The sequence below is a fragment of the Watersipora subatra genome, chromosome 8 (assembly GCF_963576615.1).
Source record: "Watersipora subatra chromosome 8, tzWatSuba1.1, whole genome shotgun sequence".
Taxonomy (NCBI): domain Eukaryota; kingdom Metazoa; phylum Bryozoa; class Gymnolaemata; order Cheilostomatida; family Watersiporidae; genus Watersipora; species Watersipora subatra.
This window is the reverse complement of record NC_088715.1, coordinates 24,518,134-24,590,222: the sequence shown is the minus strand read 5'-3', so window position 1 is coordinate 24,590,222 and position 72,089 is coordinate 24,518,134. Positions and strand designations below refer to the sequence as shown.

Here is a 72,089-nt window from a genome sequence, read left to right as displayed (position 1 = left end):
TCATGCCTCAGTTTAAACTAAAGTTTTAGCTGTGCATACTTTTTATTTTTGGTGGCTTTGTGGGTATAATTGTGAGAATATTAACTTTTTTATACCGAAACTGAATAAAGGTGATAGCGAGAATAAAGTTGCAACTGCTGCAGACAGAACTATAGCTAACAATGAATGTCTAAAAGGAGTTTATTTGCAACCGAGAAACTTGCATTTTAGCGAAAGCTTGGCAAAAGTGAAAGTTTGAATTGCTAGCCAGATAAGTATACTTCAACATGATTGCTGATATCAACTACCGCAACAAGCGGTAGTTGATATCAGCAACAGATGTATTTAGATATCATGTTGAAGCTGATATCATGATAGTTGATATAGCAAAATGATATCAGCAATCATGTTGCTATCATACTATCATGAGTCACCCTTTTCAATCGATGAAATACAACATCGATTGAAAAGGGTAATCAGCTTATTTTGAACAAATAAAGTAATCAGCTTATTTTGAACAAGCTTTCTTCTTAGCCTTTTAGTAGCAATGAGGTTTTGTTGATTTTAATATTGAAACACCCTGGCAAACAGATCGTCTCAAACCTCAAAAACAATCCTATAAAATAAAAAAGAACAGAGGTTTTCTGATAAAATCTACTGAAATTTGGGTAAAGGTGTGTTAACACGAGGATGATTTATCAGTGTGGCTACAACCCTAGGGGATTCAGAGTTTGACTGGCTTCTAGTCTGTTTACAGAGACTTTACACAAAACTAACTCAAACTTTAATTATCCAAAATGGGCCACCCTTTTCAATCGATGAAATACAACATCGATATCTGTTCCATTTTGACCAATTATCACCATAAACGGAAAAAAGGAATTCACGCTGTTGCTACATATCATATACATACTGAATCTTGTTGTGATTCTTAGGGTCATTAGTAATAATAGTAATAATAGTAATAATAGTGATAATAGTAATAATAGTAACAATAGTAATAACAGTAACAATAGTAATAATAGTAATAATAGTAATAGTAATAATAGTAATAATAGTAATAATAGTAGTAATTGTAATAATAGTAATAATAGTAATAGTAATAATAGTAATAATAGTAATAATAGTAGTAATAGTAATAATAGTAATAATAGTAATAATAGTAGTAATAGTAATAATAGTAATAATAGTAATAATAGTAATAATAGTAATACTAGTAACAATAGTAATAATAGTAATAATAGTAATAATAATAGTGATAATAGTAATAATAGTGATAATAGTAATAATAGTAACAATAGTAATAATAGTAGTAATAGAATAATAGTAATAATAGTAATAATAGTAATAATAATAATAGTAATAATAGTAATAATAGTAATAATAGTAATAATAGTAATAATAGTGATGATAAGATGATAAGAGGGAAATTAACTGGCAGAGGAAATATCATGCTACCAAATGAAACAGAAATCCATGAACTAGAAGATAATGAAAGCTACAAATATTTAGGAGTTATGGAGACAAATGATATAAAACAATCTGAAATGAAAGCTAAGATCAAGAAGGAATACATTCACAGGCTTATGAAAGTGCTGAAATCAAAGCTGACTGCTGGAAATCTCATTACCGCTATCAATACATGGGCTGTGTCCTTGTACAGATACGGAGCAGGGATTATTCAGTGGACGAAGGCTGAGTTACAGCAACTGGACAGAAGGACGCGGAAACTGATGACAATGCATAAAGGTCTTCATCCCAGATCTGATGTAGATAGAGTATATGTTGAAAGAGACCAAGGAGGAAGAGGATTAATGAGTGTTGAGGAAACTGTGAGTTACGAATGTCACAGTCTGAAAAAGTACACAGAAGGCAGCCCAGTCGAATTTATAAGAACAGCCGGTAAGATCATAAATACCAACAGTGAAGATGGGCGACAAGAGTATAGAAACCATCAGAAAACTGAACGAAAGCAAAACTGGCATGATAAGCCAATGAACGGACAACATCTAAGACAGACAGAAGATCAAGCAACAAAGGAGACATGGCAATGAATGAAGAGGGGATGTCTCAAACGAGAGACTGAAAGCCTGATCATTGCTGCCCAGGATCAAGCATTAAGAACCAACTATAGGAAGGTCAAAATAGAAAAGTTAACAAACGATCCGAAATGCAGATTGTGCAAACAGAAAGATTAAACAGTGTCCCACATAGTCAGCGAATGCAGTAAGATTGCACAGACAGAATATAAAAGGCGGCATGACAAAGTGGCAAGTGCAGTGCACTGGAGCATATGCAAGAAACATGAGTTGCCCCACACAGAAAAATGGTACAACCACCGTGCAGAACCTGTATTGAAGAACGAGAAAGTGAAGCTGCTATGGGACTTCAGTGTGCAGACAGACAAGGTTATTGAAGCTAGAAGACCAGACCTGATACTAATAAATAAAGAAACCAAACAGTGTCAGGTCATAGACATAGCAATACCTAGAGACACAAGGGTAGTAAAGAAGGAAGATGAGAAGATTGGTAAATACAAAGAGCTTGGGTTCGAGATAAACAGACTGTGGAAGGTGAAGACCGGCGTGATACCGATAGTAATTGGTGCACTCGAAACAATATCAATGAGGCATATAGCATACTTGGCGGAGGTGGGAGTGAATATGTCTTTTGAGACTATACAGAAGACGGCCATCTTAGGAACAGCTCACATTTTGAGGAAGGTCCTCTCTTAGTGGAGTTGAGGAAGATGTTGGATCCTTTGGCCTTTTGTTAAGACCCGGACTCATCATGGACAACAACCAGTCACCTACCACCACACGACTGTGAAGAAAAACTTTTACAACCATAATAGTAATAATAGTAATAATAAGTAAGCTTTTGCTATGATGGAACAAGACAACGGCGATTTACTATTGTATTGCGCTGCGGCTACAGTCGTTATTGTTTTAGATGAACTCAAAGAAAAACAGCTATGTATGTATAATTTAATTTGAATATATAGTCTATCGTTTATGCTTATCGTATGGTTAACATTCAATTCGACGATTTTGTTTGTGATTTGTTTTGTCAATGTTATAATTCACATAAATTTATTATATGTCACTGTATTTGGTTAAACCATTCGTTAAAGAAACACTGTTTCTTAGTATTCTTGGAAGTTTTAATTGATGAGAGGAAAGTTTAATTACCAATTGTCACGGGTTAGAAAACTAAACAAAGACCCTTTTGAAGCCCTCTATTTGACATGAAGAATTTTGCTCCGCTTGCTGCGTTGGCTTGCTGCGTTGGCTTGCTGCGTTTTTCACAAACTCATTTGTCAGCCTCTAAAAAAAACACTGCCGGTTCAATTTAGTTTAGTGAGCATAACTATGACTGTCTCTTGCAGCAGTAAATGAGAATTACCTACGCTTTACATATGTCCTTTAGATATTACCTACGCTTTAGATATGTTCTTTAAATATTACCTACGCTTGAAATATGTCCTTTAGATATTACCTACGCTTTAGATATATCCTTTAAATATTACCTACGCTTTAGATGTTTCTTTTAGATATTACCTACGCTTTAAATATGTTCTTTAGATATTACCTATGCTTTAGATATGTCCTTTAGATATTACCTACGCTTCAGATATGTCAAGCAGCAGCCATGGTTTGTTGACTTACTATTTGGTGTATAACGAGTTGCGCTACAAGAGCTCATTTTATTGCACCAACTATACTCTGCAGCAGGTACATCTGAGCCATTTGACTCAATGGTACAGGGAGTATCTAAAGTACATGGTTATTGACCATTTGAGTGTTACTGATTTGTGCAAAATAATATTCTTACAAACCTATGACATATACAGTCAAGAACGACATAAACTGGACCCAGTTGTTGGAATACTAAACTTCTCATTCATATCATCGCTACTCACTGTAAATTTAGTATATTAAGTTAATTCTCTTTTTCCTTATTTCAAATATATAAACAAAGCAGCTGTAAAGTTATATTTTTTAATAATTATGTAGGCTAATTTCTGACCTTTTCAATATTTTTAAATGTTGAAGATTGAAAGAATGAAATTATTAGATTTTAGCTTACATAATTGTTAAAAACATAACTTTACATCTGCTTCGTTTACATATTGGAAATGAAGACAAAAAGAAGATTAATTTAATATATAATTTATAGCTATGAACTGAAATCATAATTGGTAAACTTTTTTAAATATGTTGTAAATGAGGATTTCCGTATTCCATCAAATGAGGAGAAAAGTTATCAAGAGTTGTCTGATTGTGGATAATCTTCTGTCAATTAATCCTTGATTTTTTATAAGGAAAGACAAATTTAGTAGTTTTAACTTGAAGCATTGTCAGTTATTTTACTGAATTCAATATTTTTGTATACGTTTTTATTTGTTATTTAGGGTTTATTACAGGAAAATTAGTTTCACTAGTTTTGAGTCTGAAAATTCCTAATCTCTTATGCATAAACAAGGTTTTTAATAGATTCAACTCACGTCTTTACAATCACCCTTTAGGCAAGTAAGCACTTGGTTTATACCAGTTCTCAACTACCCAATATCGGAAGATAACAAGTTCGATTTTATGAAAATTGCTCCCAAGCCTAATGCAACTTCATGTGTATCTTTCTTTTAACATAAAGTTACCTTGCGGTTATAAGTGACATGCTTATTCATGGTAATCTGTCATGGTTTTCTAGTGTAGCTGTGCATAACCTACCACAGTGGTTCCCAACCTTTTTTGCTTTTACTCCTTTGCAAAATTTTCAAATACAAATTCCCCCCTGAAAAAAGTGAAGTGTGAACCTACAGGCCTACTATATAATGTATTCACTGAAAGGGCTAGACAGGTGCATATATGTAAGTCAGCAGCATATATACATATATTTATTTGTTAAATAACTGAGAGTAGCATATATAGTAATAAATCACGTCAACATTATTGTTATTCCGATACACTTAACGGGTGTGGGGTGAGATTATGAGTTTTAACGAGACTGCTCCTGCTGATGCCTCTATGCAAGTTTTCACAAATGAGGCTTTGTTTTTATAATGCTCATCTCAAGTCGCTCTTAAGGTCAAGTCGATTTCTTTTCTCATTTTTAAGGTGCAGCATTGATGAAAATCCTACTACGCGTAGGATTTTCATCAATGCTGAAGGATTTTTACCTGCAGCTAAATGGCATCAGAATCATTATTGCCTTTTTAGCAATGAGTAGAGAATTTTTTTTTGCTGAGAGCCAAAAATGGTCAATAGACATTGATCTGAGATCATCTTTCAGTGCAGAAATGTTAACCAACTCAACAAACTCCTATTGTAGCTCATCTAGAATTTCTTCAACAGTGCATTGAAATGGATTTCGTGTGATGTTGAGCATCTTCTTTTTTTCTGAAGGTAGCTCAGGGAAGTAGCATCCAAATTCTGTTATGAGTTCGAACAGGTGTTCAGTAATGGTTGCCACTAGACTACCAGGAGCAGGTTTTGTGTTCCAATAATTCAGTGAGTGTGGGAAAGGATACTGTGTTCCCAGTGCAGGTTTGTGTATGCCACAGTACTAGCTTTGCTTTGAAAGCATCAATGCTGTCATGAAACGCAAAGAAATTATGATTGCTCCTTTGCAACTTCAAGTTCAACTTGTTTAGCTAGGCAAATGTATCAACCAGGTATGCAGTCTCAAATACATAGTTATCAGCTTTCATGGCTGCTAAAAGTTCATGCTGGCCTTTACTTTCAAGAAATTTCATAACCTCGGACATATGTAGCTAAAAGAGCCTGCCTAACATGTTTCCCTTGGACCACCACCTTACTTCAGTATGAAATAGCAAAGTTGTAAACACGACATCACTTTCAGAACATAGTGCTGAGAACAATCTGGTATTTAGTGCTGATGCTTTGATGTAATTCACAACTGTTATGTTCACGTCCAAGTTTGATTTCAACGCTTGTGGAAGAGTTTTTGGTGCCAATGCTTCACGGTGAATGAAGCAATGCACTCCTTCTATATCAGGGTTCTTCTGCTTGATCTGTTTTACAAAGCCTGATCTACATCCTAACATAGCAGGTGCTCCATCAGTGCATACACTTATTAACTTCTCCCAACCTAACTTGGCCTTTTCAAAAAAATTTTCAACTATTTTTAACACATCTCTTGGTGAAGTTGTTCGAAGCAAGGGCTGACAAAACAGAAACTCTTCTTCAATGGATGTGTCATGCACATATCTACCATCCACCAGTCTATAGCTGGGAAAGACTGGCAACATTAGTTGACTCATCAAGTTGTATGGCTCAAAATAGGAGGTATTTTTACGCACCAAATATGGCTAACAGACTTTGTAACAGACTTTTGTATGATTTCTGATATTAGTATATTTTGCTCTTTTTAAATATTTAATGGTTAGATAAGTCAATTGTGAATAGCTGAGATAGGTATTTATTAAAAAATGATGACGTTTTTGGTTGTTTTCTGATCACTATCTCACTCAGTCAAAACCACCGTAACGCCATGGAAAACCCTGGGAAATCCTTTTCATGAATGCTATATGATTTCTGAATGAGATGCGCAGTTTCGCATTTGAGCTAAGCCAATCGAATAGCATTCACGAAAAGCAAACTTCATTATTTTTCAATAAATACCTATCTCAGCTATTTGCAATTGACTTATTTAACCATTAAATATTTAAAAATAGCAAAATATACTAATATAACTAGAGATCATACAAAAGTCTGTTAAAAAGTCTGTAAGCCGATTCCGGTGCGGAAACATATCTGAAAATAGGGATGCTTTAATCTTAGCAACTAATTTCTTTTCAATACTTACTACAATATCATCAATGCATCGCTTCACAGTGTTGTTGGATGGTGGGGTGTCTTGAAAGTTTTGCTCAGCTAGTTTTCAAAGTACTATTGATGTGCAGTCTAACATACATTGCTTGATCAAGGTCTTTCCTATTGTATGTGCCTCTTTACACTGAGCAATACGGTAGGAAACAGTGTGTGAAGTTGTAAAAAGTGCATTACTATGAGCATAGAGATCTCCACTTGCATCAAGTCGACTTCTCTTTACTTGCCGCTTTTTGGACTAAAAGTAATTCCGGTCATTCTCAGCTAGTGTGGGGTAAATTTTTTGCGAGTTTTGCTTCAACTGGAAGGGTTTCATGAAGTCATTTGAGCAAGTTTTCAGGCATATCACACATTGCGGAGGCCGATGACCGTTTTTCAGAAGATACGAAAACCCATAATCTAAGTAACTCTCAGTGTAGGTTCGTTTTTTTGCCTTTGACATCTTGCACTAATTAGTAGTTGTAAAAATAAAGCGGAGGCTGAAAATTATTATAAACGATCTAGTATCTGTTTGTACAATAATAATCATCTGGACTGTATTAATATTTTATATTTAATCTACTACTATAATAGATACATGATTATGCAACTTATTTGCAGAAAAGCAAGTAAGACAACATGAGTGATAATAGGAAACAATAATGGGAGCATAGATGTAATTATACTTGTACAAAGAATCTTACAAATTTTTTTCTTTTACATGTGATGCAGTAGATGACAAGTGAGTGTGTCCTTGTGTCAAATACATGTGCACTGTGAGCAGCACAATGTCAAACTAAGCCTTAGTCTTACCTTAGTTACTAAGGTCATTAATTAAGGTTAAGTTGGCTTATTGGAATTTTTCCAAATTGTTGGCAAAGATTACATTTACAGTAGGCCTACCTACATGCAGACTGTATTACAATGAATGTATAGTAAAAGGTACTTGGTCTACTACTTCAGCCAGATTATACATGTAATAGAAGAGGAATGAGAACAGAAAACACATCTAGGATTTTGTTAAGGCTTAAAAGCGCGTTCGTAAAATGTGAAATTATAAAAACTAAAACTCCCCCCTTTAAAATGCCAAATTCCCCCCTAGGGGGAATTCCCCCCAGGTTGGGATCCACTGGCCTACCCGTTGGTAGATGTAAATAAGCTACACATATCTGGCTGTACGTTACCTACTTTGTAGAAATACTGCTACTTACCTTTGCTCTCTTCTACTTACTTTATAATTTAGAAATGATGTTTTTTGTTTTAGTTAAAGCTACTATAGTAAAAGGAGTAAATGAGTTTAACGGAACACACCACATATGCTTATCTTTCAGTAATTTTAAATTTAGAATGATATATGTAGACTAAAACAATCTTGTTAGTTTAAAAGTTTGCAAACAGTTTGACATAAAACGTGGAGCAAGGAAATGACAGCATGTTGGATTAGTTTTAAAAACAAACTATTTATTCGATTTTTTTGTTTTACCTTTGTTTAAAATTTTTTTAAAATAAAAAGTTTTAAATTTTTTTATTTTTGAAATAAAGTTATTGTAAACAAAGTATTATATGTATATATATAATTTATATTTAGACGAAGCAAATAGCTATTCAGTACGCTACTGCAAAAACAAGTGATGAAATGTATTTCCATTGAGTGAATAATTTTTCGCAAAATGATATCAACAATAATTTGTTTCAAAATTAAAATGGTAGTGTATGGAAATTGTATGTAAATGTTAATTGTATTTTAGTTCAGACATGTTTTTAGTAAGCTAAATTCATATAAATTAGATTCAGAATTTATGTTACACAACTGTTTCAAGTATAACTGTGTGCATATATATTACACCTGATGATCCTCTGTGGCACACTAGATTGCCAGAGTGCAAATGCTTTTACTAAGCAGTGATATTAACTTTTGCTAGTTACACATTTGACTAAGTCAAGGGAGATAACTACATGTCTATAGAAACTGTTAGTTGTGAATCAACAAGTAATTCTTATAAGTTTTAAACATTTATTATTAAAAAAAAGTTAAATAACATTTAAATCATTTTAAACCAAAACAAGACGTGAATAACGGAATGCCACGAAGTCTTTTATTTGATTTTGGCTTCTTCACAGCCAAACGAGTACCGGTAGTTGAAATGTCTAAAAATCTACTTTCTGGGTCAGTGCTAGGATTGACGCTAGCAGCGCTGCCCTCAGCAGTGTTAACTGTTGCACTGTCAGAGTCAGCTTCTTGTTCATTAAGATGCTCTGTTCTTTTAGCTCTCCTTAGTTGATATTGTAATGACCCTCTGTTTAAAAAGGATTATTAACTATAAGTGCTAGATTGGTGGTTCAAGTAGTTGGTTTATGGTTTGCGAATTTAAAGGACTGTATTTCAGGTGTAGATTTAAGGTCAAGAATTAGACTGGTTTGTTTTAGCTGAAAACTTAAAAACAGATATTTATTAAAAATTCAAACTTTCAATTGCAAAAACATAAAATATATGAAGGCTAATCAAGTCAATGGCTGATACTAATTGCGCAAGTCTAAAAATATAAAGAGTGATACAAGAGCAGAGTGATACGTAGAGCGTGAGTAAAATATGGAATTCGAATTGTTTCTGATCTACGCAGGCTTATATATGTTTGCCTAATCAGTCAAGCAATCATTACATCCGTAGATCACAGACGATTGGGCGCTGCAAAGCTTCCTAGGAAGTAAGCGAGTAAGTACAAAGAAGCAGATAACATTTATGCTAAGCAATAAAATAGCAGGTGTTAGGAAGTTGGAATAACAAATCGGCGTGTCAGGCTACCAAGAGTCCAGAAAGCTGTTTCCTAATTATATCAAAAATGGTTAAATAAAAGGGGATGAGTAGTTCCGTAAGAGGTGTATAATGCTCTTACGACAGGATACATAAATACTAATATAGAAGTTGATTAACATGATGAGTTCCTTTGTTTCACAATGACAGGTATTCATGGGCTGTGTAACTAAAGATTACAAATGCTGGGCGCTTCACAATATCCACTGGTTGTCTTTTTGTCCAGGAGCATCTTATGACTCATTTTATTCGGTTCCTCGGAGTTGTCTTCTTCCTTGAAGTCCGTATAATCACCAGAACAGGAAGCTGTAATGTAATAGTAACCTTGTATAATAGTGATAATCACGTTATTATTAACAAACCTTAGTTAATAATTTTACTAACACTAGTACAGAGTAAGATGAACATATACCATTCAGTGTATAGTTTCAATACATGAAAGTTATTATTGACTTGGGCAGAGGCATGAGCATGATCAGGAACAAGGGTATCGACATGGGCAAGGGCATAACAATAGACACAGGTATGGGCACAGGAACTTCCACAGGCATAACATGGGCTTATGCAGAGGCATGCGTATGACAATATACATGGGCATCAGAAAGGATAAAGGCATGAACATAGACAAAGACAAGCAAAGGCATGGCCGTGGAAATAGGCAAAGGCGTGAAAATACCAACAAAGCTTCAAAGAGGTGATACTTTTTGTAGTAATTGTTGATGATGTGACAATATGTTCCGACCAGCTAATAATTTACTCTGTATACAATATTTGGTTTATCCTTTAAATTAATTGCATATTGATAATGAGAATATTGCTAACACCTCTGCTAATTTTAAAATCAAGTTTTATAGCATAATATTTGCTATATTTGGAGCAGTATCTAATTGTACTTTCATTCATCCTACAGAGGTTGGAAAAAAAGATTGTATCATTTAGGATTTGAACTCACAACCTTCAGCGAAGTAGACCATCAACACACAAACAGTTGCATTTATCAACCATCTCCTAACATTTCAGAATAATTGTATGCAGAGCTATTTCACCTGATGATATCTCATGACACACTGTACTGTCAGGGTAATATTGCTTAAAAAATAGCCCGAGGTTAAAGAATGTCCAAAATTAAACCAAACCTTGGAGAAACTTGGCTACACTGCAGTTTAAACCTGTTTCTCTTCACTCTATTTAGATTTCAGTTTTATATCTCTCACCTTCACATTCAGCCTTGTCAATCTCTCCAAACTGTATAGTTTCCTTGACCTCATCAGTTTCTTTGACCTCTTGAATTAGAGGCAATGAAGGTACAAACCTCGTAGTTTGCGGAGGTGTTGGAAACTCTATTTGATGCAAACGGAGTTGTTTTTTGAAAATCCTAATCTCCTTTTCTTCATCATAACTGTATCTAAATAACATAACACTTAACCAGTCATTGACACAACTATTATTACAAGCAATATTAGCTGTGAGAGAATTAAGGGAGTTGTTCCCACTTTGTTTTGGTGATTTACCTTTTCCAAGTTATTTAAAACTATCATTCTACTTTTAGCTGACTGTCCTTTGTGTTAAATTAATTAGTCTAGTGCAGTATGTCACCTGAAGTCTAGTGGGCTATTTTGGGCGGATACATGCTTCCGAATCTTGCCGGTTCCTTCTGGATTGACGCTTTCAGCGCTGTTTGCTTTGGGTGCCATCAATGGAGCAGCAATTACATGTATATTGGTGCAATTTCTGGATCTTGGCTTAGCAGCTCTTGAAATTGGGTGGGTTTATGTCCCATTTTATTGCCTCTGCCTTGGCGTTGTCTGCGGGAATCGGTGCACCAGATGTTCAGCTCATGACAGTAACCCTTAGACCATTTTTTATAACTTTTTATATGCCTGGTACACCATATAAATACACGTCAGCAACTCACCCAAATCAGTCTCTACTACTCATCAAGACGGTATCGTTACGAAAGTTCGCTCTTGAAAACTTTATTTATCAATTTATGAACATGATACTTTTATTATAGTAAATAATTTATTATACAAGCAATTATACCTGTTGGATAAATATTTTAAATATCTTCCAAAGTACTAGCAGGGCTTCAATGAGAGGAGAATAGAGGTACGTTAATCTTTATTCATGACATATACATCTGATTTTATTTACCTCATGTCACATAGACTGACTTACACTATTTACTATTTGCTAAATAGATCACAAAATGTTTTGGCGTTATTTTTTAGTAAATTTTACGCCTTAACACTAAACAACTATGTCACCTACTCTATTGGTCAGTGCCTAAAATGGCAAATCACACCTGTAAGCACATGTTGACAGCTGTCATTCTTTAAATACTCTGGCTTTTTCAGATCCATGACAAGTTCACGGTTTTCCTTCCTGAGAATAGCATACCCATTAAACAGATATTAATCTATTTTATATAAAATTAGTACTGCGTACTGGCTCTTTGTTTTTAACAAAATAAATTTTATCTTATATAATATGATATAATACCATATAAAGCAATGCATGATGAAGTGTAATATTACTAAAAGAACAACTCGAACATGAGAAGCTGATGCTGTGGTACACCTCAAAGCTCTGAACAGACAACTTCTAATTCTCAAATGTCATCATAAGTCACTGCATCTTTATTCCAAGATTTAAAATGGAAATAACTATTATGAAATATTATTGTAGCACAATTTTCAGATTAGTATGAAATAACTTTTCTCTTAGTCTAATCTTTTGAAGACTTGTAAGAGCTATAGCTAGCCAATCAGTTATTTTACATGTGCATCTTTCCTCAATAATCTATTTTTGTACTAGGTTTGCTAAAAACATCTCTGTTTATCTCTTTTGTACTCATGCTTTTCACCCTTCAGTCTAATAAGGAACACTAACTATAATTACTGAGTTTCCATGCTTTGAATGAAATCAGAGTTTATTTATATAAATGGTAAAATCCAAATGGATTCAATACCATTTCGCTTCACTAAATTTGTGTTAAGGCATTTGCAGTTAAACTACTATTCGACGTCTCAAAGAACATCACATCATGGATTTGAATTGATAATGCTTATTATCTATTTTTGCAATACCAACCATAATGAGTGCCGATATTCAATATCTCCCTTTGTTTATATTACATGTATATACAAAGGCTATTAAATCTTGTTACTGTTCATCTAAACACCTGAAAAAGCTTTGCTGTGAATGGCTTTTGTAGTTCTTGATTAACTGAAGATTTTAGCTTTAATGGGGCACTGATGACTTTGTAAACCCTACTAAACACAACGAGTAAAGCAGTAATACACACTGGGAAATTACAATAATTGTACAAACAAGGCAAATGTGTTACAATTTTTAGTTTCTTGCACAACTATAAGTATAGGGTACAAGTATTCTACTAAAAAGAAGTTTTAATCCTGTATAATACAATCTTTTCTCTCAAACCTTAACCAAGGCAACAGACAAGCAAAAATCTTATCATAGTAAATATTGAAGCAATTGAAATAGTGAAGTCTGGGTTACATTTGTCGTTACATCCTTCATCGCTCAAAGAATCATCCTTGAGGTGAATTTTTGAGTAGATAATTAATTTTTAGAAGGGTGGCTCTCAAGAACCTGTTTAGTGAGTTTTGAAGTTAACTATTTTAGCAAACTGGCAAAAAGCGTGTGCGAAGTTTGGGCAAAATAAACAAAAATGTGAAAACACATGGCGGGTATACAGACTTACAGACAGACACATGGCTGTTATACAGACTTACAGACAGACACATAGTGGTTATACAGACTTACAGACAGACACATGGCGGTTATACAGACTTACAGACAGACAAATGGCAGTTATACAGACTTACAGACAGACACATGGCGGTTATACAGACTTACGGACAGACACATGGTGGTTATACAGACTTACAGACAGACACATGGTGGTTATACAGACTTACAGACAGACACATGGTGGTTATACAGACTTACAGACAGACACATGGTGGTTATACCGACTTACGACAAACACATAGCGGTTATACAGACATACATACAGACAGACACATGGCAATTATACAGACTAACAGACAGACACATGGCGGTTATACAGACTTACAGACAGACACATGGCGGTTATACAGACTTGTAGACAGACACATGGCGGTTATACAGACTTACAGACAGACACATAGTAGTTATACAGACATACAGAGAGACACATGGCGGCTAATCAGACTTACAGACAGACACATATCGGTTATACAGACTTACACTCAGACATATGGCGACTGTACAGACTTACAGACAGACACATTGTGGTTATAAAGACTTACAGACCGACACATGACGGTTATACAAGCTTACAGACAGACACATGGTGGTTATATAGACTTACAGACAGACACATAGCGGTTATACAGACTTACAGACAGACAGATAGCAGTTATACAGACATACATACAGACAGACACATGGCGGTTATGCAGATTTACAGACGGGCACATGGTGGTTATACAGACTTACAGACAGACACATGGCAGTTATATAGACTTACAGACAGACACATGGCGGTTATACAGACTTACAGACAGACACATGGCGGTTATACATACTTACAGACAGACACATGGTGGTTATACAGACTTACAGACAGACACATGGCGGTTATACAGACTTACAGACAGACACGATGACAAAGTGAGATTTTCAGCTATTTTGGGTGAATCGTATCTGCTGTGTATTTTCTCGGCAAGCTGTTTGCTGCTGGCTTCTTGGCTATCTGGGGCTTCTGTTAGTCTTCTCCTGTCTTAGCTCCTTTCTTGTGCTTCCCTTCTGCTGTCTGGTTTGCTGCCAGTTTCTTCTCTTTCTGGCTCGCTGCCAGTTCCTCTCTGTTTTCCGATCGATTGAGCCCCTCTTTTATACTTGTCCTTGAGTCATTGTCAAAGGTTATAGGTTGGTTGAGTTTTGCTTGTGGTTTTTGCATCATTTCTTGCATAATTTCTACTTTAGATTCTCTGCGGTGAGCTAAAATTCCTTACTGATCTTGGAATCCCATGACAACAAGCAAAACATATTCCACATCCGGCAACAAATTGTACAAAACTGGCCATAACTCAAAAACTAATAGTAGTAGTATTGTGAAATTAATTTTACAGTAATCCTCATTCTAAGACGCTACGAGCTAGCTAACTTGTATAAAACAAAAAAAATATTATCATTTTATGCCATTCTTTTCACAGCCAATATTGTCGCATAAAATACAATACCTGACTTTATGAATAATTATGCTATATTTTTTTACTGCTATACAATATGTACATCATTTTCTAGATTAAAATGATGTTATAAACTATATCTAAATAGACTAAATGAAGTGTTGTAAATTATTGTCTCACTGATGACTGGTTGCTGATCTGGTGCATGCTGACTGCTACTTCGCTCCAACAAGTCATAAATTTAGCTGGCTCCTGTAATATTAGTGATACACCTCTCCTTGTGCTGTACACTCTGTAGAGTTGTTTTCTTCACTGAATAGTCATTAGTACTTGTTGTAGCCAGTTAGTCTCTTTCATATTAAGTGGCGTTGATCAATAACAATCATTATTTAGTTACAATTTCATGCTGTTTTTCGTTCATAAGATCATTATTAAAATGGTCAGACAACACCCTATCCAACTGATGTCCCATATATTCACATTGCATCAGCTGTGATGGTTGGATAACTTCTACGCTTGACATTTTTAGCAGCATAGAAATTGCCCTAGATTTTCATGTTTACTTGATGATGTATTGCAGTGCTTGCTGCAATGTTTTGCAGCAGCTGTGGTATTACGTGGTCTCACAATTTATAATTTCTTTTGACTTATTGCTCATCTATTGTTTCAAACCCTGACACTATTACTTTCATCACCATCAGAGTCAGTGCTGCTACTTTAATTCTTTGTGTAATCACAAAAACCTGAATTGGCTATAATGTCATCAGCATAAGCAATTATCTGTTATCTGACTCGGGAGGTACTTACAAAACTTACACAAAAATCTTTCGTTTTCATGCTGGAAATTTCCAAACAAAAATTTAAAACTGCTTCGTTATTTTAGGCTAATTTTATAGAGAAATTTTTGTACAACACTATCAATGCTATAAAAGTTCTAAAGATCAGTGGTTATATTGTCAAGGATTAATAAGATTAAGTTACTACGCAACTGCTGAGAAAGTCGCAAAAATGTGTCTACGCCAGTCAACCATAGAAAACTGCATATATGTGTCTACGGCAGTGAAAGGGTTAAAAAAATTACTGTTCCACCAGAAGATATCCATCAAAACTTTAAATATGATGATACTATTACCTCTCGATACTGGTACAAATGTAAAAATGAATGTCGTACTTTGTCTGACCGAATTGAAAAAGAATGTCACGGCTTAAAATTGTTCTGACGAGAAGGATTGGCCTTAACCCCAGATATATAGTAATCAACCTATAAAAAAAATTTTAACAGGGGCAATGTAACGCGTATCCGCATTGGTAAAATAATCAGCATGTGCTATAGCTATATTTATAGCCGGAACGCATACAGATCCACATACGACGACAGACATACTTTGAGAAATATATATATATATATGTAGATATATCTATATTAGACCCACCTATATTACATAATAATGGGTCAGAGATATCTGACCCACTAATTCAGCTAGTTGTTGTCCTTTATAAAGAAAACTCAGAAAAAAGAGAACTTAGAAATTAAAATGAATGTCAGTCTATTTGAGAAACTCTGCACAACCTCTGTAAGATTGAATATAGTTACATTTAACAGGAACTAAAGTAGAACAAGTCTGTTGATTGCTGATGAAAAATCTGAGTTTCGACCATGTAGAGTCTTACTAGACAAGGCCTAAACAAAGAAAATAATGTATCGACTTGAACAACAGGTCTTCTTGCAAAGGAAACGAAAAGAAGAATTTATCAACCATAATTTGCATCATTATGTTTAGATAATGAGCTTTTAAGGTATATTGTATTTGTAACTATTATGAGAATTATAGCTAACGAGATATTCTCATATAAATAGTTTTCAATGAGTAATAATATCCTTTCCAGCTGAACCAAACTGCTCCTGTTGCAAATGAAGAAGTTGTTCCCCCTTCATACCAAATACCATTTAGATTAGAACGATGGCATGACCGGTACCACCAAGCTCCTACAAATAGAAAAGTTTATTTTAATGGTTTTATGTAAATATATTAATACATGTAAAATAAAAAGTTGCTGAGTTTACAGTTTAAGTGTAGACAAGTTTGGAAATTAGTTTAGATATGTCACCATTTTTCACTAATTAAGTTTTTTGGAAGCTTTCTTAGAAAGACATGAACATGTTATTTCAATTTAGTAAAGAAAATTGTCAAACAAATGTATTTGATGTGTGTTTACTTGAATAAAACATAAATTTTACAAAGTCAAATACTGCGCATATTTGTGAAATTTAAAATTGGGAACATTTGTAAAAATATCGAATATAGCTAAAAACATAAAAGGCTGGTGTATATGCTAATTGGGACAAAATTCAAAATTTACAGTGTTTTTATATTGTTACCCACCATGAAACTTTGCTGCACAGTTGCTACCGTCCATATCATTGTCTTTATCAAATGTTGTAAATTTCATATTGTTGAGATCGAAATCACCTGTCCAAGAGTCTCCTGCATCTCCGCTATATCCTGATGCCTAAAATACAATTGCTGTTATACTATGCAGAAAGGCTATCAGTTTTCTATTTGGTAAAAAAATTTCTGCGCAAACTGGAGTGTACTGATAGTCTGATACTATAAGTGTTGAACAAGAGATAGGTAAACTTTAGTATTGAACTTTGCATTAGTTTTAGTACGAGTCAGAGCAATGATTGAAATAGCAAGAAGAGAAGTTTAAACACTAATCAGATGAGCAACTGATTGGATATATGTATATATATATACTTATATATGTATATATAATGTATATACATATATATCATAATATAAACATCATATATAATAAACATGTATATACATATATATTATATATATGCATATATAATGTATATACATATATATCATAATATAAACATCATATATAATAAACATGTATATACATATATATTATATATATATGTATATATAATGTATATACATATATATCATAATATAAACATCATATATAATAAACATGTATATACATATATATTATATATATATGTTTATACATGTTTATTATAAGTTTTTCATGCTAATAAGTACACAGTTTCTACAAAAAAGAGCTAGTAATCTACTTAGAGAGTAAGCTAGAACTGAGTGTAAACACCATAGTAAGCCAGTATGCAGACTCATGTTTGTATACACATGTATACACACTATCATATGCATTAACACGCTGGACAAGATTGTAAATCACTACAAGGCAGTTCACTTAATTATTCCAAAGAAGCTAAGTTGTAGAAGCAAAACAAATATCACATATGAACAGTCTGTATGCTTTCAAACATTCATGAAAATTTTTCTGCAACAGCACAGGCAGTGCTAGCGGGTAGATTGAATGGAATATCCAGAAAAATGTTGTATAGTAGTATTGGCAAAAGCAAGTAGCATAATATAGAAACGACTAAACACCGAAGACATACACAATATTACAATGGACATGACACCTAATACATTGGAGAACCGGCAATAAAGCCAGTTATCATATACTCATCTACAAGCAGCTTAAAAACCTCCTGTGGAAGTAGCCCATAAGAAAAGAGACATCGATTGATATGCCAGAAAACTATTAAAAGATATCAGACCTGTACGAGACACCGCCAAGAAAATTGGAGTTAGTCATCATTTCCAATCAGTATACCCTTATGACGTACTTAAGACAAGTTATCTCAATTGCTAACCCTCTGCAACATAAAGAACGGAACCTGATTGCCAAAAGAACTTCTAACAGGCTAACAGAGATATCTCTAAAAAAGAACAGTTCCAATGACTCTCGATCTGAAGTCGATCTATCTATCTCTCCTTCTTGAAGAGCATGTTGAGATTCCCTTTGTCTGCTGAGGCATGTTCCTCTGCCTCTGGAGCCTTCCTCCCTCTTCTTTCTGGAGCCTCCCTCTCTCCTACCTTTGTCTCTGGAACCTCTATCCTTTCCCTACCTATGGAGCCTCCTTCTCCCTTATCAGCTAATCCTCTTCTACTTCCCCAACTCAACTACCAAACCTCTTTGACTCATGACTCTCATCTGACTATCAGACCGAGCAAACAAACATGGATGACCGTTTGAGTAAGGGTTTTAACTTTTATTGGTTATTTTTCCATTTTGACATTAATATTATTGTTTAGAATTTGGTTAGTTGTGTATTTTAATTGTTGGACTTATAGAATAAAGAAGTACATTTTACTGATAAATATCAGTACTGCTTACAATTATAGCTAAACACCTTCACTTGTACCTGAACCAGTAGTAATCAAATTAGTTCCCACATGCTAAGCAAAAGTGCTCAAACTGAACATAATCAAATTAGAATGAAATGACAAAGCAAATTCAACACTGATGTTGTGTGTGGATTTCAACTAGTTATGCACAACATAATTTCTCTCCTTCACATCCATGACAAAGCTACAGAAGTATTGCCTTCACACAAGACTGAAGAATACATCTACAGCCAATATTGTGAGGCAAGTTCTAATGATGAAATTTGAAAGTCAGCATTTTTAGTTTTATACAACTGAAAGTTTTGGTTCCCAGAAGTAGGCTTTTGTGAACCCATGTCAGACTTGTGCTGGACAAAGGACTGAAGAAAAAGTAAAAGTAAAGTAGCGATAATCAACAAAATGTTTTATCTTTTTATTTTGACTCGGTATGGATCATTACTAATATGGAGAATTACTAATGGAAAAATTTTAATTCAACTATTTGGATTTAAAATTAAGTTAGATTGTACATGTTTTGCCTACAAGGTGAAAAATATTTTTTATGTTACATGCTACCGTAATATGGTGCAATAACAAGTCAAATCTTTTTGCAATAAACGAAATTTGGGTATCAACTTGTAGCTATTATTATCTATAGACATTAAGTAATTACAACTGTCTAATTTAAATATTCAGATTCAGCATAAAATTCTGTTATAGAAACTATGTGTTTGTAAAATTACAGCTAAATTTAATAGTCGTTGCTAAGGTGATTTTAACTCGGATACACGTTTCAACCATTGTAAAAAGATATATGTCAACTTTCGACTATAAAATCAATTTTAAACAACTTAGAAACAAAACTTTTTCTGCAGCAGAATTTGTAAATTTTCCTTTGTTAAGCTGAGCAACTAGCTAAATGTTGATAATTTCCAACTTAACCCCATTTTCTGTGATCACGACCCATATATATATAATCAATATATATATAATCAATATATATATAATCAATATATATATACATATACATGTATATATGTATTGTATAGGTATATATTTACGGTATTACATTAAATACGGCATATATTTAATGTATATATATATATGTATATATATAAATATATATATACATGTTTATATATACATATATTTATATATATATGTATATATATACATGTATATATACATATATACATTAAATATATGCCGTATTTAATGTAATACCGTAAATATATACATATACAATACATATATATGTATATATATATATATATATATATATATATATATATATATATATATATACAAGTATTGGAAAACCTTTTTACCGAAATGATAAGCTAGTCAACCCTTAAACACGTTTTTATTCATGCTATTTTTGAACAATATAGTCAAGCTAGAAATATTTCATTTTGCTATATTCAGTTGCTATGGCTAAAGCTTCAAAAGGGTCGGTCTCATTGGTTGACTAGCGGGATTACTGCAGAACCAAGTCTCTAGCCCGATCGAAATCTAGAATTATTTTACATTTTAGTAGTGGTGGTAAACGCATTTAAAAAGCCTTGCTTGCAAAATTTTTAATTGTGTGCAGTCCTTAGCTTTTTAATAAAACTGATCTACGATTTGTCTCTTTTAGACTGAACAAAATACATGTTAAAATTAAATTGCTACATTAAATTTAGGCAACATTACACAGAATAAAGTTGAGAAATATCAAATAAAAACTATGCATAATGTCTATGTTTGTCTTTGGCATTAGCCCTCAAGATGAGGCTAATAAAAGACCATGGCAAGTTGGAGAATGGCAGTCAGCAAAGATAGATGAATTACTTTTTCTTGTTTCTGTTTAAAATAATTGTTTTTTAGAATGTAAGCTAAAGATTTATTTACATCGTCACAAACTGAAACACTGTCACCATACATAAAACTATAAAATTTCAATTATGTGAAACCGAAGTTGTCCTATCCTGTATGCAATAAACGATAATTTCAAATCATAGGACGAAAGCTCCTTCTAGGTACCGCATTTTCCTTATTTTTTATTATTAGAACCGATAAAAGTTTTGTTGATTGATAGGGCTTACTGCAAAATCATAAAATTTATCCTATCGGTGTGGTAAAAAATTGATGAATTACATAGCATATTTCGGTTGAGCTAACTACTATATACATAATTTGTATACTGGAAATCAGTAGTTATTTTTTAGCAAACATCTTTTAAAAGTTTCATAAAAAGCTTTGTAAATATATGGCCAATTTTTGTTAATGTAGAGTGCTCAGCGGTAGTAATCTTAGCATCACTTCCTTGTCGTCTTCATACAATTTCAATAGAGTTATTAAAATTATAACTGGTCAGAAGATTGGCTGGCTTTTATACTGTTGAACTGCTGTATTATCTTATCTGCCTTACAAGGCAGTTCTGTTTGTGAAACTACCACTCTTTGAAAAAAGGCTAAGCAAAAATTCAATTTCAATAACAGTACGACTACTTACACGACATGAATGTTTTGACAAAATATCTTAGACCATCATCAGAAAAGTTGCCTAACTGTATATTACTACAGAAATAAATAAAACACTAATGTAATCTGTTCATCATCAAGTCTCATAGTCGACTACATTTTTACAGCTTTGTCCTTGCCTTATCAAATGGTTCAGTTCATACAATGCTACATTGTAAGAACCGTACCTAAAATTTAGTCAAATCCAGAAACTTCAGTGATGTTGTTACTCCTGGGAACTGTTATGACCTGTGGTAAACTTCTATTTAATTGTAAATCCTGTTTATTACAACAGATAAAAAACTATTCTTACATAGTTTACATAGTCGGTGGATGATTCGTCGATATAGAAGGAAGAGTAGTTTGCTGTTCTAACTTCTCCATCATGTGACTCAAGGAAGATACTCAGTCTACGATTCGTCTTTGTGAGCAGGTAAATAGCCTCCAGACCTAAATAGTTAAACATGGTAAAGTAACTCCATTAGCCAACTAGTTATCTGTACGTTTAGAATAAAAAAATCTAATCATGTTTTCAGAGAATAACCATGAAATTGGATATCCATTACTGATGTGAGTTTGGGGCGACAAATTACCTATCAAGAAGCAATAAAATTGTTAAAATTCTTTGTAAGGTTTTATTTAAATGCAGTCCAATTTCAAAAAAACTCAGTATAAAGCAGCTTATGAGCTCAACTTTCAGTTTTAATAGTTTTATACAAATAGAATGACTTATATAAAAAAATCACCAAATTGCATGATAGAGCAAATGGTTCACATGTTTTTAACAGTTTTACTGTTTTACGCAGTAACAAAAAGTTAACTCACCCATCCAGTACTCTCCATTCATATAACCAAAACCATCAACATATTCCTCCCATCCTCTGTAAAAGTCCACAGTACCATCAAGTCTTCTTTGTATAACAGTCCAACCAGACTCATGGTCAAACTGACAGACTGCCCAGATCAGTCTCAAGCTTGGATCTGGACGGAGGATGTAAACTGCACCAGACTTTCTCTCTCCTTTCTCAAAAGCATCCTGACAGTCTAAATTAGTTGCATATGATTGTCACTTGTAGCAAAGTCTGATAGATATGCGTTCCAGGTCTGCACACAATGAAAGTTTCATGTCTGTAAGTTATACTGTGTAAGTTATGTAAGTTAATGAGTTCACTAATTATTATATACTGAACTTTCAATTCAAAATAAATGTTAATACATACTGTTATTAAGCGTGACAAGGAGCAAGCCAAAATGTTTCTTTCTGATTCAGGAGAAATATTTACTTAAACTTTTGATGTTCCCGCAACAAAATTAGCTATATTTTATTTTTATGAGTGTTATCATAATATTTTACCACAAAAAAGCAAATAAATACAGTTGTGTGAACACCTCTTGGTTTTTTGTTTGCTCATTTTACTATTTGTACGCAATGTCTTTAAGTTTTATGTCCACAAATAACCATGTGATAGTACGGTAGAATTGCTTTCTCGCAGAAACAAATAAACTGCCACAAAATTTCTATTAGCATTTTGGTAAAGAGAATAACAAAACATTTGTGTGTATAAATTATACATTATAAATTATTATAAATTATCGGTCTTATATATTAGTATATATTCCATATCTTATATATTAAATAAATCAAGTATTATGATGCAAAGCAAATGAATCAGCTCGCATAAACTGAAAATATATCTTTTATTGAGAAGGAAACACGAGTCATTCATAATTTGGCAAATAATTTGCTAAATAAAATTATAAAATAAATTTAATAATAAAATAAAATAAACTTGGCAGAAAAGCAGAGCTGCTGCTTGTCAACACGCTGGCTTTAAAATTTATTTTTCATGGTTCTAAGGCGACTTTATTCAACATGTACAAGGCATTCTAAATTTACAATTATTACTCAAATCATTATGTGTTGGGTTGGAGGAAAAACCTCAATAATCATACACCAGCCTAATGCGCTACTGATGAAATATTTTTGGTAGTCCAAGTTTACATTTTTTTTTCATGTGATAAATAAAAATAATGAAACAGCAAAAAAAATTGCTTTTCTTAGCATTTCCTAATAAAACAGATGTTTCTAAAAGCTTGAAGATTTTTTTGAGAAAGCAGGTAAAATAGCTCATGTAAAAATGTGCCTAACCAAATGCGTGTTGTTAAGAATTTAGTAGTTATTAGCCACTAGCTCTATTCATATCTCTACTTCAATTCTTTTAAGTAAATCAAAGTGCTAGACTCCAGCAATTTCTTCCAGTCACCAAAACCCGAGAAAATACTTTTCCTTACCTTGATAAATATTCTCTGTCGAGCAACATCCTGATAACTTGTCCACAAAACAGCAATCCTTCAAAGTAAAAAAAGCAAGTATTTTTCAATTATAGAGTGACATTACTGAAAAAGCATTTTATATAGTTTGTCAAAAGCCAATAAGCTTTGTCTAGCAAATTTTATTTGTAGTCAATATAACTAGGTAATTTTTTTGCATATAACCCATAGAAATGATATGTTTAAAAGGATCCAGTCATTGACAAAACTTGACTTTATGTGCTAAAATTGAAATATAATATTGCAATGTCAAATGCAATTGTCATTTTAATAAGGACCATTTTGTTGATTTTCCAAATATATATTTTCATTTGCAGTTGTCCTTTCAAATTTTCACCAAAAACCTTTTTTTAAACTATTATTTTGCTTAGTGTTTTGTTGGTAAAGTGTTTCTGAGTTAATATCAATGAACATCAAAAAATACATCAGCAGTCCTCTTTAAAACTTACTGGTTTAAACAATAAGCAACTTGCGTTAGTTGTACTACATAAAAACGCAAACGAAATTAGCTTAACCCTGTCATTGCTGTCCATGTAAAAATTTAGCTTTCGGTCTACTGCCAGCTATTTTACCAAAAATTGCTAGTTTTGCTTCATGATATCTATACTTTTATATTTTCATACTGTAACACGTTCAGGAATAAAGAACCACAGGCTAAATAGACTACTAGAAGTTATAGCTACTGAAAGCTACGGCTTAGACGGCTATTAGGCTACGGCTTATACGTCTAGGAGACACGTGACCCCCATCGATATATAGTGACTGGAGACCAAGCTGACGGCCTCTTGTGATCAGGAGTTTACGGTGAGTGCTTTATTGCTCCCCCAGCAATATAACACGGCATTGTAGGCAGTCTTGTTCGGGGAGAATTTTTATCGGTGATGCTTTATTATATTGTGGTGTAGTGGTGAATAAGTAGTGATATCGGTGATCGATAGTGGTGATACAGTGGTTAGTGATTTTCCGTGGTGTATTTTCTATGATAAGTGGGTGATACTATACAAGGTGAGTGGTGATTACACAGTGTTATAAAGGTTCCAAAGGGCGTTCGAAGGTAAGTTTAAGCTATTTTGAATATGGCTAGAAGTTTGAATTTTAATGATTTTCCGAAACTAGTAATTAATAGCGACAATGTTGGTGGATCATGGAAAAATTGTTTAAATGAGTTTGATTTAACCGTTGAAATGATTACACTGAGATTAGGTGAAGAACAAGTTACAATAGATAGCGAGGAAGAAACTGTGGATGTATTTAGAGGTAGCATGAAATTAGTATCTTTGTTGAATGCCGCAGATAAGGCAGGTAGAGCAGCTTTGACATCTTTAGGTTTTGATCAAAAAAGTGCAACTCCTACATACCAGGGAGCCATGGAACTTTTGAAAACTGTGTGTGATTCTGAGGAAACTGTTTATGTTGAAACAATAAAATTTGTAACCGCTAGTCAAGCTACAGAAGAAAATGAAAATGATTATTTATTACGAATTAAAGATTTAAGTAGAAAAATGACCTTTGGAACTGAACATGATGCTTTGAGACAAGAATTTGCTTTAGCTATTGCAGTTAATGGGTTGAGAGAATCTTCTCTTCGATCCCAGCTGATGCAACAAAATGACTTGAATTGGACTAAGTTTTCAGGTATTTTGAGACCTAAAAAGTAGCTAGAAATTCAGAAAGAGCTATGGAAACTGGTAAAGCAGGCAATTTTAATGTGAAATAAGAAGTAGATGCAGTAGAAAACAAATCAGAGGGCAAAGAAAATCAATTTAAATTTGACTCTGATTCGGATAATGAGAAAGAAATGAATAAAGTTTCTTCTAGAGATAAATATAAATCTAGAGGGTATGGTAAGGATAGGAAGTCAAGTAAATACGATAAAGACTATGGTAAAAATAGAATAAGCTCTAGAGACTATAGTAGTTCATCTAAAGATTCTGCTATAGAGAGACCACTTGAATGGCGTAGGAGAAGTAGAGACAGGTATTCCCCGAGGAGATATGATGATAGATCTAGCAAAAATTCTAGACGGTATCCATCTCCAGGGGCAAATAAATGCTATGGTTGTGGAGTGAGAGGACATGAAATCAGATTTTGTCCAGGGGTAAGATGCTTTTTTGTGCTGCTAAAGGGCACACAATTGAGGACTGCAAGGTACGTAGGAGTCAAAAGAGCGATAAGTACGAAAGTAGTGGAAGTAGTGAAGGTAGAAGAAGTCCTACTCTCAGAATAAGATTTTCTGAGTCTAGTAATAGCAGCTGATTAGACGGGAAATTTGTCAGAAATTTATCTGTAAATGGTAAAGAGATTTACTTTTGACACAGGAGCTGTGTCCACTATGACTGAAAAAACTAGTAGAAAGCTTGGTTTGAATTTAAAAGAACCCGAGCAAACTTTGAATGGAGCTGATGGAAATCGATTGAATGTTTTAGGAGTAGCTGATGTAACTATTAAAAGTACTTAAAGGTTCTAGAAGAAATCTTTTAGGTATGTCCGAGATTAAGAAGTTGAATTTGTTAGCAGTTATTAATGCTTTGTATGCTAACGAATTTGACCCTTTGAAGGAATTTCCCAAGACTTTCGAGTGACTAGGAACAATGCCTGGTATTTTCAGTATTGACTTGAATAGGAATGCTGAACCTGTTAGGTTGTATGCACCTAGGCCTATTGCAGCAGGCTTGGGTAAAAAAGCTACGAAAGAGATTGATAAATGTTGGAAAGTAAGGTTATAGAACCTCTAGAAAAAGCTACTGATTGGTGTTCAGGTCTTACCATTGCTCTAAAACAAGGTAGTAAGATTAGAATGTGTGTAGATTTGACCAATTTGAATAAATGTGTTAGGAGGGAAGTATATCCTTTACCTAGGATATCAGACATGTTGAGTAAATTGGCAAAAGGAGTTATGTTTTCTAAACTTGATGCTAACTCTGGATTTTGGCAAGTTAGACTTGATAAGAAATGCAAAGAATTGACGACTTTTGTAACCCCATGGGGCAGATTTTGCTTTAAGAGAATGCCTTTTGGGATATCTTCAGCCCCTGAATTTTTTCAGAGGGAAATGAAAAAGGTATTGAAAGGTTTAGACGGAATTGTATGTTTGATGGATGACATTTTAGTTTACGGTAAAACTGTAACCGAACATTGGCAACGTTTACATAAAGTTTTAAATAGAATTGAGAAGTCTGGAATGACTTTGAGGAAAGAAAAATGTGAATTTGGATGTACCGAGGTGAAGTTTTTAGGACATTTGGTTAGCAGTGCTGGAATTAAACCAGACCCAGGTAAAATAAAAGCTATAGTTAAAATGAAGCCTCCGAGGAGCAAAAAGGAGGCCAGGAGATTTACCGGAATGGTTAATCATTTGAAGAAGTTTAATAAAAGGTTAGCTGGTTTATGTACTGCAATTTATGGAGTAACGGGGTAGTAAATTGGAATGGTTTTGGGGTCCTGATCAACAAGAAGCTTTTGAAACTGTTAAGAAAGAAATTTCTAATAGTCCAGTATTATGTACTTTCGAGATAAATGCTAAACATAGAGTTTCCGCTGATGCTAGTAAAAATGCACTAGGTGCAGTTTTGCTACAGTATAGCGAGGAAGGTGCGTGGCAACCTGTAAAATGCGCTTCTAGGAAAATGACTGAAACTGAAGGTAGATATGCCATGGTTGAAAAGGAAGCTTTAGCTACGACATGGGCATGTGAAAAGTTTGATTACTATTTAGTTGGTAGAAAATTTGAAATAGAGACGGACCATAAGCCTTTAATTGCAATTTTAGGTGAAAAGGATTTGTTTAAGCTACCTGTAAGAGTACAACGTTTTAAGTTAAGACTAATGAGATATGATTATGATATTTTTCACACTCCTGGAAAAGATATGTTCATTGCTGATTTGCTTAGCCGTCCAAACAGTCGTGCTGTTTGTGATGAGGTAAGTAAAGCTGTTTGTAATAAGGTAGAAGCTTATGTTAACTCGATAGTTTCCTCTTCTGCATACGGAGACGTTAAAGAAGAGAAACTAAGAGAAGAGGTTAGTAAAGACTCAGATGCTCTCAAGTGTATAGATTATTTGTATTCTGGTTGGCCATCTGAATTGGATGGTTCTAGTAAAGAACTGACAGGTTTATTTGGATCTAGAGAGAGATTAAGTATTTACATGTATAATAATATATTGTTATATGACTCTAGGCTGTATATTCCTAAGTCATTAAGACTGCAGTATTTGGAAATTTGTCATGAAGGTCATCAAGGCATAACGAAATGTCGTAGACGAGCTCAGCGTCATTTTTGGTGGCCTGGTTATAGTAAGGAGATTGCAGGTTATATAAATAGAGGTAATATTTGCATTATGCATGGTCAAGTTAAACACCAGCCCATGTATGAAGCAGAAATGCCTTCTAAACCATGGGAGGTAATAGGTTCGGATATACTTGTATTTGATAACGAATATTATCTGAAAGCTATAGACTATTATCCAAAGTGGATAGAATGTCTGCATATAGAATCTCAAACAGCTAGAGAGATAATTCGAGTACTCAAGTATCTGTTTTCTCGATTTGGTATACCCAACGTTATCAGGTCTGATAATGGAACTTGTTATGCTAGTAAAGAATTTAGAAACTTTGGAGAGAAAATGGGTTTCATTCTAACTACTAGTAGCCCCCAGTATCCTTGTTCTAATGGTTTAGCAGAAAGTGCCGTAAAAATTGTTAAAGGATTATGAGAGAAAAGTCAAGATAAAGATGTGGCTTTGTCTGCGTATAGGACTAAACCTTTGGATTCAGGATATACGCCAAGTGATCTGATTTTTGGTCGAGCTATTAGATCAAACTTGGGCTTCCCATATGAAAGTGATATAGACTATGAACTGTTTGAAGAAAATGAAATTAGACGTAAAAAGAAAATTAAGAAACGGTGGGATAAAAAGCATAGAGTTTCAAAGTTAGACGAGTTAAAACGTGGTCAAATGGTTTACGTAAAAGCTCCTACTGATGTAGGTTCAAGAGGTATAGTTTTGAGAAAGGATAAATCCCCTGAAAGTTACTGGGTCAAAGTAGACATGAGTGAAATACACAGAAATAGAAAACATTTGTTTTTGTTGAACTCTGATGACGAGAACACATTGTCTGACTCTTCTGAGGATATTTGCCTTCCCTTGGGTAGCTACTCCTCAAAAGAGGGCAACTCTGAAATAGTAGAAAATGCTAACAGTTTATCTGAAAGTCAGGAAAACATGATCCCTGATTTAGAGATCCTTGAAAAAGGGGAGGAAACTCTTAGTGTAGCTGAGCACGTGGAAGAAACTCCTGGTGTCAGTGAACACAAGGGGGAAACTTCTGTTGTTGAGAATAGACTCGTTCCAGGAAATAGTAATGATTTGCCTAGAAGAAATTCTAGAAGTAAATTTGTGCCTCTTAGTAGAGAACCTGTCATCACTAGCTTAGGTCGAGTTAGTAAACAACCTAAGAAATATGGTATGGAATACTATAACTGACCTTGTTTATAGTTTCAGATTGATATCAGACCAATCTTACTTCTCTATCACTTATGAAGAGTGCTGGCGATTCGCCGGGAGGTGGTGGTGCCAAGAGCGGCGGTGCAGGTAGAGGCAGGGGTAGAGGTGTGAAGGGGATGAAGGATTTGGAGGGTAACACGGTGTTTAGTAAGCAGAAATGCTTACTAAAGTGAGAGGTGAGCGAGTCGGGTAAGAACGAGAGCGAAGGTAAGAAAGAAGTGTATGGTAAGCCAGGTAACATTAAGTGTGTTGTCTGCAAAAGCTTTAGAGACCACTATGCCGCTCAGTGTCCTGGATTTATTTGTTATATTTGTAAAGGTCAAGGACATTATGCTGTAAATTGCAAGAAGACATTGTGTAGATTTTGTGGAAAATTAGACCATGGACTCGAAGGTTGTACTCTTGGTGGGTCTTCCTATAGAGATATTGCAGCGGGTATCAAGCGTAAGGTAGAGGAGAGTAACAATAGGGGACTGGATTCTAAGTTGAAGAAGCCTAGTTTGAGTTTACCTTTTGTTGCTAAGATGGATAGCTTTGTAGAAGAGATGGAGTCAGAGTCTGTTTTGACCGAGGCAGCCATCGAACAGAGGAAAGCTATGCTCTTGTATAGGAGGAGGCAAGTAGAGGAGCAGTACAAGCGCGCATTGCCTGCTATAGAGAAGAACGAGAGAGAGAGTTGGAGGAGAAGATTGAGCGTGAGAAGGGGTATAGAGAGACTCTGTTGCACTTGGCTGCTGTAAAGCAAAAGAGGGCTCAGAAGAGAGGTGCAAGGAGTGCGAGTTCTGTAACAACTACTAGAAAGGAGAGTAAGGTTGAGGAATCCAAAGAGGAGATCCAACCTGAAACCTCCGTTGTGAGAGTAGTCCCTAGCAGCGATGCTAGTTGTGAGGAGAGTAAGGTTGAGGAACTCAAAGAGGAGGTCCAACCTGAAAACTCCGGAAAGAGTGGCAATGATGACCAGCTTGCTGGTTCCGAGCCAAAAGCTCAGAGTGGCAATGACGACCAGCTTGCTGGTTTCGAGCTAAAAGTTTAGAGTGGCAATGACGACTGGCTTGCTGGTTCTGAGCCAAAAGATCAGAGTGGCAATGACGACCAGCTTGCTGGTTCTGAGCCAAAAGTTTCAGATAACCCGGTGGCAATGGCGGAGGAACCCGAGAAGGCCGATTGGTATGGGGATATTGTCAGTATGGAGGAAGGTGATTTGCTAAATGAAGACGAGGTAGATTGAGACGGATTGGGTTGTGATTAAAACTGTTAAATTTGCGATACCTGATGACTGAAGGAAGGATGAGTAAGTAAACAGAATATTGGGTGCGTAGAGAGATATTTATCTCATCTTCGAAACGGTAACTATGATTTGAAGCTTTTGTGACTATCTGACCTGCTTAGCTTGATAACCCTGCTTCATTGAATTTAACGCCCCTCCAGAGAGATTATTTGTTCTGCTAAGAGCGGTTGCACTTGGGTGAATTTGAGTGTATTGGAATTAGAGTCTGTATTTGAATTTTGAATTAAGCGGTGTAGTCTTGAAGAAAAGAGCATGTTATATATTCATACTGTAACACATTCAGGAATAAAGAACCACAGGCTAAATAGACTACTAGAAGTTATAGCTACTGGAAGCTACGGCTTAGACGGCTATTAGGCTACGGCTTAGACGTCTAGGAGACACGTGACCCCCATCGATATATAGTGACTGGAGACAAAGCTGACGGGCTCTTGGGATCTTGAGTTCACAGTGAGTGCTTAATTGCTCCCCCGAGCAATGTAACAATACAATTTTTTCCTAATTCAAACTCTATCTAGAACATTTTTGTTATATATTTTGTTTTGCCAACATATTAACAAACAGTGCTATAAAAAAACTTCAATGCATCTATACTTTGTACAGCACTAAAGCTTTGTGAAACTATGATTGCTACAAAGCTAAAACGATCCTCTACAATATGCCCTACTCTTACCAAACTATTACTTTCGCCACCATTAGAGTCATTGCTGCTACTTTAATTACCTGTGTAATTACTAAAATCTGAATCTGAATTGGCTATAATGTCATCAGCATAAGTAATTCTTTGTTTTCTAACTAGGGAAGTACTTATGAAGAAAATCCAAAAATGTACGTTTTTGAGTTAGAAATCCCAAAACAAACATCTAAATATGCTTCGTGGATTTAGGCTGATTATATAGAAACATTGTCGAACAGCACTGCCAATACCGTAAAGATTCTAAAGATCGTGGGTTATGTTGTCAATGGATAATAAAACTGAGTTACTGCAGAATTACTGGGAAATTCGCAAAATGTGAATTCGGAAGTAAACCATAGATTTTGCATAAATGCTGACACGGTAGTGAAGGGGTTAACATTAGTTGACACTCAAAAATATAATTAGTTTTAGTGTCTAATTACTTTTAAACGAAACTCCCTTTTAGAGTGTTCGTTTGTTGTAATGAGATGACACATTGATCATAAGGGTGGCTTTGAGACTATTTATTTGTATTTTTTTGTAAAAGAATCAAGACTATTAAGTTTTTATTAGATAAAGTGAGAAGCTGTTTCAAGATAGTTGACAACTAGGATTAGGGTTGGTGGTTGTAGAAATCACCAGAAAAAGCAGTCAAAGAATCAAACTATGTGAATAATCTCTCTCAGGTTTAACTGTGCTTCATACTTAATAGCTTCATTTAATATTCTATGTAAGTTCTATAAGCACTAGTCTGGTTTGTCAAAAGCAAACTATTGATTTCACGTGTCAGATCATGTGTAAACACTAACAGCCCAAACACAAATATAGTGGTGTCAGTTTTAATAACAGAATGATATAATTTATCGACTTTTATTTGCACTTGAGAAAAATTAGTAAAGGATTGGTTCTAAAATTTGTGAGAAAACTGCAATATCTTGTTCAATCTGCTTTTATTACTATCATAAGTTATTGTGATAGAAGCTTGCCAGCCACTAACACAAAGCATTGCCACTAAGAGGCTTACAGTTATTTTGTTTTATGCAAAATCAGAAGAGGAACTGGATAATAGCCAGCTTGGAAAGCCGGACATAGTTGGCTTGGCGGTCATGGCAAAATTTGGATGGGGTAAAGCCGGACACATCATAACTTATACACTGAAGCCGAGTCCTGTCTACCAGACAAGCCAAACTTGAAAAATTCGTAGCTTACAGCATATATAAAAAGCCAAGATGAACCAGAATAGGCAGAGATCCCTGGCAGTCCCTTGCGTGGTGCTCACTGTAGGCACACACTTCAAAGTGCTTGCAGCCTTATACATATATCAGACCGCATGTAATATATATATATATACACTATGTATATATAAAATCAATAGAACAGAATATAACTTTAGACAAACTGCTTTATTGCTATTAGTTTCATGCTTGGTAAGAGCAATCCTCAGAAAAAAATGTTATCATTGTTATCATTGAGCACTCTGTTCGGATCTTATGCTTTTACTTATGTATATATATATATATATATATATATATATATATATATATATATATATATATATATATATATATATATATATATGTATATATATATATGTATACATATATATATATATGTATATATATGTATACATATATATATACATATGCATATATATATATGTATATATATATATATCTTGAAACAGCTTCTCACTTTATCTAATAAAAACTTAATAGTCTTGATTACTTTACAAGAAAATACAAATGAGTAGTCTCAAAGCCACTCTTATGATCAATGTGTCATCTCATTACAACAAACGAACACTCTAAAAGGGAGTTTCGTTTAAAAGTAATTAGACACTAAAACTAATTATATTTTTGAGTGTCAACTAATGTTAACCTCTTCACTACCGTGTCAGCATTTATGCAAAATCTATGGTTGACTTCCGAATTCACATTTTGCAAATTCCCAGTAATTATGCAGTAACTCAGTTTTATTGTATATATATATATATATATATATATATATATACATATAATTGTTTCCTCACCTTGGATACCCTGTATGGGTGGTAATTTCTGCTTTAACTCAGGTCTCCTACCAGAGACCTGGGAGTTTGAGCACTCGCCTCAAGATCTTAACTGTTCCCAATAGTGCACTTTTCTGCAACTCACCTGAGTTGATTACTATTGGTACCTGGACAAGCCCCATTTTGTGCGCCGGTGTTATTGCGCCCAGTGACCCAATGACTACTGCGATTACAATTGTTCTTACATTCCAGCATTTTTCAATCTCTTCTCTAAGAGGGAGATATTTCTCTACCTTTTCTTTGCTGACTATATTGTAGTCATTGGGTACTGCTATATCTAATATAGTAGCCCTTTTGTTCTCCTTGTCCACCACCCCTATATCTGGTTGGTTTGCTAGGACATGCTTGTCAGTCCGGATGTAGAAGTCCCAGAGGATCTTAGCACGGTCATTTTCATTCACCTTACCAGGAGCTTCCCATCAGTGTTGTGGTTTATTAAGGCCATACTCGTCACATAGACTTCTATACACAACACATGCGACATGATTATGCTGCTCAGTGCTGCTTATATATATATATATATATATATATATATATATATATATATATATATATATATATATATATATATATATATATATATAATATCCGCCCTGGTGATGAGGAAACTGACTGGCGCATGAAACCTCTTCATGGTGCCTATCACCGGCAAGTATTTAAGGTTAGCGATCATCACCAGACATGTATTTGGCTGAGCAAAGGAAACTTAATGGCCAATACAGAGTCACCACTCGTGGCAGCCCAGGAGCAATTGCTCCCAACAAGACAACTCCAAACAAAAATCTATCACACTAGAGACGATCCTAGATGCTGAGTATGCAAAGATGCGCCTGAGACCATCCAACACATCATCAGTGGATGCAAGCAGCTAGCAGGAAACGCATACACTGAGCGGCATAATCATGTTGCATGCATTGTGTATAGAAGTCTATCTGATGAGTATGGCCTTAATAAACCACAACACTGGTGGGAAGCTCCTGGTAAAGTCAATGAAAATGACCGCACTAAGATCCTCTGGGACTTTTACATGCGGACTGACAAGCATGCCCTAGCAAACCAACCAGATATATTGGTGGTGGACAAGGAGAACAAGAGGGCTGCTATAATAGATATAGCAGTACCAATAACTACAATATAGCCAGCAAAGAAAAAGAAAAAGTTGATAAATATCTCCCTCTTGGAGAAGAGATTGAAAAATTCTGAGATGTAAGAACAACTGTAATTCCAGTAGTCGTTGGGGCACTGAGCGCAATAACACCAGCGCATAAAATGTGGCTTGCCCAAAGACCGACAGCAATCAACTCAGGTGAGTTGCATAAAAGTGCACTATTGGGAACAGCTAAGATCTTGAGGCGAGTGCTCAAACTCCAATGTCTCTGCTAAGAGACCCGAGTTAGAGCAGAAATTACCACCCGTATAGGTTAACCTGGGTAAGGAAACAATTTTTTATATATATATATATATATATATATATATATATATATATATATATATATATATATATATATATATATATATATATATATAAGCCTATTTATGGCGGATCTTACTAACAACTAATCACTCGACTAATCCGATATGAATGTTAATATATTGCTAACTATAATGCGCTAAAATTATTACCTCAGCCTGCACAACCAGTCAAGCAATAAGCAATGCGTCAACTGGCTAAGACGCAAACCATACACACAATCTGCTGAGTTTGAACACTGCCAAAGTTTTGTAAGAAGCCAAATTTGAAACTTAAGTTTGGATTAGCAATCTTTCTTTTGAGCTCACGCTCATGTTATGCAATAATGCATCTGTCACAAATACATGTAGAAGAATAATAGTAATGATCTGGCAACTCATTATACCTAGACCCAAACCCTTAACATCTAACCAGGCTGGCCTACAGACTTGCTAGAAAGTATTTTTTTACACAATTAAGAAAACTAAGCTGATTCACAGGTTGGTTATTCTCTATCTGAAGGTTTGGCATCAAGAAGACATTCAAACAGACCAAATATTAATTTTCAAAAAAACAATCACAGTATATTTGGATTACCATTAGCTGTCTACATGTACTAAAGTCATTGAGGTTTACAAGAACAACAAAGAGTGAACTCTCTGATAACTGTGTAAACGATATAGACTATAACACAAATCCATAGTTTCGCAAAGACTGTTACCAAACTTTAGATTTTGGAGTCTAAAATATAATGCTGCAATTATTATTCTTTTTTAAAATCTATCTATGCGTGAATCCTTTTTTTTAAGCAGTCAACTAAAGCTAAGGCTATGTAAGAAATGTTCAGATAAAGACGTCTACAGAGAATATAACTTTAATCATCTGAGCTTTAGGTTACAATGAGAACTTTGCTAATATTTTGGTCATCATTCCAGTCTAATCAGTATTGATCATATTATGTAAACAGGTTTTAACAGCGTATTGTAATCGAAATGGTTTTGAAATCTTTGGCTGCTTTCAAAATAACGCCATAACCTTTTTGCTTTTCTTTTTTCAGTTACATGTAATTATCTTTGAATGTTTGTTCAAGAGGTCAGTGCAATTACAATTATAAGTCCGAGGTTTTTTTTCATTGAACTATTAAAAAAATTTGCAATTATTTTTACATAAATGAAAAGCGAAGAGAGCCATAACTGAGTGAGAGCGATGAGGCATGGAGTTTATTATATACATGATGTTTATAAGATTAATAGTGTGAAGAGTGGGAGACTGATCTTTGCCTAACTAGCTCACAAATAACATAAATTATAAAAGCAACAGTTTAAAACTTATAACTGCTCAAAGAAAGATTACAAAATTACATGAAACTTGAATTGGATATTTGAAAAATTTTGTATGGTAACTAATAGTTTATCAACACCGACCAACTGTAAGAAATGAAATGGAATGAAGCAAACATAGATTGCAATACTTATTAGACTTTTTCAATCAGTCAAATGCAGATGTAAATAAATGAATATATATAATACAGAGTATAATACATAATATATAATACATATGATAATATAATATATAACACATATGATAATATAATATATAATACATATAATAATATAATTTATAATACATATAATAATGTAATGTATAATACATATAATAATATAATATATAATACATATAATAATATAATATGTAATACATATAATAATATAATATATAATACAGAATAAATGGATTGAAAAACAAAAACTACCAATAATTCAATTTAACTTATTTGCAGCCATCTAACTTTTATGCTGTCTACTTTAAATACCAAAAAATAAATAAATCAAATAATTTAAATTTAAAGTATCTAATACTTTAAATACTTTAAATTTAAATTTTAGCTTTTTTCAGAAAAATGCTAAAACTTAACTTACTACTATGATAAACTAAATTAAAGTAAGTTCTCTATTCAATTTTCAAAATAACCAACCGAGCCTCCTCTTTCAAATGGTATAAAATTCAGATGGAAACTTTATATAACTCACCTGTAGACATGTGTCACAAACAAGGTAGTGTTACAAAATTTTGAGTTTTAAAAACCTTTACTTGCTGAAACAAATTTAGAATTTCACAATAAAAATTGTATAATTGTATTTCATTTAGCTAAAATTTTTGTTTTGATACATAAAATACAAATTAATAAATAATATTTGTATATACAACAGTTAGTCATGAACATAAAAATCATGAAATTCTAGTTTTGAACTCTTTTTCACTAGTATTATCCTTCAAACCAAAACATAGCAAATCTAAACGCCAAATTACCTCAAATAAACTGTCATAAACATGTTTCAAATAGTAAAAACATGTTCAATAACTCTGTTTTTGAATTTTCAGATTTCATAGACAGTTCTAAGTTTCAATATGATCGTATGGAAGATAGATGATAGCTTTAATCTGTTTACGACTGACTACCTAAAAATTGCATTTTTATTTGAGCATAATGATACAAATTAGCAAAATTAAAATTTAATAAAAGCTTCGAAACATTAAAAATATTGTTTTATAATAATTTATGCAGTTTTTCACTGTTTTACCACTTTTAAATCTGTATATTTACTTCTGCCAAAAATACTATTGAGCTTCATTTTAAAGTTTTTCTGATTAGCCAGAATAGTTTCTTTATAACTAATCAAAATTTTTCTTTTATAACTTAGAAATAACTGTGCATGGAATGGGTTACTTTCCAAGGCGAGATAACTTGCGTTGGTAGCCTAGCTACGATTAAAATTTGCACGTTAGCTCACGATGTTTGTGAATGAGTTATACATTATCTGTTTACCTCATTCATCATGCTGCTTTCAACTGTAGTTGTTTTTTCTAAGTATGTAATCCCAGTACTTGTGTCACTAATGTTCACTTCTAAAGCTGATGAATATAGGTGACATTGTTTTAATCCGTCATCATTCAGAGCAGCGACACAGGCTTTTTCATAGGTACACAGATTTCCACAGTATGTAGATGAAAAACTTTCTGAAAAAAGATTTCCAAAGTCAGTTGTAAGATCTCCTACTCTAATGCTTCCCAATTTGACTGTTTGATAATAAGAAATAAAATATTTTTATTGCTGCAAATAGCAATTTACAAAAAGGTTGATTGGTAACCATACTTATTTAAAGTCCTACCTTTTGTTGAAAATTCTGATTCTTTCCCATAGTTAGAATTGACTACTTCTCTTTGAACACAGTAAATTTCACCATCAGATGCAAGAGTGGACAGCATCTGTAGACAGAGCGTCAAAATGGCAGCTTCAATTACATTCATTTTAGGAGCTGCACAGGTGAATAATACACGCAAGGCATCTGTAAGACAGCGAGCTCTAATCAATATTTGAGTGTTTTCACAGAAGAATATAAATACGACACTTGAGTGCATTAAGATGAATGAGAATCGCCGGGAGCCCATTTATTTCATTATGGAAATTAAAGAGCCTGGCTTAACAATAGTTTACTCACATGCTAGCGGCCTCTAAAGGACGAATTTTACATTTTATTGATTTAACTAATCGTAAAAAAGTTTTAAATCATTTTAATTGTATAGGTTGCCAAGATGTTAGCTTATAAATATTCAAGTTTATTTTAGATAGTAATTAATTTTATAATGGTGTCATAATCAACATGCACACTAAATTATGCATGTAATTTTTGTGTTTTAGTTTGTTTATACCATGTAAAAAGATTAATACTGCTTCCATTATCAAGCAACATTAAACCCTGATGTTTTTTTAGTCCTTTTCCCTTTGTTCACAGTTATCTTTGCCAAAATTTTCTTTATTCAACAGATTTTTCAGAGCATCAATGTTTGCAAGCTCTAATTTGTAATTTTTACTGCATCGATATGCTTCAGTGAATAGTTTTAACTCAAAGATTTGCTCCCAATAATTAGGATTCTTTGACTGCATTTTTCTGCACACCAATAGCTCAAATGACAACGCAGCTTTTTTGCACCTAATTTGAGACCAAAAACAAACAATTTTAGTAAGTTTCCAACCAAAAATGTTCTAAAAATTAGTTCTTCGTTGTCATTTTATACAGTTGTAGAGAAAACTGCTGTTTTTCTTTACCTTCCACAAAAAAATCAACAAATAAATATGCTCACAGAGTGTTTAGACTCTATAGTAAATTTTTCATATCAAATATTTATAAATACATGAAGCCAAAGAATTTTCACACAATAAACAATTATCCACAGAGCTTGTGGTAGCTCTCTTAACAATTATGCTCCTCTTATTTTATATTGATATTTTTTGAGATAGCCTCCCTCTCTATTTTTTGTTTGCCCGACTGAGAATGCTCATTGGTGGCCGAGCCGTCTCTGATAATGAGGAGGCTCGGTGATGCAAGTGGACATAGAGTTGGTCTCTTTGGTTCTGGCCCTGGCGCTCTGCCATAACATTGTAGTGTATACACACAAAAGCACAAAATAAAATAAACTTGGTGTGCTAGGGCTCATATTGATTCATTGAAAATTTTCCATCGCATACATTTTATATAAAATCGCTGTAAGGGAATATTTTCTTATAGTAGGGTCATTTTAAATGGCTCATATTGTAAAAAAATACACATTGTATGTTGTTTAGTGTAAAATAAAAACTTCTGTATGAATGTCCGACTTTTGGTTGAATGTTATACTTTTATCAGAAAACAACAACTGCACAAAATCAAAAAATAAATTTCAGTCGCGTACATTTTTTAATCTAGAATGTATAAAATGCTGGAATGGAATCCATCAGACAGCTGTACTAATCAATACTTATCTTCATGTTACAATAGAGTTTAAACACGGAACAAATTAGTGCTTTATAATAAATGTGAGCCGGGAAGAACTCATTGATACTGTCATGATAATAAAGGAGCCTGTATAGAGTGCGGCTGACTATTTGCATGTTAGGTGCAAGCAAATTACAGTTCTAATTCTCAATAAGTTGATTGATAAAGTCAGGCTAGAAATCAATGAGCCGTTTCTCTATATACTGTAGATTACCCTGAGGTTGGCTAAATAGGCTCAAGTTTGTTTTGGCAAGTATGTAACTTGATGCAGTGGGCATAATCAACATACACCTAGTGTTATATATGACATGACATTTTTGTAGCTTCATTCTGTTTATACAAAGTAAATTTTTTACAAATATAACTTCGCAAATAACCAGCATTACACCTTTTCATCGTTGTAAGTTTTGCTGCTGTAGTGTACTAAGTAGATGTAGTAAATTATTTACAGTGTAAAATATAACTATCGCTGTTTGACCTTTGAACATAAAGTTTATTATTAACATTGACTTTAGAACAAAGAAAATACAAAAAATAGAATTTTATTTAGGGTCTCATTCACATATACTTTTTATTGTAAAAAATTATTGTAAATTAATAATCCTATTATCATAACACAAAAATTACTGCTACCAATCAACTTGTCAGGCTAAAATATAAAAGTTAATAACATTTCTTCACAAATACACTTTTAGTTAAAGCTAGCATATTAATACTTTTACATATTGTCTAAGACTTTTAGGACCAACTCTAAAAGATATTATGCTTGTCATGCCAAGTTGTTTTAATATAGCCACATTGTGAGGTATCTTATACTAGTTCTACTAACCTCAGAAATAACATATTATTCCCATTATTATTATTATTCCCATTATTATTATTCCAATTATTATTATTATTCACATTATTATTCACATTATTATTATTCCTATTATTATTCCCATTATTAATATTATTATTCCAATCATTATTATTATTCACATTATTAATTCAATTTTTGTGTAGATACAGTATTAGCAGGTAAAATTCAGCATTAGTTACACAAATTTGTATGAATTGTATCATTACCAAATTGCCTTTTATCATAGTGGTGGCAAAACAAACTTAATTTACCAACTACTTTCAAAATATTTTATATTTGTATTTAAACACTTTTATAGTTGTTTTATTTTTTTTCTCAAATTATTTGACCCGCACAAAAAATTTCATTTATAATATGAAGTTTGAAAGTTACAGTTGTTTGAGAAAGTTTGAAAAACTTTACAGTTGTTTTATTTTTTTTTCTTCATTTATTTAAACTGTACAAAACACTTATCTCATAATTTAAAGTTTGAAAGTCAGACTGGTAACTGTTGTTATATGTTAAATAAAAATAAATTTTCTGTGCAAAGACTTTTACTGCTCGAGCAACGCCGGGCTTTCATCATGTAGAATATAAATATGGCACTTGGGTGCATTCCCATAAATGGAAGCCGCAGTGAGCTCATTCATTTTATTGTTGTAATAAGAGAGTTGTATGAGCTCTGGTTGACTCTCATGCAGCATTCATATGGCGTAGTTTATACTTTATTGAGATAAATAATCAAAATTAGGTCTGAAAGCAATGAATGTTTCAATTGTATAGACTGCCCTGAGTTTAGTACCAATATATCTAAGACCAAAACTAAAACATGAAATTACATTGTTTTAATTTTGTTTTTACAAACTAAAGTGTTCAAAACTACAGCCTTGTAATTAAATAACATTTAATCTCAGTGTCGTTTAAAGATTCTCTGCTGAAGTACCTGGATATAAACCTTTTCGAAGTAAAATGCGCCTTGGGGAGCATTTACAAGATTCAGACCTTTTGATCTCGTCAGATACAGAGTTAGTTGACCATTTAAGCAGTAATATGCATTACTTTGTAGCTTTATTAGTTGTAAAGTTATGAGTTAAAATACATTTGGAGCTGGGCAAACTGACCAACCATATATTCCCGAATAAAATATGCCATCTACATCTACTACAGAATGACCTTTTTAATAGTGTAGCTAAAGATATATGTGTTTTATGGGTAAAAAAACTCAAGTAACTCAACAACTTGTTAGAATGACAACAAATGGCTCTAAAAAGTTTCTGAAATGTGATGTTTTATAAAATAGGAAAGCAAAAAAGCTTTCTATATGTAAGAAACTAACAAGCTCAAAACAAACTATACAAAGCAAAACAAATATTATAAATAGTATTTAATTAAGCAGAGTAAGCTAATACAGACATATACAGCGTTATATTGCTATCTATACCGACATCACAACAAATCCTGGTAACTAATACAGTCACACACATTAACCTCACATTTTGCAGAAAAACTAGAAAAATGTTTTCAGCATGTCATTTTGTCACACTAATAATCTCTACACATCTGTCCTTCCAACTCTACATGAAATATGACAACATCAAGGTCCTCTGCAGATTCAGCATTTGCTTAGGCGTTTAGTAGAATGAGTGTTATTTTTATGAATGATACTTTCTCTCATGGTTTGGTCAGCAGTGGTCGTGTATGCAGTTTAGGCTGTTCTAGCTAGAACTTTGCTTTTTGGTTATTAACTGTGACAAGTATTGAATAAGTAATATTGAGTAAGCTCAATATTTATTCTTACACCTTGTTCAACAGATGTATTTGCCATAATATCCTTTGGTTCAACAGCTGCTGAAAAGCAAAAAACTTTTTACGAGTTCTAACTTGATGTTTCCTGCGTTGTTTTGATTCAGCAAATAATTGCACACAAAAATAGCACCTACTAAGTAAAAATATTGGACTGCGGTTCACTGCAACCCATTTCAAAATAGCAGATAAGCTTCTTAGCAACTACTTGAGACAAAAATTGAACTATTTTTGGATGTTTTTAGCCAAAAAATATCTCAGAAATTGATTATGCATGACCAATTTTATACAATGGAGTATGAATGAAAAAACACAAAAAAGAAGGATGTGTTAAGGCTCATATTGAATTATTAAAAAAAATTTCCTTACATTTATTTCAGCTTAGAATGGCTCATAATTATTGTAAAAAAGCACAGATAGTAGGTTGTATTTGGTAAAATGTAAGAAAGAAAAATTCTGTGGGAATTTGTGGCATAAAGTATTATGTTATGCTATTACTGTAAAATAGTAATTGCACCAAAATAATTTTAAAAAAAACATTAAAAGCTGAATAGATTTTTATGGATGTAGACGTGTGTATCATGCTGGTAAGGGATCAGTCAAAGAGTCAGCACTAATCAATGTTAAGCTTCCTTTAACAATCTATATATATATATATATATATATATATATATATATATATATATATATATATATATATATATATATATATATATATATATATATATATATATATATATATATATATATATATATATGTATATATATACATGTATATATATACATGTATATATATATATACATGTATACATGTATATATATATATATATTTCTCAAAGCATGTGTGTCCCTCCAGCCATAGCTATTATTAGAATAGCGTTGCTGGACAATATTTACACAATGTCATGGTGTACCGCCATTAGAAACCTAGGGTTTATTAACTAGCTTACCGGAATTTTCTATTGGCAATGTGTCAGGCTGATAGTGGTAGGTGAGAAAGTGGTAGGCAACTCTCATCACTTCTCATTGTTTGTTATTTGATTTTTAATATCCGGGCAATGCCGGGAGGCACAGCTAGTAGAGTATAAATTGGGGACTTTGCCCTTTAGAATGAATAAGAGCCACAGCAAGCTCAATGATGCTATCATTATAATTGGTGAGTTTGTATAGAATGCGGTTGACATCCATGTTAGGAGTCAGCAAAAAACACTTTTGCTCACCTCAATGAGTTGACCGATAAAGCTTTGTTATAAAACAAGCTTTTTCATCGCATATATTACCCTGAGGTTGACTCAAATATGTTCACGTATTTTTGCTAGCAGAAAACATTTTGCAGGTGCATATTCAACCTTTACCTTGTGATATACATAACACAGCATTTTTGTAGCTTTTGACTTTTTATCAAAAGTAAAGTGTACACAACTACGACCTTGTAAGTAATCAAAATTATACCTCATCTTTGTAAGTTTTGCTCAATTTTAAGAGAGTACACATGGTGTGTCTATATTTATATACGCATATATGTTTATATGTCACATATACGTATGGTGCGAAATATTACCACTTCTGTATGAGTTTGAGACACAAAGTTCAATATTAACATTGACTATAAAACAAAAATTATACAAAAAAATACAATTTTAATCCAGGTGTCATTCACTTATAATTTTTATGTTATAGCTCATACAGAAGGTATATTTTTAGCTCAATCATTATCCGAAACTGATTCATAACCTCAGGATAGGATAAAAACTAAAGACCAAAGGCTATGAATAATCGTTTTGTAGTTTCATTATCTTGATTAGTTTGAAAAAGCACAGCATGTAAGCATTTACTTGAATATCACGAAATATTTTAGTGACAGAAATTAAACACACAATTTTTGTTTTTTTCATGAGGGTAGTCAAACATTTCATTAAAAATTGCCAGATGATGGAATCATTCTCTCCAGAGAGAGCCAAACTAACTCCACAGCACGGACTATAAGTTAACATTGTGATTTAAAGCACATTGTCGACATAAACTTCTTTAGAGCTTATTGGCTGCCAGTCAGCTAAATTCTAACCTTCCATACTATGACGTCATGCTATACTGCTCTATTAAACATTCAATTATAGTTTTCATTCTAAGCTCTATTGCTTCCATAAATGTCTGCAAACAATCGGCACAGAAACGTTTATTCAAATATTGATGACTTTATCTCGTCATCGACTGCTTTGTTGGTTCTATTGTGCTTTAAAAATAGTTTAAGCCAGAGTTTTATACGTGCTGTGAAAACCGTTGATTACTAAAAACCACTTTATGAACATTGAATGCACTAATGGATAAACGTTTGTTTACATTGGGACAAACGAACTAAATTCACTTGCTTGTTCGCGTAATCTCCTGTTGAAGTAAACATTGTAAATGTTAATTGTAGATTGTTAATTGTAAATTGCTAGGTTGATCGTAAATATTTGTTTTCAAATAATGACAATAAATCTTAATTATCTTATTCAAACTTTTATTTTTAGTCAAAAGATATACATGTAATATATACTTGTTTGTTTGCCAATTTCTCATTCGTGTTTTTTGTGGTGTTCTTGCGCTTTATTAGTTTGACTAGCTGCATTACGCGTCTAGGGGAATAGATTCACGTACAGCAAGAGGTTTATGGGGAGTTGTTTTTCATACTGTAAACCAACCCTAAATATGCAGTCTACTGAAATTGTTCATCTAATCAGAATGCATACACATGTGCAGTCATACATGTCAATAATATTGGGGAGAACAATGGATATCTGCAATTTGTTTGACAGCTAGTCTACAACACATTAGTCTCAAATCACTCAAATCAGAGTTGTCCTAATTTTGTACAGATAACTGATAATGAAATTGACATTGCTAGGCAAACTGAAGTTCTTCAAACTAGCAGTATTGAAAGAACTTGCATGTTTTAAGAAATTCGACCAAATATTTTGCTATTACCAGCATTTACTGAATGGAGACTCCTACATGCTTAAAACACTAATCAGGGCTCACCATTTCTTCATCTATAGCTTGTGTTTTGACATGGTATATACAACCAGTGCAACCGTAATGTGGTTGTGTTGATAAAACTTCCTATTAGTAAAATTTACATGTACAACACCACAGACAGTATGTCAAGGCAGATACAGCATTAGCACCCTACAATAATAAAACAACGCTAACATGATAGCCTTTTTATGAGATACAACAAGGAAAACGTATGCATAAAATATATGCATATATGTGCTGAAAGATATGTTAGAAAATGCTGCATGTGGATAATATGTAGGTATAGCAGAACATGAAGAACATAACATGACATAACAATAACATAACGTTAAATCAATGCAAGCTTGACATAACAATAACACAATGTTAATTCAACGCAACACTTGCGGATAGACAACATTTTTTGTTTCTCTGTTGAGTGTATGAACAAACAGTTTTGGGCATGTGCCTACTCTTGAGCAGGCAACATACAGCTGGCCGAGCAGCTGCTGTAGCTAGTGCATCATGTTCTCGTTGCCGATGCATCTGCTCAGTGGTTTTTGCACATCTGGAAGTTGTAGCAGCTGTTCTGAGCTGGTTGAGTTGCTGCCGGGTCGGCTCAGCAGTTTTTGCATTTTTAGCATCTGCAGTAGCTATTCTGTTTTGTTGTAGGCGTGGATGCGTTTGCTTTGCAGTTTCTGCACTTCTAGCAACTACAGTAGCTATTCTGGCTTGCTCTAGTCATAGCCGTGTTTGTTCAGCAGTTTCTGCTTGCCTAGCTGCTGCTTTGCAAATTTGGTCTCTTTCTCTACGGGAATCAATCTGTTCTTGCATTTTGGCAGTAGGCTTTTCGGGAGGCATTTTACTGCTTCAATAAGTGAAAGTTTCAATTGGTAAAATTTTTGGTTTTCAAGTTATTTGGGGTATATTTTCAATCGGGAGTGTTTCTAAAAGTAAATGAGATGGTGTGCTCTTTTGTAATATACCCTGCTCTCTTTCTTTTCACCGTTGCCTATCGCATTGCTCAAAGTACCCGTGCAAGTTCTGTAGTAGCTGTAGTACTCGTAGCTAGAAACAAATAAAAGTAACTCAACCGCAGAAAAAAATGAACATGTTTACTATCACAAACAGTGGCAAATCCAATGTTTTTATTACCTTCACTGCCGTTTATGCATTTATGGGTTTTCTATGGTCGACTGCCGTAGATGCATTTTTGCGACTTTCCTAGCAATTGCGTACTAACTGAATTTTATTATTCGTTGATAACATAATCAACAATCTTTAGTACCTTTATAGTAGTGACAGTGTTGCTCAAAAATTTCTCTATAAAATTAGCTTACAATTTAATTTTAAATCTATGTTTGGGAATTTCCAACTTGAAAACAAACATTTTTTGTGTAAGTTTTGTAAGTGCCTTCCAGGTTAAAAAATAAATAATTACTTACATGTATGTTGATAACATTACAGCCGATTCATATTTCAATTTTACACAGATAATTAAAATAGCCATAGTAGCACTGATTCTGATGGTGGTGAAAGTAACGGCTTTGTAAGAATAAGGAACATCGTGGATGATGGTTTTAGCTTTGTAGCAATCGTAGCTTCACATCGCTTTATCAATGCACAAAGTATTGATACAATGAATTTTTGGCATGTTTTTAACATGTTTGCAAAATAAAATATATAACTGAAACTTTCTAGATCAAGTTTGAAATTGAAAAAATATTGTATCCATATTAGCAATATCGGCAAATACATAAGCAATACATAGGCAGATGCATAGGTAATATTGGCAAAATGGCTGGCAGTAGGCCGATAGCTAAATATGTACATGAACAGCAGTGAAAGGGTTAAGTAATGGAGGTGTGGCAATTCATAGACAATACAACATTGAATGGGAAGTACTTACCTTTTTGAAGTAGAAACTTAGTAGGTAAATTTTGATGCGAAAATAATAGTTTAGGGGGCCGGAAAAAACAAAAAGTCACTTGACCTTTCCCGTACATATTGGCAGTAAATATTAATTGCATGTAATTTACTACTCATTAATTTAGGTAATGAGTAGTAAACATTATTTTAAAATTTAAATAGTAACTTTACTACTAATTTAATCTTACTAATTACTCATATTAATTTAGTTCGCTTTGTACGATCGAATCGATAAAAGGAAAGACCGATCTATAAGGTAGACTAACACACACGCACACAAATATACAGGTAGATCTTTTGCCATTTATATACGATAGTAGATTTTTAGTTACTAGCATTTGCGCATTTCTACAACACCAACATCATGAGAAAAATGACATTTGAAAAGGTTTTTGTATTAAAAAAGTCCACAAATGTGGTCAGTGGAAAACAGTCACAATACTGACTGTCTACAAATATGGACATTGCACTCAGCAAGGTTTGTCTGATTAGCTCTTGCAAACTGCTTTGAATCAGTTCCTGCTAGCAATTTCACAAAGAAAAAAGTCAAGCTTAGTGCACTTGATGCATGTCTGTTCCAAACACTTTGGTCATGGTATCACACAGTATGTTTTAGGTTAATAGCCCATAAATTTGTGAAGCACTTTTAAATGTGTGAACTAACACCTGACAGAGCAACAGGGACTCATGGAGCTGTTCACTTTGCAATTTACTCTTATTTACATTACAGGAGTATTCTAAACATGTGTGCAGTACAAGCAAGCTAAAAGAAAGATCATAGTGCTGCCTACTTCCTCGTGCTAATTTGTGCTCTTGCCAACAAACGCCAATGATCGAGTCTAGAAAATAGTCTAGAACATGCATAATCCATCATCTGTTCTTGCTGTGAGTCACCGGAATTAAAGTATCTGGTAGCAGCTGTCTGACCAACTGACTGCACAATATCTAGTTACTTCACTTCAATATGATGATATTGTTTCTTTGACCGCCAAAGGTAAATAGCATCAAACTCAATAACAGTTGTTTTAGAAACTCGTAAAAATTGGTTCTTACCATCAAACAAAATCAGAAAAGCATCATTGCTTTCAACAAACTATTCTGAAATGCTTTGGTCGTGTTGCTTGCTTTCCTTATGAAAAGAAGATTTTGCTGGAAAGCACTATGCAGCTATAGAACTTTAAATTTATAATAAGAAAGATTTGTGTTGTTGTTATTGTTCCATCATTGCTACAGTGGTAAAAAGTTCTGCATCTCAATCAAGGCTATGACTCTTGTTTTAATGTAATACGCGCAGGGGAGCTCAGACAAGGAGTCGAAATATTTCTCAATAAAGTACTAAATGAAATAATTCTAAAAAGCCTTCTGAAAATTTCTTTTAATTTAAGGTCAGGGGATGTTGTCAGTCTTGAGTGAGTGAGGAATAGAGGTCGTAGAAGCTCTCTGATTTGCATAAGTTTGTAAAGTTTGTACAATCATTCATTGTTAAGGTGAAGATCGTTTCTTGTCTGTAGTATCATTTTACAAAAATGCTTTATTGTCTGCTCTCACCCACTTGTCAGAAATACTGCCACAGACTGAAGACAATTCCTAATCAGAATTTTTAAACTTATTCATCATTTTATTTTGCGTCATGGCCCTATGCTTTGAATAATCTGTAAATTGCAATGCTAGACAGCCTAGGACCTTATAGCCCAAGCTGCTACTATAGAAAACTTATATTTCAAAGAGTTTTGTGGTTGAGATTACAATTGTGCAAAATCTAATACTTGAGCGAGTCGTGAAAGTTTTGCATTTTGTTCGAAAGTCAAGCAGTCAAGTTTCAATGTCAAAATTATTTTGTAGGCATACATTTTCTTATTATATAATTTAGCTTGAAATGCAATTTGTACCAGAGTAAATCAATCTAAGTCACTCTCAAACAATTTACAAACCCATTTCAACTGCCAAGCTTGTTAGACCATTAGTGACAGCTTGTCCACATTTAGATTACCATTCTTAATCACTTGTCATGCTTTTACATTGAGAAAAACTTATGATGCAAACTATTAACACTTCCTGTTGAAATGTCAGAAAATGTGCACATAAAACATTAACATTGAAAGTGTGCACACTTATGTTCAAAAGAACTTAGTTAAGTTCAATATAAGCCTAGGCCAATATATTACAATATTAAGTTATATTCACATGTGAGGACAGAAAAGCCCAAGGAATATAGCCTAGTCAATTTATGTTCAAAAATAATGCTAATAATTGAATAATTAATAATTTGGTTAATAGGTAAAACCTACTGTAACGTTGCATAGATAGTTTAACTGCATTTTTATATGGAAGTATGCAATGCTCCGAACAGTGTTTTTCAGTCTACACTATGTGCCTTGTTCAAACATATTTTAGTTCATTCACTGAGTAAAATTCATCTAGGTGTACATTTAGGTATATTTATATAGTTACTTTTTCAATAAAGTATTAAAACTATAGGGGTAATGAGAGGACTCTGGGTATAAGGGCACTTTGGGCCACCCATATTTTGAGCATCTTTGTATTTGTTGGAGTTATAATCTTTTGATAATATGAGAGGAAGTTATGTCATAGATCAGCCATAGGGCACTTTAGGTCGCATGATCTGGGGCACTTTGAGCTATGGTCCAAAGTGCCCCAGATCAATTAGATTGGGAAATGTACTTCTGTTTTAGTTTATTTCACTGTGTATCATCACTATCTGTTGATAATAAACCTAATGTTGTTTTAGTATATTACAAAGATGGCTCGAAATTACCAAAACATTTTTTCCTGATACTACTACGCTGATGTAATGCATACAGCTGTACGAATGGTAATAGAACAAAGAGAGTCTGTTCAACAAGTGTCTATAGCTCTCTCCATACCACGCACCTCTTTAGCCAGATATGTGAAAAAAGTCAGTATTGTGGTGAAACAGAGGTAGTGAACTACCACAAAACAACTTCAGCATGGAAGGTATTCAGTAACACTCATGAAAACATGCTTAAGGACTACCTTATTACAGCTGGTAAACACCACTATGGTTTGACCAAAAAACAATATTGAGAATTGGCATGGCAGTATGCCAAAAAACTGGGCTGCAAATATCCGGCTGTTTGGAATGAAAACCTTTGTGCAGGAGAAAAATGGATAATCAGACTTATGAAACGACATACTACCCTACCTACCCTATTGTGTCACCTACGTGTAAATAAATACCTACCCGCAGAATGAACTCAATAATTCGTAGAAGGCTTGGCAAATTTCTAATTATATAAAAATGAATTGATAAAATTGCTAAAACTTTACAAAATTTAATTTACCGTACGACATCATAAATATTACAATTGAGCAAAAGCATTGAAATATGAGACTTAAAGTTGTGGTGTCATACATATTTAAATTTATGCAGCAAACTATCATTAACTAATCAATCCACACACACATCATATGTAGTAATGCTATTATGTAGAACATTTATGTATAACATATAATAAAAGAAATAAGTGTAATTGTACACTGTTTTATTTATTTGAATGTAGAGTTATTTTCCCATGCGCATATAAATCGTTTTATATGAGTAGTAGTACCCTTTCCACGTATACCATACAGCTCCAGTTGCATAGGAAAGTGTATCACCTCCGTCATACCAGATACCATTTAGGTTGGAATGATGACAGTTAGCATACCACCAGGCTCCTAAAAACATGCTTTAGTTACAGGAGATGTGAGATTGTTCAGATTCACTTTAAAACAATTAAATCGCTTTTGCTATTCATGTAGTTGCTTCACAACTTTCTGATAAATGCTGTTGTTTTATGGAAGCAGCTAATGGGATCCTTATGTATTTGATCTATAGTATACATTTATTTGTATACTACTACATGTTTGACATTGCATGGGTAACAAAAATAAACTTTTGCTGTCAAAATTAACAACCAACAATTATAAGCCATCTGACTTTTAAATGAAGGAGTTGGTTTGTTTCTGAGGGTGTGATTGGTCTAATTAATTCTATGCTTTTATACATATACATATATTTCTAACAGGCTAGAGAAGTTTTGGCAGGTATTTTACTTGTAGATAAATTATTCTTCGAGTAAATTTTGCCAAGCGCGCTAGCTAAAGCATGAGTACTTTTACATATCATCATTCAAATTTTAGGCGTAATAATTATGGGTAAAATTATTCTATAGTATGACAAATTGGCTGTGTAGTTAGTAGATAGCATCTTTGTCTGCATAATCAGAGTTTCGAAATACGAATGAAGTGCAAAGCAGGTATTTGATCCTAAACTTTAATTACTATAACTAGCCACAAGAATTACAGATCATAAACAAAAAACATTAACATTGAACTATTTTGTTATCAAAAGCTGCGTAGTATGACATGAGAGATATAAAAGGGTTTTGTATGATCAAGAGTAGCATGATGCAGTTTTAGTAGGCCTTTTGTACAAATTGTTCCCGATTATAAAACAGTATTAAATAAAATGAATAAATAAATAAAATAAAATAATTATATAAAATCAAATAAAATAAATTATACGTTAGTATCTGTAACTAAACAAAAAAGATGATTTTTTCATTTTTTCATAGTTTTTTTCATGTGTGGATTCATGAAAAGTATGTTAGGAATCCATATTGAGCGAGGTTTTTTTGCAAAAGTCTATGTTTTTATCAACATTTTTTTCAACATAGACTAGTCATGTCAGATGCATTAGAGCTACAAACTTTTACAAATTTTATTCTGTGGACTTTAGGAACTTTTTAATAAACAATAGTAATTCTGAGAGTGGTTATCTACATCGTTATTAGAAAAGAAAATGGTGCAAGCTGCCATCACATTGACAAATCATCCTACTCAGACATGCCCACGGTCTTTTAGTAAATGGCAAAAAAGTATTTATTTATACTTTGCAACACATTTCTCATTTATCTTTATTGTGCCAGCAACTGCAAAACTTCATGCCAATTCATTTGGCATAAAAAACATTTTTAATGGATCGTGTGGTTTAAAATTTACGACGATTTATGCACACCACTGTCAAATATCACACTTAACGTATGAGTGATGATGTCCAGGTAAAGAGATTATTTTGTTAGCTAGAAATTCATGTCCATATGCACAGTGGTATATAAATAAATACCTACATGTATATATATATACATATATTTCTCAAAGTTGGTCATGTTTAAGTGTATATGTGTGCATGTGTGTATGTGTGATTGTGTGCGTTTCCAGCTATCGCTATAAAAGCTCGGAAATAAAATCCCGCGTTTGATGGATTTAAACTCACGACAAACCCAACCAAAAAATTTTTAAACTACGCCGCTTTACCACTGAGCTATATAAGCCATACTGATCAAAAAGGTTATCATATACCATTTACCATATGCGCACGCTAAATGACGCAGCATTTGAAACTCTATGAATTTTATTTACTCTATTAGGCACAATGCTTTTTCGTGTTTTCTTGAACTTGTAGTTTTAGTCTTTCGTAATGTTTAATTACTATATTGCGGTCAAGACCAATTCTTTTCACCCCGACAAGTGTATTATCTCTGTAGGAAGAACCTCGGCATTCTTACTCTGTTCAGTCAGACAAAGACCGTACGATATCTCATTTTTACATTGGTACCAGTATCGAGAGGTACCAGTATCGTCGTATTCAATGCTTTGATGAATAGCTTCTGGTGGAACAGTAAATTTTGCTAACTTTAGTAACTGACTAAATAATTGTTATTATCAACCCTTTCACTGACGTAGACACATTTATGCGTAGTATATGTTCGACTGCCGTAGACGAATTTTTGCGATTTTCTCACTAAATGCGTAGTAACTTAATTTTATTATTCGGTGACGACATAAACAACAATCTTTAGAATTTTAATGGTATTGAAAATATTGCCCAAAAATTTTTCTATAAATTTAGCTTAAAATCAAGAAGCAATTTAAAATTTTTGTTAGGGAATTTCCAACTTGAAAACATTTTTCTTTCTGTCGTTCGAACCATTTAATGTTATTATGACCTTCATAAATACCTCTTGAGTTAGAAAACAGAAAATTATTTATGTTGATGACATTATAGCCGATTCAAATTTAGATTTTCATAATTACATAAACAATTAAAGTAGCAGCGCTGACTCTGATGGTGGTGAAAGTAAGTTTTGTAAGAGTAAGGAACATTGTGGAGGATTTTTTTTTGCTTCGTAGCGATCGTAGCTTCACAAAGTTTTAGCAATGCTCAACAGATAGATAAATTAACTTTTTTTGCATAACACTACTTTTTAGCATGCTGAAAAAATAAAATATGTAACAAAAATGCTTTAGATAGAGGTTGAAGTGAAAAAACATTGTATTCATATCATGAAGCAAAATCAGCAATTTTTTGGTAAAATGGCTAGCAGCAGGCCGATAGCTGACTTTGTACATGGATATCAGTGAAAAGGTTAATTCAACATATTCAGACATTTTTTTCTCAATTTGTATTAATTGCATCAATACCAAATCATCGTTTTATTGTATCATAGCAAAACAGACATAATTTAGCTATTACTTGCTAATTATTTCACATTTACACTTAAACCGTTTTATAATTTTTTGTATTGTTTTAATTCATTTGACCTGCACATAGCTTTTTTTTGAAATACATGTAAACTTTGAAAGTTAGAATGTCAAATGTTGTCATATGTTAAATACAAATAAATATTGTTATATGTTAAATACAAATAAATTTTTTGTCCAAATACTTTTATTACTCAGGCAACGGCGTGTAATACAGCTAGTATCATTATATATATAAGAATGTATATATCGAGTCATTATAATTTTATCTTAAATTTACCAATCAACTGTGCTATAGATATACATGGTTAAATGATAAAAAAGCATGCTAATTGCCTAAATATGTGTGAAAAATTCTTATTGGTGATTTTGTAAGTTTGGATACATTCTCTCTAATTAAATAACTATTAAAGTTTTATCGCACAACTTATTATACTAAAGATAGTTTTTTCAGATGACTTCCTCTCATGCTTTCACACTTAGAAGTTTTCACCACAACCTCAAGTTTCTTGGTTTATACTAGACTGCCTAACATTTATATACTAATTTACATCCTCTATGCATTACTCTGTTGTAAAAGAAAGGTATTACCAACCAGATGCTAACAAATAATAATGTAAAAAAATCCATTACAAAGCACTATTCCAGGTAAGTTTATATAAATAATATTAACAGATCATTGTTCATATGAGCAGTGACTCAAATATTTGACAGACTAAATATTTTTAATGAAAAACTAAAGTTTTTCTTTGACATGATTTAGCCAAATAAAAAATTATTTGAGAAATGGTTAAAAGAAACTGAGTGATTTAGAATCTATATTTTATAAACAAACTACATGCAACTCCTTTCTGCATGTAATCGCTATACAAGTTTAACTATAAATGTTGTGCCTAGCTGTGTGATCCTGTATGTTGGGGTTAAAATGCCCAATGTATTGTCAGTCACTGTGATAGTATTTTCAAGGCGTAGGACATATCTGAAAATTCTTTCTATTTTTCATCAACATAATTTTCTTTACTCAGTGTTTAAATTATTTTTCACAGTTTGCAGCCTAAATCATTTTAATTATAATTTTAATTTAAAGGTTGACTTGCAACAAAATTTACATTACAGCAATTTGTTATCAAAAGATTCACTATGTTTTACTCTGCTGTGTTGTAGGTGCAAAATATGTGGAAATGTGATTCCAAGCTCTTAAAACCTCTAAAACGAACAGTTAATCACCGTCATCACAAAATCGCCGTAGATTGAAATCAGTTTATTTCTCTGACGTAGTCATTACATTTGGTTATTGTTTTGTCACGTGATGTTCTCACGTAAATTGAAAGGCCAATAAAAGGCTCAATATAAAACTTCTCGTGGCACTAGTTTATGACAAACACTTCGGGTTTTGCTGAAGGACTCGTAAAAAATATAGATGCTGACTACTTTACAGTTTTGTTTCGGCTTGGTCTAACCGTCTAGTCGTAATCTGATAATGTGACCTATACTTCTCGAATAACTTCTGCAGCATTTTTCGATTATCACAGGTGACCAACAGACTCGTCATGTTTATTACACAATGATATGTACTCCTTCGAGCTAAGGTTAAAAAATTAAACAAATTTTCACGGCAGGTTATAAGATATCAGTGCTGAAAGTGACAGCATTACAATGATGATGAGATAGACACATAAGAACAATAAACATGGTTTTATTGAATGCGTGAAGTATAGTTGTAAAAATATGTCGATGAATGAGATTGTGTGAAAGTGTAAATAGAAGCTATATTGTACAACTACGTCCCATTTGAGCATATTGTACAACTACATGTACGTCCTTTTGGAAAGATATTCTAGTCTACGGCAGTCTCATGATGGCGACAATTAACTGCTCGTTTTTGAGCTTCTAAGGGCTTGTAAGCACATTTCCATTTATTTTGCACCTACAACATAGCAGAGTAAGACATAGTGAACCTTTTGATATCAAATAGCTGTAATGTGAATTTTGTTGCAAGTCAACCTTTAAGCCAATCTGAACAGCTATAAGCTTAGTTTAGCCAGAAACCTTGATAAGTAACTGGACAATGTGAAGTTTTGTGGTCATACGTCTCAAACTTCCTGTTGTTGTGCAAAGTGAAGGAATCACCTGCATCACCAGTATACCCAGCAATCTGTAAAAAAGAGAATATAGATAATAGTGGCACTTTTTTGCTGCTGAAAATGCTTAATGGTTAAAATTATAAAAGGTTATTTAAATCAGAACCCATGATCAGTGACATTATTTTTACACTGATACATCTTCTACATTTATATATCAATTGTTGTCTCGTGGTCCTTCACAGGTTGTCACCTGACTTATTGTACATTGTGACTTTAATAATCACATTTTGCTAAATTTATTAACCAGAAATTGTTGTAATCGAACTTTTTATGATTGCAATGTTTAATCATACATATTACTCATCACATATTTTTGCCTAACTCATTAGATATTGTCATCACACTCATCACTTGTTGTCACATTACTTACAAATGATATATTTTATATACTTAATGGTTTATGTACATCAAATATTGTATAATATGTAATATTTGTGTTTGTATATTATATATATTGTGTGGTTTAATTGTTATTGTATACTTAACTAGCTATTTTGGACTACAACAAACTATGAGTGAATGAATTGAGAGCAATTGCTTTTATTACATTCTTAATTTTCAATTCAGATGGGTGGTTAAGAGGCGTGTTTAGAGAAACCAGATGGTGGTTAAAAATGAATATTTTATTGACCTGGCAGAAGGTAAGTAACTGATGTGTACAGTATGTAGATAGAGAAAGCTTGAAATATGGATAATTAGTACTGTATATGTAGACTAACAGACTCACCAAAACATGCACCCGCATGTAAAAGCATCTATCTACATGTATACACAATCAAGCCCACACTCACAAATATTCACAAATGGATGTACACATCACAATCACACACGTGCAGTTGCACACTTACACACTTACAAACACACACATACATCTGTACTCACATGTGTACTCACATGTGTCTTCACAAGTGTATGCATGTGAGTACACATGCGTACTCACAAGTGTACTCGCACATATCCTCACATGTGTACTCAGATGCAAGGAAATTTGGGTACATTGACACACAGACGCACTCACTAGAAACTTGTCACATTTGTTAAAATAGGATGTCTACAAACAGTGCATGTGATATTGTTATTTAAATAAAATATTGACTTACATATCTAAGCAGAAAATTAGAAAAAAAGAAAATTAGCACTCATAGTCAAATCTAAATAATTGTAATAATATGGAAATGCTAACACACAAAGTATGGTACAAATTCTACTAAAGAGAACTTGCTAAACCACTAGTTGATTGTTTCAGTACTAACATGGCTTCTGTAGTCATCACTGGCATCGTCAACATAAAATGTAGAGTAGTTGGCTGTTCTGAACTCTCCATCATGCGCTTCCATGTATATATTCAGTTTACGGTTTTTTCTGGTGAGATAGTAAAGCCCTTCAAGTCCTACAGATAGATACAGTGTTCAGTTCAAGCCTCATTTATTTAATTTGTACCTAAAAACAAGGAGCAGTAGGATATTAAATTCAGGCGTTACAATTTATTTTTTAGTTGAACTCGCCACTGTTTGTTCAAGTTATATAAAAGGCATAAGGTAAACCGTTTCTGTGAAAAAAAAACTTGAATCAGAACAATAAGATGATGAAACACTTAATAAAAACAAGACAGTGCACTGATAAAAATATTTCATTTGAAAAGCAAATAACTTCTGCATTTATATTTATAATATTAACATATCGTAGTTCAAATCAGCAGTGACTCAAATATTTTACCACCAAAACATTTAACTAACTCACCTCAGTAGTGATTCGAATCAGTTATAGTTTGATTTTTTTGCCAAACCTCAAAATCAATTGACATTTGAGTTGAAAACAATGATGTGATTTATAATTTACATCTTATAAACAAACAAACTCTTTTCTTTATGCAATCATTTAAAGTTAAAAGTTTAACGTTAAGCCAAGTAGTGTGATCCTTGTGAAATTACTATTTAAGAACCTGGATGATTATATGTTGGTGTTAAAATGCCCAACCTAGAATCACATGTAGCTATCCCAATCTTATGATAGTATTTTCAAGCTGTGAAGTATAAATCCCAAATTGGCTGAAAGAAATAATATGAAAATTACATATCTTAGTTTAGCTGCCTGATACTATAGGCTTTTAATACATTGGACCTTTTGGTTTTAATGGTGTAAGGTTTTGTTCTATTTAGTGTTACTTGATTCTATAATAATAGCAAGAGTGATAGAAGTAGTCTTAAAATATACACAGTCATCATAAGATAGGGAATTCTTATAACAAGTACCTTACCAGCCTGGTTGCTGATTGTCACTGTCGGAAAAGCTCAACATACAAACGTGTGCATAGAAAATTTTAAATTTTGATAGGTAAACTGTTTCTAGGGGTTATAAGGTACTTGCATGTAAACCCAAGATTATAGTTTATTTATGTGTCAAAGATGGAAAAGGCCGAGGCTGAACGTTGAGTTCAACAGCTTGTGGACAAAGGGCTCATCGAGTCGGCCAGTAGCACGTGAAGTTCTCTGGAGGTACTCATCTGAAAGTAGCGTGGAAAGTGGTGCTTCTGCTTCGATCATAGGCAATTGAATGCGGTCTCCAAGCAGGACCCCTACCTCCCTTTCCCTGTTTGATGAACGTTTCAATGCGTTGTCCAGCAGCAAGTACTAAACATAGCACGCTGGACCTGGTCAGTACCTATTGGCAAATATCTCTGGATGTAGATGTACAGGAGAAGTCAGCTTTTGCTAGCTGCACCAATTTCTAGATATAGGAAGTCCTGTTTTTTGGGCTATCTCAAATCAGGCCACTTTTCAGAGGTTGATGGAGCGAGTCTTACATGGCTTGCATTGCGAGACGTTGCTGCTCTACCTGGATGGTATCATAGTCAACCCCAAACTTTGACACACACACTCACGGTAGTTAGAAGAGGTGTCTCAGCAGCTGAAGGGAGTTGCCCTGAAGTTAAAGCCATCCAAATGTAAGCAGCGCTTGTAGTAGCCTAGTATCTAAGTCATGTGATGAAGTCTAGAAGGGGCAGCTACTGACCTGACCTGCCTTACTGTACCTACTTGAAAACCAAACCGCTGTGTCAATGGCCAACCCTAAGGTTAACAACAAAGGTCTACACCTTCCCTGGTTTCAGTAAGGAGCTGGAAGACCGGTTGAAAGAGCTCGTAAAAAGACATGAGCAAGAAAAGCATCGGAGACAGCAGGAACAAAAACTCATGTAGAACCAGCCTGGCCTGCAAGTCCAGCACTATCCTTGGATTTTACCCCATAGAAAAGGCTTCTGGAGTGACTTAGCACAACTCTCCCCTGCCAGCCTAAACCACTCAGCCACCTGACCACCATGGAGAGTGAGAGTAGTTACCCATGCTAACAGCCAATCAGGATTGCCACATGCATAGAGCTGCCAGAACCCAAGTGAGCAGGGTTGCTGAAACGACTTATGACATAGGATATTTTGTTTCTGCACTTTTAAAGAGATCAGTCAGACAAAGCATTGCTCTTACAAATAAAACTGCCATTTTTTTCAAAAGCTCATTACCATGTTTTCAAGATCAGGCAAAAATCTACACTTCTTGGCTTGATGCTGAAGTCACTGGAGCTTACAGGAACATGAGAAAAGAAGTCTCTGTCATGTTTGTTAGACTCAAGAGAAGAGACTAGGTCTAATGTATGTGTAAAAAGACAAGCCAGGTTTCCTCAGAGAGTATGACTGAGCTTCTCGGCAGCTCAAAAGGGCGTTTTACCAGGTTGTCTCTATGGGCTAATCTGCTATCAACAGAAAGTCCGATTTGAGACACACTTGGTTAACGCTCAAGCCACGATAAATCTGAAGGTTCCAGTTTACAGCTTTTTAAAAAAATGTCTGTGAGTCCACCCACTGAGACCGTTAGAAATCCATGAACCACTCGACTGGATAAAAGAAGTAGATAGGCTGAGTTGGTCGGTTCAGGTCTTATGTGTTGTAAAGGAAACTGCCGATTTCCTTTACTCTCCACAAGACAGTCAAGCGATGATACCGAGTGTTAAAAACCAATTATCTATTTATTTTATGTTTTCAAATATACATAATCGTACACGTATGACAGGCAATTCAATGCATTCAAATATGCAGTAAGTGTACAGCCTGCTCAAATGATCAAATCGTGCTCATTTTACATGTTTTTTTAGGCTCTACCGACTTTTCTCTTTACATTTGATTTTTCTCTTAACGTAATTTTTGATGTGGATGGTGACGCATCCACATAAGAATTACGTTGAGGATGCCTGGTCTCCTCAGTCGTCTAGGCAACCTCAACAGTGATCAAGTCTTCTCTTGTAAATAAAAGATTTTGCCCAGCCTGTGACCGTGGTGGCCAAGTGGTCAATCACTACAGCCGTGGTCACAATAATCTGCAGTAAAACTATTACAAAATATTTTTGTATTATAATGATTTTTTGTGTCGTACATTTTGATCATTAGAGCACTAGATTCATTAAATACATAACAACTTTTGGCAATTAATAGGCAAGATGATTAATGAAGATGTTAAAACTGCCTCAGGATGCTTTTCCAAACAGATCACCAAACGAAAATATTGATTCAAATAACAAAAACAGAATCCAAATTTGGAAATTGTTGGTTTCTGAAATGTTAAGGCAACTTATAAGTGACATATTACAAAGTTGAAATATGTTTTCTGTGGCAATGAAAAATAATTTGTTAACAATGTTTTGTTCTGTTGACATTTTGTTAAATATGTTGTATGACAAAATCAATACTTTTTGTTCATTTAGTTATTACTATTACTGTTATGATGTACAATATACATGTATGACAAATAAGTTTAAAAAACTATTAAAAAGATATGAGAGGACTTATGGTGACATGATTTATTCTGCTGGACATCTTCTGTCTTTTTAGTAGCGCCCTTACCTAATCATTTACTCAAGTACCTAATCATTGTTGTACGTATTTCCAAATCTTTATTCATAATTAAAATTGTACTAATCAGGTGAATTATTTGACTCGAGTAGTAAGATTGCTTCGTTTGACACAAACATGCAATTAACTTCAATATAAGAAGATTAATTTCAACACAACCATGACTACTAAGGCTTAAGTTTAAAGCTGTTGCACTGTAAAACACTCCAGTTCAAGACTTTTTAGAGTTTGAATTTGCATTGAAATTCAATTTTTCATCAGCTTTTAAAATAATTGCTGTAATCTCTTTGAGAATGTTTCATATAACTCTAAAATGCTTTACCGATTGAGTACTCTCCATTGATTTCTCCAAAACCATCAACATATTCATTCCATCCTCTGTAGAAGTTCACAGTACCATCTAGTCTTCTCTGTATAACAGTCCAGCCAGATTCATGGTCAAACTGACAGACTGCTCTGATCAGTCTCCAGTTTGGATCTGGACGAAGGATGTAAACTGCACCAGAATTTCTCTCTCCTTTCTCAAAAGCATCCTGACAGTCTAAAGACAAATGTTATTTGTTATTCTATGTTATTAATATTATTTTATAGTTCCTGGCGTAAACTCTCAACCTAGAGCTGATACTCATTTATTTTGTAAAACAAAAACAAACAAAATATATTGGCAGCTAGGATGGCCTTTAATTTCATTTAAAAATAGTAATGAATGACAGTAAATGACCTATACAGTAAATATATAGGCCATTTACTGCTTACACAAAATAAATCAACATCTGACTATTCATGTTAAAAACAAGGTATTAGGACAGAGGTAGAAAAGCTACAGCATGTGAAATGGAATGGATTCATCCCGTTGGTTTATTGAAACAGGCTTGTGGAATGTAGGTACAAGAATTAAGGTTAGATGTAAATTATCTCATTTACTTTTTAAGACTTACCGTTTGATAAATCCTTTTAAAAATAATTTAATCTTTATATGCATTTGCGTTATAGCAACTAACTATTGGTTACATCAATTCTGACAAAATCTGTACTATCATTTCAAATCTATTTTATTTTTGCTTAGAACACATTTTCAAGCTTTGCAAAATGACAGAAGTTTTTCTATCATAAAAAAGTAATGAAGGGACAATCTTGAAAGCTATAAAAGAAAATTCCTGCTTTTTTCTAAATATTGTTAGGGCTCTGGTATCAGCTAGCACAGCAGTGAAAATTGTTTCAGAATACAGTAAGGAAGATTTTTATAAATAAAATAACTTTTACTTTAATTTACTTTTGGAGTTGAAAAAATATTGATCGAGATCATTAAAATTTAAAGTCGCCATGTTGATTTCAGGCTTAAGTAGGCGTCAGTATGGGTTTAATATTTTGGTTATAGCTATTGCCAGAGATATCATTAAAGCATATTTGTAAATTTTTCTGATTATTCAGAAATTTTTATTCATAACTAATCAAAAGTTTTCTTCTACAACCTAGAAATCACTGTACATGGAATGGGTATCTTTTCAAGGTGAGATAACTCACACTGGTAGCCTAGCTACAAACAGAATTTGTGAGTTACCTTGCAATGGTTGCGAATGATTTAAGCCACTTAGAGGATTTCCTTACTCAGCAAAACCAATTCAAAGAGACTTTCTGAGGAGTTTTTAGCTAAACAAGTGTGGTTTAAAACTTTTACGGTTATGATTACTGCTAGCAACTTCTTTTGAGTAACACAGTAGTTCTACTATAAGACTTTTAGTTTTATGGAAGTAAACGGTCACCCTTTTTTTGCCTCTTGCATCTGAGACAAAACGGCCCCCACTTTAGCCCTATTAGCATTGATATCCAGAATATTCTACTCATAGGGTTGGGTATCCTAGGAAAGGTGTTGAGTTCATGAGATCTTTAAAGCACTTGAATGCAATCTCCTAAATAACATTTTTATATTCCCTGTACATTTCAAAGTTTCTTTGAGAAATCACAGAAGCATTTCATTGCAACGTTGTCACAAGGTAATGTAGAGACAACTTTGTGGAAAAGTTGTACTATGTACAACTTTTTCAAAGATGTACATAGTACATCTTTAGAACATAGTAAACATCTTTGGAGCCGTTCCAGCAAAAATGTACATAGCACATTTTTGCTGTAATGGCTAGCAAATAATATCGCACAACATTCTCACAATATTAAAAGAACGCTTAGTATTATTGCACCAAAATTGTTTTTTATGATGTTGACTCAAAGATATTAGCTAGTCTCTGAAGAACATTACGTTTAGTAGACTTTTCATACTTTCTGACGATGTGGCCAGATACCAGTACAGTTCAACTTTAGTTGAACATACTGCAGCTGCTGGATTCCTCTTTGAGATGGTGCAGGTGTGTTTTATAGTCTAGAGCAATCACGATTATGTAATCCAAATGAAGCAAGAGCTTACACTAGTGAAATGCATGCAAGACAGGCTTTGTGAGTTCATGAATATTAGCTAGGGCTGAGGTTATACAAAGGGCCGGTAGGATTGGCTGAACTCTGTTTATTAGTAATGTGACGGGCTTTACTTTTTTAAGCTTGTCACTCGAATTAAAGATGGTATTGAGAAAATGGCATGGTATGAGGATGGTTCTATTTCTTATGGCATAGGTCCCTTCATCCAAACTACATGTATATAAAGTGTTTAGCGAAGCTAGCTAAAACCAGACACTTGTATGCAGTATTACAATATGAGCTGCATCTACCTTGATATGCGGCATCCAAGCATCTAGTACCATCCTGTGGGTAGCAGCAATGCTGAAATAAGATGAGAATACAGAGCTTTCAATTTAATGGGTTTTGAAAAACATACATATAGTAAGCCTATATACCTCTTAATCGTTAATCTGTAATTATGCCTACATTGTTCACCAGTCATGTGAATTGAACTAGTAATTAAACAAATGAATTTAGAAAATTTTAGCTGTAAAATGGCAATTGACAAGTCCTGTAACTATTGATTGACAGGCTGCTATTTTCATAATTCAGTTATATCGTTGGATGAATTGTCTTTTTTCATGGCTAGTTGCTGTTTTTGTTGGACGCTTTTAATAGTTCTATAATTAGTTACTCTTTCTGCTATAACAACTGTCTGGGGTGTCAAACAGTTTTAATTTAAACTGAAATGCGTTAAAATTTATGGTTATGTATGTGTGATTTTAGCCTGTGTAGTTGGTTGTCTACTGGATACTAACCATTTTATTGCCACATTACTCATTGAGCCAAGAGTTATATCATAATACATTAAACTCTTTTAAAATATATTATTTTTTTCGTTTCGCTCTATTTTTATGGAAACATAACTGTCACAATAAAATAATAACAGCCACCTTACCTTCCTCCAGTTGCATTCTTTGTGCTCCAAATAGGTCAGACCATTGTCTTTTTCTGCTGTCATTACATCAAGATTAGAAGAAAACATATGACATTCATTTTGTTGTTTGTCAGCGAGGGCAGAGACACAGCTGTAGTCTGATGTACACATGTTGGCGCAATGTGAGAGAGAAAAACTTTCTGCAACCATACATAGTTTTTTTTATCCAAGAACAATCTTTTTTACCACTCAGTCAGTGGCTCAACTGAAGGTCTGTACAAATAAAAACTGTGCTATCACCAACACCAGTTTTGAATAGATAGCATATAGTTGTAGCTAAACTCAATCAAGACCAGAATTAAGATTTGCACAATAGGCCTACTGAATAATTGCTGAAAACCTCTTTACAATTAAATAATAGATTTTTCTTTAGTAATAGAAGTTATGAGATATCAAAATAATGAAACAACACTCCACTGTGATATAACAATATTGTATTTACCTTGCATAGTGACACCATGATGTGACGAAAGGATAGCCCGGGTGATGTTATCTCTAATATAATAGATCCTTTTCTCTGCTTCTAATTTATGGACAATACAGAGTAGAGCAAATAAAAACCAGGAGCATTTGTAAGCCATCCTAAATAACAAATAAGCTAGATTTTATAATTTCACTACTGATAGACATGCTAATCTTATTAATTTCACAGAAGTACGTACATCGAGTGTTTGACAAAATATTGACTTGTCACCTGATTAAACAAACCAAATTAGAACAACAGAATTGTTGAAACCTGAAGTGTCTCTATGGCATTAATGAAGGAGGTAAGTTACTCTACGAAAATCAATAAAACAGCTGCTGATAGCATGCAGAGATTTGCAACCACAATGCATTGCAAGCGCATGCTTGACAGTCTGAATTCAGAAGTAACAGAGGAGTTTAACTATATAATTCTCATCGACTTTATCTTGAGTAAATTATTACTCAAGATAAAGTCGATTACTGGTTTACAGAAGCCATGTTCATCACAAAGACTGTATCAGCCTTTGTGAATTATGCAGTATATTACAATATTATTTTTCTGCTCAGTGTTTACATTTATGGACCACTGAATGCAGCCACTGATTTTGGGTTGTATTGTTCTTGCTGCAACCCTGCCCAGTTTGCATCTAGATTCATTTTGAGTGGGATGAAACTTTTTATAGATTTGCCAAATTTTCAGCAGTTGCACCAGTGCTGCCATAATTAGGGATTTTTTGTTGATTGTTAGGTTACCTCTGTTAAACAACATATGCGCTTGATACAGATTACCAATTTTAGATACTTGTAAGTAGTAGGCTCCATGCAGAGGTCTGGAGCACCAGTAAAGCTCTCTATCATTAGTGTGTGATTCTATTAGTAAGGCAAGCATGTGGAAATTAGCAAGCAACTTTTCGATCATCGATAGAGAGACTTTTAAGCTTTTATGCTCTGTTCTTTTTCTCTCGCTGTACACTTTACACTCCCTCTATTTTTACTAAGATTTGACCTAGTGGTATCTGGCTTTAGGTGAAGTTCTCTATGCATAGTCAGCAGCCTGCTTAATTCTTCGATGTATTTCAAAACCTACCTGATGATTTGTTCTGGGTATTTTAATACCAGCAGTTTGTATGTGTTTATTGCAGTGACTTGGTTGCTAGCTTAGAAGAACTTGCCAAACAGGTTTCCTGTATTTAGTGATGGCCTTGTGACCAGCTTCAATTTCATTATCGATTGTGTTTGCAGAATCCAAACATATTCACCTTAATTTTATAAACTTTGGAGTATCACTTCTTATTACTACACAATTTGTGTAAACAGCATAGCCTCTCTTGAAGATTAGCCTACCAAATAATTTAATACCTTTAGTCATACCGATTTCTCTGCAGTAGGGATAATTACGGTGTATTAGCACAGCAATGCCAGGTTAATGTTTTAAATAGTGCCTGGTGTCATTAAATAAGGTGAGGTAGTTTATCTTGGTGTTATATATAACCTGGTACCATATTAGATATCATATTACTTAAAAGACTTAGGCATATGCATATTATCAAAGGTCATAATGAGTCACAAAGATAGATGCCAGGCTTAATTTTATCCTCGGCTGCTTTTTTGTTATTAGTCTCTGATTCAACTTTTAAAAGATTCCTTTACAGTATTGATTGCCACAACGCTCTGAAGTAGCTCTCAGGTATTTGATTGATGATATTTGAGTCATTTGCCTTTTAGTAGTTTATCCAAGCAATAGCAAGTCTGGCATGTTTTCCTGCTGTATCGACCGATTGCTCTTTCCTTAACAAACTGATTTTTGGATCATTGAGGGTTGCGCAAAGTTCCTTTGCAACCACCGATCAAATTCTGACTAATTTATCTCCTATTTCCTTACAACTACTTTTAAAAACACTCTTTGTTAGTGAAAAAGCACTTTGTAGAACGGTACTTTTTGGGAATCGCCATTGTTTGGAATCTTTTGTATTTGGAATACATATTGTTTTTTAAGCAAAAGATCTGAACTGTTACTTTCTCCAATTATTTCTTTAGACTGCTTTGCCATTTTAGTTAGCAGATATGTCAATTTTGTTGACTGAAAGGTTTGGATCATGTCATGAATAGATTTTGCAAATTCTTCATAAACTTCACTCTGCACTTGATAATTGTTTTCACACTGGCGAGTTAGTCTTGAGCCAAAATGCTTTGGTGTTGTTCTTTGAGCTTAATTATTTAATTGACAGTAAAGTTATGAGCGACATTCTGCTTCCAGAAGTTTTTTTATACTTTTTAAGTGCTCCATTTAAAAATATTTAGTATAGGTTTCGTCAGCTCCACTTTTAACTGGGAATACACTATGTGGGGACTACGAGTAAAAAGTTTGCTCTCTTGCTTTTCTATTTCGTGATGTGGTACTCACTAATACCGAGAGTGCTGTAAGCAGCTGGTTAACAGATTTCAGTGCTTTCTTTGCAGCTTTAGATATGCAGATTCCATGTCATTTAAGTAGCTGAAAACACCTCTGAGTGGGCGTCCAGCTGTTTGATACAAATTGCCATTGCTTCGTGCAGTTTTTCCTTAAATTAGCAGAATGCCGACCATAATTGGGTTTTGAAATCTACCTTGCTATAACATTATTGAAGACTGGTACACATCAGCATAGACCAATTTTAATGGACCAATAGGAAGTGAGAAAAGCCACTAACTAAATTGAGCAAGTTTGGTTGTTTATTAATGTTTTGTGCTTCTAAAACTTGTAGAAGCTTTTTAACCAAATTAAGATTTGATTGGAGGTAAGTCGATAGCTTTGTGTACACAGGTACTCAGTCATTTAGGTTTGGGTTCTACAGCGAGCTGAAGTCTTTTCATATCATGAATAGAATCGATACAATTAAAATTAACCGCATTATTAGAGTTATTGTGAACCTTGATGGGTTTCAATGGTATAGCACTTAAGTGAATAGAAATGCTAAGGGTTGAGGTACAAGAGCAGGTAAATATGACCTACATTAGCTGTATATTCATTACATTAACAGAGTGAGAGGTACGAAGATGCCAAAGCTTACATGTTTAAGTGTAGCTGTTACATGCAGCACGTTTTAAGAAAAAAAGAGAGATAGACAGAAAGAGAAAGACGAGGTAAGGAAGAGACAAGTCAGGTTTAGACATCAATTAAAAGTTCTCTCCATGAATCTTGTTTTTTATTCCACTACAAACAGACTCTTTGCTATTTGATAAGGATATATTAATAGCATAGTTGGGCAATGTGCGGTTTGTAAATATGAACTACAGATAACTCAGATGAATCTTACATGTATACATTTTTATATTAACATGCTTAAATTTTATCCGACTGCATTTTTGTTTCTATCTTGAGTTGTGTAAACTTTATCCTAACATGTTTATAGTTATATCCTAACATGTATATAAATCTATCCTACCCCATTTATATTTATACCTTGACTTATCTATAACTCTATTCTAACATGTTTATACTTATATCCTAATATGTCTATAAATCTATCCTACAACATTTATATTTATACCTTGATTTGTCTATAACTCTATTCTAAAATGTTTATACTTATATCCTAATATGTTTATAGCTCTACCCTACCACGTTCATATTTCTACTTTGACTGATTTATTACTTTATCTAAACATATCTATATTTCTATCCTGGCATTCATCTTTATTATAAAGGTTCTCCTTTTTGTAAGGGCTCACATTGCAAACTTCTGCTAACAGAATGTTTGTAAAAATGCTCCTACAGGTATAAAATAAATACAAATTTTGTAACATAATTTTTGGACTGAGCTGCTTTTAAGGCAAAAGAGCCACCATTAACTTTAAGTGAGCTTTGTGGATAATGTAAAGCTGTTCCTACTAAAACTGTTGTATATTGTAGGGTCCATAAGCAGTACCTTATTTTTTATCATTTTAAGGTAGCATCATCAGCACTATCTCTTTCAGCAACTTCTAAGCTGTGTTGTTATTTTTATTTTCAATGACTGAAAAAAACTAGTTTTTTACTATTATTATTAACATCTCTAACTTTAGTTCCTTAACTGCAACTCAGCTTTGATTATCAAACTTCTTCAATACAGATAAGGCAGTGTTGGTAAAAGGCAATATAATGGGATCTATTCAGAGCAGGAGTGACAGAAAACAATCTCCTAGCAAGAAAAGTATAGAGACAGATGGTAAGATATGTCAGAGAAGACCTGCAGAGAGTAAGTGCTCTGTGATGAGTTGTATTTGTGATGTGTTTAACATAGAATGGCCAATTTAGCTGCAAGTACAGATATGTTAAAATTTGTTTAGACTAGGTGAGTTTATGAGCTATTTTACAGTTTTCAATCTTTTATAAAAGCCTTTTTAAATAAAAAATCCCAAGTCGCCCAACTATACTTCTGAATATCAGTAGTAATCTGTTTTAGATTGGTCGATCTAATTTGCTTCCATCAAATGACTAACATACATAACTGCATGTGTTTTATTTAGTTATATTATCATAATTATGATCATTTACACTTACTAGTTTTTTAGTTCATGTAAAATTAATTTTTAACCAGAAATGAGCATTTCAATTCTATTGCTTTCATTGCTATCGGAGTCGTTTGATATCTTACAACAAATGCTTTCAGATAATACCAAAAGTAGACAATTCTTACATTACACTTGTGTAATCTGGATTACACTTGTGTGATCTAGTTATTCAGGTGGCAATTTTATTGCTATTGTTTATAATATTCATCTATATTATTTTATCTCATATCAACCAGCGGTCATAATTTCATTTTTTAATATTGTTAAGGAAGGATATCTCTATATTGAATAAGATTCTTTGAAAACCATGTTTGGTCACATTCAGGTGAAAATAACTGTTAACACCATGTCCTTAGTCAGTCTTTTATGCGTAGTAGTGAACTTTCAGGTAAATAACTTTCAGTTATTTAATTTTGCATAAAAATTATTATACATTTTTTTAATTATACATTATTATTATTTACAGAGTGCTAGTCCAAGTTCGTAATAACTTCATGTCACTATGATTTTTTGCGTGTGTGTGTGCGTGCATGCGGGTGCGTGTGTGTGTATGTATGTGCGTACATGTGTGTGAAAGCGGGTGTGTGCACACATGTGTGTCTACATGTGTGTGCATGTGTGTTTGCGTGTGTGCATGTGTGTATATACATTTATGTATATATTTGGGTTTTTACACACACATATATATGTATGTGTGTAAATATACATAATATGTGTGTATATATATGTATACATAAAGAAAACTGATGTTTGAAGTTATTTAAATTCAGTTTTTTATATAAAAGACTTACAGGCATTTATGAAGCAAATGTTTATAATTATCACAAATGCAAGACAGTTTTTATGTCAAACTATTCAGAGGAATAATAAAATAATTTACAACTTTTGTTGCATAATATATTGCAACACATCGCAAGTCGTCTATAAATAAACAAGTTATTACATATTTCGATTCGATATTGCAATTTCTAGTAATAACTTATTTGGTTATTATTGGAAATCAAGCTCTAGTAACATGCTGTTCACAGGTTTTTTTTATCTGAAAATGGTTCAAACAGACATTGAGCATATTGAATAGCTTCTATTACAGGGCAGAATTGGAAAATCTGGTACAGACACTCTGGCCAGCCTGAGATTGATAAAGTTCCTCTCTCACCTACACACACCTTTATAAGAAATGAGATAGATATAATGGATGACATAGGAGACCAGTTTATCACACACATGAGCATCCAGAATGGAGTCGTTAGTGCTGCAATGACATCAGGTCTTAAACAACTCCGGCTCACCAATGTGAAACCCGCCCAACTAGATTGGTATGTCTTTGAACATTGAATGTTCATGATTGGTATGAACTGTTTAGAAGAGTTCTAAATTTTTTTAATCTAGAACATTTTTAAATTTTAAATTTTTAGGTTTTAAATTTTGAAATTTAGGACCTAAAGTATCCTACAGCAATATTGTGTTTCTATTAAACTAGTGACTAAAGAGAGTATCAGGTGTAAGTATGAGATTTCATCTGTGTTTAGAGTAACTGTAGTCATAGCAGCAAAAAATGCTAAAGGTACTATGTACTGATAACACCTTGTTAAGCATGAGTTAAACTAAAATAAATGAAGCATAAAATGATTCGAGTTTTCCAAAATTTTCCATTTTTTGTTTCAATGCTTCATCTAGGTCTCTGTTAAGCAATGTGTGCTTTAAATTTCTATGTTTAACTCTCAAAGGTGATCATGAAAAATTATCTAAAAATATCTGCAGTATAGTTGAATATGCAGTCAATATAGTTGAATATGATATTGCTTACATAGTCTTATAAACTTGTAATGTCTGTTCTCTTTTGGCATAATCAGAGGCTACATGCTGTCTGGCTTGATAGGTTCAAAAGTTCTTTTGTAGTGTGTATAGCTTTGCTAGTATATTTTTTAGATTACATACTAAGGTACTGTTGTTATACTTCTATAGCCTCAGCTCCCTCACCGGACTTGAAGTTTTAGAGATTTGGAACAGTGACTTCAGTGCTGGACTTCCTCCCGTGATTGCTAACATCAGAACGTTGGAGAGCCTCACATTGAGGAGTTGTCATCTGAGAGACCTGCCGCAGAGGTAGTGTACAATATACATGGTACTGTGTACATACTGAGTCTGTATCTACTGTTTAACTTGATTGTAGGTTGAAGGAGTTTAACTGATTAGATATGTGAATAATTAATATAGTAAGACTGAAATATTGACAGCATTTTGACTAGAGCCTCCCTAATCATTTACTAATTATACAAATATTGGATACTTCCACTACTCTGGTCGATGAACTTTGAAAAGATGTTAATATTTGCACTTTTTTACTTGTTTTACAGGGCAACTTTTTATGAAAAAGTGATTATCTAGGTTATTTGAAACCCTCACATATTGTTGAACATGCTGTATGATGAGGGGCTCAGTGACATAAATGGTAGTAACCTTGATATGATACAATCTTGTTCTAGCGATTCTAAAATCTAAACTGAAACACAAAAATCTTTATTATATTTTTGCTTGCATTGAAATTACACAATTTATTTAATTTAGTGTTAGTGCAGTAGATTAGTGTAAGTATATTTCTTTATGTAAATGAAAAATGCATTAGCATTGAGCTTTGTATTATGTGCTGCCTACTAGGAATATAATTGTTCTCTATTTAATGTTCAACAGAAACTTGAGTTTAGAATTAAGTTTTTAAATACTCTATAACTATATACTAACTATTTGTACAAAGCATTAGACTACACAGTGAACTAGAAGTAAACCAGAAGCTCTGGTTCACAACTCACAAATCTTGCTAACAGTTCACGTGACGTTACGGGTACAGAATAGTTTGTGAGTA

The 72,089-nt window shown here is 33.5% G+C and overlaps 2 protein-coding genes across 2 annotated transcripts; both read right to left on the bottom strand.

The window, feature by feature from the left end:
- Nucleotides 1-14,398: 14,398 nt before the first annotated feature.
- LOC137402390 (ficolin-1-like) lies at nucleotides 14,399-26,736 on the bottom strand. The gene is made up of 6 exons (XM_068088890.1): nucleotides 26,721-26,736; nucleotides 22,360-22,578; nucleotides 21,848-21,984; nucleotides 17,207-17,333; nucleotides 16,768-16,809; nucleotides 14,399-14,631 (listed from the first exon to the last, which is right to left on the bottom strand). The coding sequence occupies exons 1-6, from the start codon at nucleotides 26,734-26,736 to the stop codon at nucleotides 14,399-14,401; spliced, it is 774 nt and encodes a 257-aa protein (XP_067944991.1).
- A 29,098-nt stretch (nucleotides 26,737-55,834) lies between these two features.
- LOC137402389 (angiopoietin-related protein 2-like) lies at nucleotides 55,835-64,339 on the bottom strand. Its single transcript, XM_068088889.1, has 6 exons — nucleotides 64,190-64,339; nucleotides 63,561-63,612; nucleotides 61,166-61,384; nucleotides 58,526-58,576; nucleotides 57,200-57,336; nucleotides 55,835-55,957 (listed from the first exon to the last, which is right to left on the bottom strand). The coding sequence occupies exons 1-6, from the start codon at nucleotides 64,337-64,339 to the stop codon at nucleotides 55,835-55,837; spliced, it is 732 nt and encodes a 243-aa protein (XP_067944990.1).
- Between the last annotated feature and the right edge of the window lie 7,750 nt (nucleotides 64,340-72,089).

Coding starts and splice junctions, on each gene's coding strand:
- LOC137402390 (XM_068088890.1), bottom strand. Junction 17,334..21,847: donor CCACCGACTATGTAAACTAT/GTAAGAATAGTT, acceptor ATTGTATTTTAG/GCATCAGGATATAGCGGAGA. Junction 14,632..16,767: donor CCATCGTTCTAATCTAAATG/GTATTTGGTATG, acceptor AAGGAATTTTAG/CTCACCGCAGAGAATCTAAA.
- LOC137402389 (XM_068088889.1), bottom strand. CDS start 64,339: ATGTGTACATCAGACTACAGCTGTGTCTCTGCCCTCGCTGACAAACAA. Junction 58,577..61,165: donor CAATGGAGAGTACTCAATCG/GTAAAGCATTTT, acceptor TGCTATGTTTAG/TACTTGCTGCTGGACAACGC. Junction 55,958..57,199: donor GTGATGACTACAGAAGCCAT/GTTAGTACTGAA, acceptor TCTTTTTTACAG/ATTGCTGGGTATACTGGTGA.